At 28.8% G+C, this 72,089-nt stretch overlaps 1 long non-coding RNA gene across 1 annotated transcript; it reads right to left on the minus strand.

Moving 5' to 3' along the window:
• Positions 1-8,267: 8,267 nt before the first annotated feature.
• On the minus strand, positions 8,268-27,163 carry LOC139426068 (uncharacterized). Its single transcript, XR_015435424.1, has 3 exons — positions 26,928-27,163; positions 21,552-21,701; positions 8,268-8,566 (listed from the first exon to the last, which is right to left on the minus strand). It is a non-coding gene; the product is annotated as an uncharacterized LOC139426068 (long non-coding RNA).
• Positions 27,164-72,089: the final 44,926 nt, after the last annotated feature.

Here is a 72,089-nt window from a genome sequence, read left to right on the forward strand (position 1 = left end):
TACTGTACATGATTGTTCTGTTTCAATTCGTCACAAAAAAAATTTTGTGCTAAAATTCCTCATGAGCACAATTTGTCACGGCGACATTACATTGTGAACACAAATCGCTGCAAGATGATTCGCCAAGGGTGTCGAAATTCGTCCCGAACACAACTCGTTGAGGGCAGAATTCGTCAAAGACCCAACTCGACGTCGAGACAATTCATCGTGAACACGATGAAATGCATCTAGCGCCGACGTATCACCCATGCTATGCTTTCTTTTTATTTTTATTTTCAGGTTCATTTGAACCAGTAGTACAAACAGTACTATGTATGTCCATTATGGGTATTTTATGATGAATTTGAAAAGGGCCAGTATTTGGCCTCAGGAGCCCAGCTAATTCGAACAGAACAGAAGAACAAAAATGCATCTAGCAGTAGAAAGAGTGTTTCTTCGGAAAAATTAAAACTGAAACTATTTTTTGGCAAAAGGCTTCATTACGTCATTATAAATGATACCTGAAAACTCCCATATTTTCCACTGTATGTACTAATTGAATTGCTTCTAAACAGGCCAGATATGCATTGTTTTTAATGTTTTTAAGCTAAATTGCATAAAACCAGTCTTGAGATGATCGAACTAATAGTTTAATCGTATATGGGTTTTGTATACAAAAAAGTACAAATTTGTATCTGTACCTATTTACGAATCTGATATTGCTATCAAAACGAGTGTCAAACTTGATTACTTATATAATTTGAGTCAAAAATATGAATCTGTTTAAAAAAATAAACGTGTTATTTGGAGAAAGTGCCACGAAAATTCACTATAACCAACTTCTTTTTCGTTTATAATGGGCAACTATTTTGATTTAAAATACTAATCTAGAGCAGATAGTTTTTGTCTACAGATTGTAGACTGAATAACGTAGCTTTGTACTTAATGAAACACAAAAATTTCTAGAAGAGAAATGCGTGAACAACAAGTTTCCAAATTGTAGTAATCGTAGTAATTGTAGTTTTATCAGAAGGAAATAAAATGAAATGCAATACTTTCTGATATTATTGATAACAGTTAATGCTAATTTAAATAGTACGCTTCAATTTGGGGAAATAAGGGATTATGATAGATATGAGGCCAACAAAACATACACACTTTTTAAAGCACAATGCGGGAATTTTTTTTTAAAAAATAGCAAAATTTTTTATCTTTTGTTGGAAAGAAGATAACTTACCCAGTGCTTGTGCGCTCATTACTTTATAAAAATAATAGGTTAAAATTGTAAAGGGAAAAAAAATTTCATTTTTGGCTTTTTTGCAATTATACTAGAAAAAAAATAAAACTATCTCTCATTTAAACCTTTTTCGTATACTATTGCTGACTTAAAAACCAAAACAATGTATTATCCTAATAATAATTTTGTCGAACCACCGACAGAGGAGCAATTTTTAACCTCATGATAAAGATGCAATTTTTGTATCTTTAATATTAGGATTTTGATGGTAGCTAATTTGTCAAAATAGCAGATGTATCGTAATATACCGAATTAGTGATAACGAGCTTTTACAATATGTTTCATGTAATTTCATAATTTATCTATCACCTGCATCAAAAGCATATTTTTGAAAATATTCCTTTTATTTTGTGGATCAAGAATTAATATTAATTGAAATAAAGACATGGTTATTCAAAGAAAATAAACATTTGTAATTCATTTTATTTCATAACTCTTGCGCTAATTAATTAGTGTATTTAAAGTAAGGTCTTAAAACCACTAAGTGCCAGAATATGCAAATCCTGACATTGGATTAAAAGTTAAAGAGGGTAATTGTTATTCTCATTTTCCCCACTGTAAAACTGGAGGGGGTACTTTGGGACAGTTTGGAATTTTTACTTTAACAAGCTAAGAATTCTTTTTTTCCTCGAATTATCTGTATCGGAAATCTACTTTACAAATGAAAACGTTTATGAACACTCAAATAATGTCTTTATTTAGTAAATTTGACAATAATTGAAGTTAGATATTAACATGAAAGTGACACTAGGAATAAGACACTCTTCCCTTTATCCTTAAAGCTTGTAAAATAAGGCATTTAATTCTTATAAATATAAAGGAATACATTTTTAAAAAAAATTCTAATGATGTCAGTAATATCTTTTTATGTATGATATTATATGAAATGTATAATCAAAATAAAAAAAAAGTTTTAGTGTTTTATGAAATTTAAAAGCAAAAATTTAAGGTATCGTTTTTTTACCTCACAGAGCTAACAGCTAAACTGACAGATATCGGATCCAAAGATAAATTTATCAGGCTTCAAACCATATTTCATTTCATGGGCGTAACAGTAGCCAAGAATATCTTGGTTTTTCATATGTCATAGAAATAAGACCGATTTATTACGTCAGATTTTTAACGCTCAAATTTCTTTTCTCTATAATATAAGTACTGATCCAAATTTAGATATTGCAAGCATTTGGAAATAACAAGGTGACTGAAAACGGTCAATGAAAAAAAAATTGACGAAACATGCGAGTTTGTATAGTTGTAAGTAATATATTGGTTAAATTAAGTAATATAGGTTAAATGTTGGTCAGTTTTTTACAAAGGAAGTTGTTTGAGTGGCTGATGGATTTGTTTTTAAAAAATCCCGGAACAGCAAATTTCAATTGAAAATTTTTTTCAGGTGGGACAGTAGAATGTGTGATCACAGACAAAACATTTAGATTAAAGCGACATACTTTAGCTAATTTCTGTTTAAAAAATAATGTTTGCTAAACGCTTGAAATCAATTAGTTTTACATTTACAGTGATCTGTAACATTAGTGTTGCCAGGAAAGCTACAATGTACTGGGAAGAGCTGAAGGCAACATGAACTCCGAAGGTAATTAAATCAATATTATGTACTTTAAATGTTACACGGTAAATTTTTTTTCATTAAATTATGGTTTAAAAGTACAGGAAACCTTGAATGCCGGTACTTTTTATAGTAAAATCTGTTTTACGAGACAGGAATTCTAATATACAGTAATTTTTGCAGTAATATTTACTATAACTGCAATTGGAACCGGAAATTTTTGCAGTGTAGAATTGACCATTAATGTACAGTGAACTGCGAACATGTACAGTAAATATTTTGAAGAGTGAAATAAAATGCTCCGATTCCTTTTATTATATACTGTTAATGCCCCAGTAGGTATTGGAATTTGATGGAAAAAGTTTGCAGAAAGCTAGAAGTTATATTAATCGGTTTGTTCTAATATCTATTTGAAGATATTGAGTATTTTTTCTTTATTTATATATTAAGCTTCAGCTATAAATATAGATTTAAATATTGTGATATTTAAATCTATAGCGATATTTAAATTTATAGATTTAAATATTTTATTGAACTCAAATATTGATAATTTTACAAACAAATATGTAGTAAAAAATTATAGGTAAAATTATAGGTAAAAAATATGTAGTAAATATGAAGCCCTGTTAATGCCCCAGTAAGTATTGAATTTAATGAAAAAAGTTTGTAGAAAGCTAAAAGTTATATTAATCGGTTTGTTCTAATATCTATTTGAAGAGACTGAATATTTTTTATTTATTTATTTATTTATTAAGCTTTAACCATAAATATTGATTCAAATATTTATAATTTTATTGAACTCAAATATTGATAATTTTACAAACAAATATGTAGCAAAAAATTAAGGGACAAAAAATTTAAAATTGAAAATTAAAATTTGAATCTGTAAAATTATTATTTATAAAAAATACTTAAACATAAATAATTCACTGTTATGCACAATTTTATTCAATTGCTTTTGTTTGTTTACCTTATTCTGAATCAATCAGCATCTTGCTACTTTAAAGTTCATTTATTTATTTTCTTTATTCTTTTAGTAAAATCCAACATGTGAACTATTTTAGACAACAATTTGTTCCTAAAATGTGTTTGTGTCTTACAAACTTTACTGCCGAAAGAGATACCGCAAAAAAGTAATCTAACTTTTGGAAACCGTATAGATTTCTGTTACTTTTTTACATTATTTGGATGTATCTTTTAAATTGCATTATACGGTTCTGAATATTCTTTGAAATATATTCACGGGACAATTTCTTTTATTGTGAAGAGCTTAATAATAAGAATATTAAAAAGAAGTTGGTTTCCGTCTCACAAAATAATATCCATGAGAGAGGTCCGTATAAATAAATATTAGTTGTAAAAATCAATTAAAACCTTTTTTTGGCACAAAGTTATTCTTTCATGTTTATCAAGACTTATAAAATTATTAAATTAGCTTTTTTGAAAAAAATGTTTTCTGTATTATTTTTTTTTTAATTTCTTTTTTTGGGTGGGGGGGAGAAAATGTTCGAAATGGTGATGCAAAATTAGTTATTGTAGATATAAATACACAAGTGGGCGACCTTTGTGCTAAAATACAAACTAAGGTAGACAACGTTAAAGAGCACAAAAATATTATTAAAAGCAGACAGCTGTTTCGGATGCTCAAAGGGCAACCTTCATCAGTGGAACAGAGAAGGAATTGTTGCACTGATGAAGGTTGCCCTTTGAGCATCCGAAACAGCTGTCTGCTTTTAATAATATTTTTGTGCTCTTTAACGTTGTCTACCTTAGTTTGTATTGTAGATATAATTCTAATATCGTTACCAATATTTTTAGAATTCTATTATTATCACTAATTATTATTACTAATTAGATTGCTATTTTTATAATGTGTAATTAAAATCAACACATAACAAATTGCTTAAAATTTTATTTTAGGACGAGTTTTTTTTTATTTCTATTTCACTTTAAACCATTTGGTGAAAACATATACTTCCTTTTGGTAGAAACTGTTGTCTCTCCCCTCTTATCTGAAAAGTTTTTTGTAACAGCATAGCACAAATCTTATGTTTCTGGTGTTTCTTTATCAGAGCGCTTTGACTGTTTCAGTTATCATAATCTCTTACTATGGTTTTTGGTAATTCACATCAGTCTCATCTTTATAGTTACCACAGGTGGAAAAATGAAGATTTGATAATTAAATTCCTAAACTGTGTAACGCTAGATGTAAAATTTACAACTCTGTAGAATGATTTCCCTTAAGAAATTACATGATTTGATCAAATTTCTCAACTGATTTGGTGGAAAGATGAAATAAAACTGTTTGAAAATTAGCAAAATTAAATAATAAAAATAATAAATATTTACTAAAATTAATTTTTTACATGGGATTATCTTTGGATAAACGAACTTCATAATTTTGTGCAAAAGTTTTTCAATTCGCTTAAAAAGTTCTCGAAATACAGCCATACAGAAAAAAGAAAATTAGCATTAAGGGGTCAAAACTTTGGACCTCTCTTTTGATCAAACTATGAAGAACATATTTCCCAAATCTAAATTCGGCCGAACGGAAGGTATGTTTATTCATGGAAAGTACGTTTTTGTGTTTGATTTCATAGCTTAAAATATCGTCTGCACTAATTAGTTAGCATATTTGAGGTCAACCCCTCATGCCATTAAGACTAAGTCCTAGAACGAGAAGATCCGATCATTAGATCAAAAGTTGATCAGGGTAGTCCGTTTTTTAATTTAGCACTGTACACTGGGAAGTGACACTTAACCTTAAGAAAAAAGCGTCAATATATGGTATACCAGGAAGTTGTAGGTGTACCAGGCAAATGTATGCCGAGCATTTACATTTAACCTTAAAAGTATCAATGCAAGGTATGCCCAGTAAATTTATTCTGGCGAGCGGCACTTAACCTTAAAAACATCCGGGCAGACATACAAAATATAGGCAAAAAAAAAAAGACATACGTGTAGGGTCATTTAAACAAGTGCTTTGGAATATAAATTTTGCGAGTCGAAATTATCTGTAGGAGATGATTGAGCAAATTTGAAACAGCACTGAATCCAAAATTTTGGACAAACTAAACATTTAAATTCTCCATGTTGGTAAGGTGATGATTATTTTTAAAGCGAGTTACTTCGACTTAAGGAAGATATAAGATAAAACTTTGTTTTAGATTCTAAATTATTCTTTAAAGTATGTTTCTTTGAATTACTAAAAAATTGTATTATTACACCTAACAGTAAGTATTACACCTAAGTAAATACATGAGACTTTATACCTAAGTGTCTTTTTAAAAAAAACTGTAAAAACAAATGTGTGTATTGAAATTAATAAACTTTGGCTAGCTATTATTAATATCACTTTGTGAAAAACTTATTTCTTAGAATGATTTGTAGCTCATTTCTCAATTGGTTTTGTATATCTTACTATATTATTAAATTATTGATAGGAGAAAAATCGTCGAATTATAAAGCTTGTTTTTTAACAGATACTTCTGCTATTATAACATAAAGAATGAATAAGCAATTTTTTTCTAAAATTGTTTTGAAAAGAAGCTCGTATTTTGAATGAATGAAAAAGAACTTTCAGCGAAAATGAAGTTAAAAATATAACAAGCACGCCAAACACAAATCTTTCAAACAAAATCAAAGAAACCTTAGAAAAATATTGTTTTCTTTTTATCCTGCAAAACTTTTAAGCTCAAAAAGGTATCGTAAATATTGCAATTTAAAATAGTTTACTTCCTCTAACTGTCTCAAAAATAAGTTTGTTTTTGACAATAACAATAAATAGAAACAACAGTAAATTTTTATTCCATATCAGAAAGAAATTTTTTGTGTAATTTCTCTTAGTATGCATCTATGCAAAGAAATTCTGGTATAACAGTATTATAGAGGCTTCCTTTTTCTCATTTAATAATTTTGGGTGAAGACAATAAGGTACATTGAATGATAAAAATATGCTCTTACATATTTAAATGAAGTAAAATAAAAAATAAAACTATGACACAGATTTGGTCTGAATTTCTTTGAAGTTTCTTAAAGTGGAAAAAACATTATATTTCTTATAAGTTTTTCATGGTATTTTGTGTATAAAAATATTTCTAAATGGGTTTTGATGCTGTTTTTCTGGTATTGTAAAACTCTTCATTTATTTGCAATTTGCATACAATTATATAACTCAAATATTATTTCCCGATTTACAAAGGGTATTGTTCATAGCTAAGTTTCCACTGAAATTGCGTTTGCACAGCATTTTGAGATAATAAAAAGCAGTGTTCCCTTTCGATTTGAACTGTTATGTGATATTAGGTTATTGTTATATATTTTTAGCAAGTAAAATCTCTTTTAATGTAAAGCTTCGTATTGTATGGTATATTCTATGTTTTCAAGTATTTTTTTTCAAGTATAGTTGATAATTTTTTAAATCAAGGTAATCGCACACTTCGTAACTCATTGAAAAACATTCAATTAAAATTACCGTTCTTGTATATAGTAATGACATTCCTCATTAAAGAAAAACATAATTTTGGTAATAAAAGCAAAAATGTCTAGTATTTAAGCCATTCATTTAGTAATTTTTCCGTTCGTATGGTAACGGTTTAATGAAAGTTCAAAATAATAGGCCTAATTACCACATATTTACTGTAAAAATACAAAACTGAAAAATAAATTTAACCGATTAAATTGTTTTTATGCCATGCTCTACGGTATTATTATTAAATTATCAAATTTATCCCCGCACTTTAAAACTTTATTTTATTATTATTTTTATCAAAATTTTTATCAAGGTAAATTTAACCGAATAAATGTCTTGTTCCAATCTATCAAAATTACCAAAAAGTTCTTCAAAGCTATAATTTATTTTACGATTTATTCGGTAATTTTAAGCTTTAATGTCTTTTTTTTAACGAAATTGAATAGTAAAGCACTGTCAGCAACTCTCTGGTTTATTTAAAATGGTGGTTGTTGACGTATGCCTGTTTAGGCAGACGGAGTGCGATTGCTCTTGATTTCCAGTGGCGCCATCTATGGCCAAGAATTCGACTTCTGCCACACCAAACGTCACACCCATTTATAGGGCGGACCCATTCATATGACATTCTTTTACAACTCCACAGATGTAATGTTCATCATTCACTTTACTACACGGGAGTCTTCGGCCGGCAGGGTTCGAACCCACGAACTCTCAGACATCGGCCCAGCGCCCTACCGACATGGCTATCCAAGCCCACCATTATTATATCACCATATCAGACCAATATTATCATTTAAATATTGATCTGAAAAAATGGTGGTTTATTTAAATGGAAAGTGATCATCTTCAAATGGTAGATAGGTGACGGTTAATTATTTGCTTTCCTTATATATTTTTCGATCAACAGGAAAATAGCCTAAATAATGCTTAGAAAGATCAAACTATGGCATCTTATTATAATGGCTGTTGTATTTATTTATTTATACACTTACATATGAGGGTTTCTTTGTAAATACAAAGAGTAACTTAAGAATTCTTTTCAGGTAGGAAAAACAGATGGTACATGTGTGACATAGATATCAATAATCCATTCTGAGTTATAGCTGGATTAGATCATACTACATCAACACTTCAGAGCTGTTTGCATTGCAGTGATGCCATTCGAAAGCTTCTAATAACAAAACAATACATTACTGAAGCTTCCAATGCCGAGGGGTATTGTCTTTCAACCAGGACTGGACACTTTAATTGGACTCTGAAATTATAACTTTGTGTAAAACACAACAAATTAATTCAAATTGTTAAAAGCTTGAAAAAATATTAAAGAGAGGTCCAATTATTCTACAAGTTTTTTTTTCTTGTTCAAGTTTCTGTAATTTTTTTCACGTTTCAGTAATTTTCTTTAAATTATAATTTACCAGAAACTAAATTTTATTTCGTTATTTCCAATACATCACCATTTTCAATACATGCAGCATTGCAGGTTAAGATAATTACAATTAATTAGATTTTTTCTTAATCTGAGTCTTTAATAATTGCGTTTAAAAAAGCTAAATTTGAAAGTTTAAACTATAATATTCAACAAAACATTCGACTGTTTTGAGTAAAAATCAATCATTCTCATAAAATTATGCATTTTGTAGGTATTAGTTGTAATGGCAATTTATTAATTCAACTAGAACCAACGAGAAATCGTTTAAAATCAAGTTATTTTTAATTATCTAAAACGAAAATTTTCAAACTGTATCATCTGCAAGAATTTCTGCATAATCTACAAGTCGTTTTGCTCGAATTTATATTTCCATTAATTTATATCTCTGCAACCAATGAGAAATAGACAAAATGCGAGTATATTATTTCATAACATGAAAACTAACTATTTAAAAAAATAACTTAATCTGCGAGTAAAATTTCGGGTACTAAACACGTCACTTTCCATACACTTTTACATTATTAAAAGATATTTATTGCTGTCCATTTTTCAAAAATTCGTTAAAACAAAACATATGCAAATAAAGACTCAACTAAGAAGAGATAAACTTTTCGTATTTCTATTGGTTATTTATTTTGTGTTCCTCAATATTATCTAAATCTATCATTCAGTTTCTGTTCTGTTAAACCATGTTATTTTCCGCTTCATTTTGTCATCAAAGTCAGCATTAGATTTGACTCCTGTCACATGACATTATAAATGGACGTCAATAAAAAATAACACCATTTTTTGACTCGAGATTTGACATATTCTCGAAATATTTCTTCCATTTTATGAGAGGTTTTGACAAGGAGTGATTATTTCTCTTACCACAGTGTTCTTTGCTTTTGAAAGCTGTCACTTGCTCATATTTAATGTTTATTTGCAATATTTGAGTAATGACGTGTATGAGTTTCCCAATGAAACTTGAACTTACTGATAAGATAAAATTATTCAGATTCATTTTGTTTTTAAACTCATTTTAAAGAATTTTCTACCAGAAAATATTTTAACCCATTTTTTAAAAAAATATTTATTCGGGGATTATTTAGGATATTGGAAAGTCTGAGACATGATTTTTTTAAAAATTTTGTGCAATAAAGGGAATTGTATGATGTATTATTAGAACATTAGCCTAAATAAGGACAGACAATTTAAGAAAATCATTTTTTGTTCTACAATGATTTCCTAAAGAGATTTTATGAATAATATTTCCTACCTCAATTGAAACAACAGGGTCCATAGCAATTTCTTCTGAGTAAATTTTTTTTATCGAGTAAGCAGACATTAACACACTGTTTTCACTTTAAAGTTAGATTAAAAATCCAGTGATGAAAAGGCTTAACTTGTTTTGTTTCATTAATAAACATTACGGAACGCATATTTTTTATTAATATAATGAAATAAACGAAATTCTCGAAAACTTTTATTCTTTATTAACTATAAAGCTAAGATTAAATCATTCTATGACAAAAATTACAATAAATTTAGAGTTTTCTTGAAACTTTGTTTACATTTTATGATGCTTGAATTAATTATAAGTACTATAAAGTTTTAAGAATATCTAGCTGACAAGAGAATGAATAAAAGAAACAAAACATATAACGAGATAAATTAAAAATAAAGGCTCGAAATTTTTATAGAACATCAGAAATGTGTTGATTTTTGAGAGATTGTTTTTGCTTTTGGAATTTGTTGTTCATACTTACCCGTTATGGGTTTTTCCTTATTTTTTTCAAGATTGTTTCTATTCCGTTACAGGTACTTTAAGGTTGTTACTTTATGGGTAGTTTTTAATGCGCTTTTAATAAAAGAAAAAAAGATAAATGTTTATTAATATAGCTTACTACGTTACGGTACTAATAAAGATTTACTAAATTTTTTTTGTAGTTTATTAACGTGCAGTATTTTTATTCAAACTATGCGCAGACTAAAATTACAAAATAACTTTTTATACACTTTTACTACCATTTTTGGTTACAAACAAAGAAAAACTACTTGATATTGAGTCTCTAGTTTGTAGTTACTAAAAAAAAATTTATTAAAACAAAAACAAAAAAAGAAACTTTCTTTCATCTCCAAAAAACTTCTTTGATATGATTCGATCCTTTTGGAAAAAATAAAAAATAAATCCTCTGCAGTTTAATCCGAAACAAAAACAATCCTTCAATTAGTGATTTATTTTTTGCATTTGACCTTTCTCTGAAAGAAAACTGTTATTGATCTTTTTATTAATTCTTCGAACATTCCAAATTTTATAGTAACTTTATTTAATACGAAAACGTAGAAGTTTTCAATGAGAATGTAATTAAGTAATTAAATAAATTATGTAATGGGACAACAATTTTAAGAATGATATAAACGAGTAATGGAAGAGAAAAAAAGCTTTAATTTTTTGTACTATAAATTATATTTTTATCTAATTCGAAACAATAAAACAAACAACTGCGAGATCTTCAAACTACTTAAACATTAATTAAGAATTTTGAAAAATAAGTTTGGTCAGCAAGATTTATTTTTCCAATTTATCTTCCTTGGGAAAACTCCAAATATTTATTAATTGAACAAAATTAATTTCAAAAACTTAGGAAGGACATTGATTTACAGAGTTGATTTATTGTATTTTAATAAATTCTCATTGTTATAATAAAAATTGAAAAAAAAACTAGAGGGTAAAGTTAACTACCAAATGAAAAACTTAAATACCGAATATTTGGATTTTATTACCCAGAATTATGGTATTTTTTTTTTAGCACAAATGTCATTACCATGCAGTACAGTAATTCAAATAGATTGTTTTCTCAGTGTATGCACCAGATATACTATAATTATGGTATTTTTTTTAGCACAAATGTCATTACCATGCAGTACAGTAATTCAAACAGATTGTTTTCTCAGTGTATGCACCAGATATACTATACATTGGCTATACCGTATATTACCATTTATACATACTATACGTTAATAAATCTACAGAGATTCCAGTTTTACTTCCTTTGTTATTGTTTTTGCCCTTCCCAGTGGCTTTATGTTATTAGATTAAAGAAAAGACGTTTTCAGAAGTTTAGTGGTTCATCTCATCTATATGAAGATTAACTGCATTCAGATCATTTAGCATGATGCCGCCCCTGGCATCATGCTAATGACTCGCACTTTACTAATGAACTCTACTAATGACTCGCACCTACTACAATACTGAAGTAAAATAACCTATTTGGTTGAAGGATCATGGGTCAGAATACCCTTTTCGTTGGGTTAACCATAGGAGGTTTACATTTTTTTCCTTTCCTTGTAACGCCAATGCGGGTTAGTACCATCTAAAAATACGCAACAAAAGTGAGTTTTTCCTAATGTTCTGTCCATGAGTTTTCTGGTATAGGTTCAAAATTACAAAGCTACTGGGTTGAGCAATGATAGTTGAAAACCACACATTGGGTGGCTGTTTAGGGCCAGTTATACATTTATCATAAAAACTGCACCTTTGCTTTAATTTACAATAGCACAAATATTATATAAAGAAATTATAAGTATAAATGTGTTTCTGCAAGTACAAACTTTCCGTGACATAAATTCTTCCAATCGAAACTTCGAAATAAATCCATTTTCCTTGCTGCATGTTCTTTATGAAATTAGATTTTGTTTTTCCAAAGATACCAAATATGTATTCAATAGTGACAAAACAATCTTTGTTCCCTTACTTTGTGATAAGAGAAAATACATTTCCTTCCGCCGCTGTTGCAAACATTTCTTTGGCTTAGTTTGCGACGATGTGCACATATTACATTTCTTATAGTGAAAAATTGTCTCTTCTCTGCTATTCAAAATAGTATTAACTCTGTGAAAATGTATTTCTTGTTTGTTAGTTTACATTTTTTTCAATATTAGATTTCAAATGTATGGTAACTATTTTGAAATATGTATACCATCAAAACATGTAATATTTCTTTTGTCATTTATCTTTAAAGTTATTAACATTGAGAAGACAACGAATTGTGTGTAGGATTTTAAAAGAAACACAGTTTTTATCTTTAATCAATGTACGTAATTGTCAATCATGTATCAATATAAATTTATTCATAAGTAAAATTTTCTTTCTTTTCAAATATTATTTAATAATAACAATAATATCACATCCGACTGCTTTCTTAAAATCAAAGGTTTTATTAGAAAATGTTTCCTAATTTGAATTTTGAATAACGAATTTTGAAATTGTGAAAAGTTGAATCACCCATTTTTGCAGCAGTTGAAATTTTCAAACTATATAATTATACTTGAAATAATAGTAATTTTGCAATTGAAATAGTTTCTTTTTAATTTTTCATAGCTTCAATAAATTTAGATCATTTTTTCCTAAATTTAAAACTATTTTGAATTATTTTTTCGAAAAAAAAACTATAGCCTAAAAACAAAGTATGGGGCACAATTTTGATGATTTAATTGATGAAAAACCAATTATATCGTAAAAACGTAGAGTCCACGGTGACTTTTTGTGAAATAAATGAAGCATTATTGTATGATCAAAAATTTAGGTTATTTCTATTATGAAAATGTAAAATTCAAATAGGAAATTTGTGGTTCTATTTGTAATATAAAAAAAGCTTTAAACGAAAAAAAAAAATTAGTCATAGATGTAAGCGCGATATTTTATTTCTGGCTCTTTTTGTTAATATTTAAATTATTTAATTGAATTCCTTTGAAATCAATTTTTCATTTCATCTGTCTACAGTTTCAAAAATTTATTTTTAAATACTAAAACTGGCCATCTATTCAATTTCTTTTGCAATTTTTTTCTCTTCTTTTATTCATTATTTGTCTTATCTTTATAATAAATAATAACCGAGAAAATACGAACTGTTCATATAAGTTCTGTGTTAAGGTAGACTATTTAAGTTGAAAGATGGAGAAAATAAGATTTAACGTGAAGAGGACTGTGGGGTAATGTGATGAAAGTAAACTTCAAAAATTTCCCTAAATTCAGAAAATGTTTTATAAACTTGAAATTTACAAAAGACTTTTTTTCCTTCATCATAAAAAAAGTATTTTTCGGTCTAAGTATTTAGATTCAGGTAGCTGGTTGATCCAAGCATTTTCCATCACCAGCAGTGTAGTGTTGAACTAATTCGATGATGAAAAGCTGAAGCAATTTTGAAATTGATGCTGACATTGAAAACTATGGATAATATTTCCATCTGCATTGTTCAAACCATGAAATTTTTTGAGGTTTTCTTGTCATTGTGATACATTGAGAAAAAACCTCAATTATTTTCGTTGATTGAAAGAAATGGGTTATTTGACAATGGAATTGTCCATTCTAAAAGTTTTTAATTTCACAAGCTTTGAAACTGATTATAAAGAGTCACATTTTCGATATGTGAATAAGCTGAAAAACACAGGAAAAAAATGAAAATGTTGTAAGTAAAAACATTTCGCTGTTTGCAAATTCCTCCTACTTTTCAAGAAATTCTGATTCACATTACGGTAAAATTTCATTTGACAAAAAATCTGATATACCGTAAATTTTACGGTAATATTTACAGTAAAATCCCTGAATCACTGTATTTAAACATGTATGACATTGCAAATAACGGCATAAAACTTTACTGTTAAAATGCATTTTACGGCAGAATGAATTTTACTGATGATGCACCCAGGGTATTTTTACCATAATTAGTAGAAGAATTTTTACAGTGTAAAATTCTTTCGGGAAAGCTAAAATGAAATCTATTTTCTACCTTTTATATCAGTGTAAAAAACCTGGTAAAAATTATGCTTATGAAATAAACACTATACAGGGTGTCCCAAAACGACTGCATAAACTCTGCACAGCTAGATTCCTCGTTGGAAGTGCATAAAAACTGCCCAAAGAAGCGTTCCGGTACGATCCATAGTTTAAGAGATAAATACGAAAAACAAAGTATGACGTCACTGCCGGTGCAAGAGAAAACACATTATTGAACATATCAACAGGAGTATACTATGCACAATTTAAAGCAGAATATGCGCGCTGAACGTTTTAAACATTATCGTTTTGAAAGATATGCAAATACTGTTGTTGATATTGTGAATTAAGTGCTTTTTTTCTTGCACCGACAGTGACGTCATATTTTGCTTTTCGTATTTTTCTCGTAAACTATGGATCGTACAGAAACGCTTCTTTGGGCAATTTTTATGCACTCCCAACGAGGAATCTAGCTGTGCAGAGTTTATGCGGTCGTTTTGGGACACCCTGTATAGTCTGATTTCTTGCTCTAAAAGCAAAAGTGATGATGATACATATCCCTCTGATTTGAATTAGACCAGTTTGTTCACCTTAAATACCTCCAAAACCAACGAAGGTCTTTTCAGAAGGTCCTCGCTAGCCAAGTGAATGCAGTTAATGAGAAGTAGCTTCTGCTTCACAACAGCTTTTGCAAACTGTAAATGTCTTAGCATCGTGAGGAAACTTGAAGTAGTAATAACCTGAAGCAAAAGCAGAACTTAAATGTTCAGTAGTCAGCCGATTAAAAATGGCGTGATCTCTCCTGTCATCTTTAAAATTAATCGAGGCACCAAGATTCCCACTAAGATGCCACAGATGTGGTGGTGATTCTTTCCAATTTGTGTTTCTAGAATTCTTACTTCTCGAGTATAGCTCAAGGTACATCAGAGGTTCCACGTTAACCTAAATCATAAAAGTAAAATTTTTCGCTAGCCCATTTTGATAGCATTAACATCAGCAGAAGCTGCGCTTTCTTTTCTTGATTATGAATAATTTAAGAAAAAATAGAAATAGTTTTTTTCATAGCTTTTTGCGAAAAGTAGTTATCAGGACAGAAGTTCTGTCTGCATACAGATATTCAAATTTTACAGTTAGTAAATTACCAAACTCTGACAATTATCCAATGTTCTAAGTAATATTCTAGAATAATGCAGACCTAAATTCACTAAAATTATTAAACCATTTATAGCTCTTATTGTTTTTACTGAAAGTTAAAAAAACCATTCTGCATAGGGCAAAACCATGTGAACTAGCAAACAAACTTAAAAAAATACTAATCAATTATTTCAAAAAACAAATGAATAAAAAGTCAATTTGTCTCAATAAATATGCGATCAACTCATAAAACAATTAAGTAAAGTAAAGCTAAATATAAACCTATGGACTGACATTGTTTTCTAACTGAAGCCATCTAAATTTTATCATTGCCTTCTGAAGGTGATGAGTTCAATAAATTCCCTTGAATGATTGCTCAAGACATTTTTGGCGATACAATATTAATACAACATCGTGGTTTTGACCATCTTATTGATGAGAATGTCTTATTGGGCCTTATTACAGAAATCCTTCATCAAATATCATCATTATTGCATTTTTAATTATGGTTTTGATATCATACTTGGATACCGAATTACAATGCTCACACAATAAATATCAAGTCAGAGCCATACTTGTGCAAAATGATTTTACACGAGATCTTATCAGATAGTTTTTATTATAAACTTAGTAAAGCTCAAATATAAAGAATAGGTTCTAACTGTATTATGTTTGTGTAAGAATTTCATTTATGAGATAGTCTCCTCATCTTAAGAAATAGTTTAGCAACTATATTTTCGACTTTAATGGGCTTTATTAGGAAGTGTTCTTAGGGTAAATTGATTTAGATAGAAATAAATGAGGTTGCCTTAATGCGGAATAAAACGGTTATACAGACATTTTATTTTTTCTACTAGATGTTAGGCAATTAATTTTTCGTAATAATACATTTTAGAATGTATTTTAACTAGATAATCCATCTCTCTCTCTCTCTCTCTCTTTATATATATATATATATATATATATATATATATATATATATATATATATATATATATATATATATATATATATATATATACAGTCGGACCTGTATTTAACGAAGTCACTAAATCCAGATAATAAGTTCGTTATATGGAAAATTCGTTAGCTAGAAAATCACCTTTTAAGATACTTAAGCAACGCAAAACAGGTTTTAAATTCATAAACACTAGACATAATTAAAATAGCAATTTATGCACTTTTCTTGTGAACTAATATCTACAATTTATTTTATAAATCTTTACCTTAAAAGAAATCGGCATGGAAAGCAAGAATAGAGCAAAACATTATCCAGTTTTACACTATCATGCTATATACATTTTCAGTTAAAAAAAAAGTCTAAATTTATGCATAAAATTATAGTTGCATTTATTATAAAAGTAATTTTAAACATACATTACCACATGCGTTCTTAAGTTTAATTGCTACTGACAGAATCCGTTAATTAAAACTGAGTTTTTCATTTGAAATGCAAAACAAAAAGGGAAAGAGAGAATATATATATATATATATATATATATATATATATATATATATATATATATATATATATATATATATATATATATATATATATATATATATATATATATATATATATATATATATATATATATATATATATATATATATATATATATTGGAAGGGATGCACCCATACAGTATGGAATTTGTAAATAAAAATCATATATTTTCTTTCATTTTTGCTAATATGTGTTATTTGTAAGTGGTATTAGTATTTATTATTGAGATAAGCTTTCTTGATCTAAACTCAAACTGGATTTTAAAACAAGGAATAGCTTACAATTCCTTTTATTTGGTCAGTTTCGTCTAATATTATTTAATTAAACGATATTTATCTTTTAACCATTGTATGTATACTTTTATAAATATGAAAGTCTAACGTAGCTCCAATTTTTTAAAAAAAATTCCCGCTGCCTCAATTGCATTATAAAATAAACAATTATATATAACTCATAAACTGTAAGTAATGTGACATAGCAATAACAAAATAAATGAAGTTCAAGTATTAGGTCCGTCACTTAAGAAGGGATTAAAAAGTGAAATATTGTTCAAAATAGTAATTGTTCAAACTTAAATGTTAGTCTTGTAAACTTAATTCCTCCGAAAAACTAATACCCGAGATCTTTTTTCATAAAAGTATATGTCATGTTGTTATAAATAATATATTTTCCGATGTAAATTCTCAAGATAAATTGAATTATGCATAAATGGAATAGTTTAGAATGTTTACAAGTTTTCTGTGCACAAAAATTGCAATTTTGTACTTGCACTCATTTACCCATTTCATATTGCCACTCAAGCAAGTAGGGCATTGTCTACTATGTATTTGTATAGCTCAATTGAATAAGACTAAACCCGAATAGAAAGGTTAATATTTTAAAAGTTGAAGTTTGTTTTTGTATATAAAAGAGTACCATTTTTGAATTGCTCTTATTATGAGGAAAATCATAACTTCAAAACCATTAATCTTATTATCTCTAATTTCATCCCATTTAATATAGTTTGTTATTTTACTTGTTCAGATAGCCCCTAGTAAAAATTGTATATTGAATGGATAAAAAGAACATTTTATACAAAGAAGCGCTTGCAACTTTTGATCTATTTGACTTCATTTGATTTAACATAAATACAAACATGCATGAAACATTGCCTCACTTGTTTAGATAGCAGTATCAGATGCGTAAATAAGCACAAATGTGCACTTTTTGTGCACAAAATATTTATGGCTTCAAAATTATTTGTCTGATCGTTTCATTTTTTGCGTCATTTAATTTAGCGTAAAAATGTGAACTACTGAACTTATTAACTCTAAGATTGATATTTTCTATAAATTCAATGTACCGTTTACATAAAAGGAGATGTTAAGCATAAGTAATAAGAATCAATCATAAGTGTTGAAATACTAATTTTATATTTTATTTATTGATAAAAATGAAAACATAGAACTGACAAGCAAACACAGGGTACATAATATGATAAATATCTACCATTTGTTAGTTGTAAGTGGCAAATATTAGCCCGATATTATATAAAATTTATATTAGATTCTCGTAAATTTTTTTTAAAAAAACATCGAGTTAGGTTATGTTTTTTTTTTTTACATTTGATGCGTTCATTACACGTTTTTTTTAAATTTTATTTATAGCAGTAACACTTAAACACACATTAATAGGCAAGTGCATGATGAGCACACACATCACAAATTCATAAAGGAATACAAAACAACATGAAAGCTAAGAATGCAAAAGTAGACATGTTAAAAGTCAAAACCAGTCCGGACATATTTTGCCTGATAGTATTTCCACATACCTAATTAAGTAGCAATTAAATAAATTGGTATTTACCCTTTTTTTCGAGAGATTTCTAAAAGTGTCATACACATTTAGGGAATGAATAGACGGTAAATCTCCTGCTATGTCCTGCGAGGCAATCGTGGTCCCTATGCAAAGCACACAAAACGTTACTCTCCATGGAATTGTGCTCTGCAACTGTAGTGTATTTGGTGTTACTCAAGGTGCACTACATGGAGGCCCACTACATTACAACCCATTGCACGCATTCCAAGGAAATATACCAATATTTATTTAAATTTTTGATTATTGTATGTTTTACTTTCTTAAAAATATTATACCTCATGCAAAAATTTTTTGATGATAATATCCATCTTAAGGGCTACCATTCAATCTGTTTTGCCAAAAAAAAAAAAAAAAACTCTTAGGAAGTATTTCGTTTCAAACTGGCTCTTGATCGATAGCGAAAGTGTTAAACAAGAATGCTAAATTAATTTGTTCTAATATCTGGAAGCAAGAACGGGTAACGAAGGTATCCGCCAGGAATTGCAAAAGCTATTGTGAGGTGGTTGGCAGGCAGTAGCAAACAGGGAGAAGTAGACCCTTGATATTTATAATAAAATAATATTGTCTGTTACTGGGAAGAAAATATTGAAAAAGTAATATCCTTTATTTATTATTACAGACAATATATCTTTAATTTAGGAAATTGCTTGAACTCTCATTGTTAGAGTTTTTGAAAAAAATTGCCATACTATGAATGAAGCAAATTGTATTTGCCTGAATTTATGTAGTGACGACTGCGTAAAAAAACAAACATTTATTTTCCCTTCGTTGTAGGAAGCTATTAAAAATTTTAAATCCCTTGAATAGATAAGCATTTTTAAAAACTGATTCTACGGTTCCCTGAAACAAAGTAGTACCCGATATTCTACAATCTTGAAATTTAACATTGTTTTATTATCTTGTTATGGAGAGGAAAATTACTTTTCAGTTAGCAAAAAACATGATCCTGAATTTCAGTAGAAGTTTAAAAGATTTCTCGGCTGGTTCTTTATACACAAATTCGCAAAAACAGAAAAATTCGAAGCAATTGCTTCCTAATTTTTTTGGCACTCGCTCAGACCATTATTACTGTATGAAAACAGTTCATTTTTAATGAGCAAAAAAATCTTTCATGCAGAAAAAGGCGTTTATGTACAAATGTATGTACTAATGAGTGTACAAATTCTATCATATCAACTCTCCTCTCAAAACAATTGTATTACAATTGTTTTGTAAGAAAATATTCTGAATTTTTGTTGTAATACGAAGAAAGAAATATTACTCTACTTAAGTGTATTCAAATTTAATCGGACTTGTTTCCTCGCTTACAGTACATAGCTTCACAACAAGATATTGCGAGGAATTTCTCTTCGCATAATTCTTTATACTTTAGATATTACTTTGTTTTAAGCTATCATTGCATTCTTAATAGATACATAAATATTCCTGTAAAACAGAAAGTTTTCGCAAAAAAATATATATAAAATAAGATATTTATAACGCTAGAAACTTCATATTTTTCTGTCAGGTTAGCATATGCAACATACCCAATACAAGAAGTCTCAAAGGAAAATATTACAAAAATAAGATGAAGACATTAATTATTATATGCTTTTAATTACAGCTACATTTAAAATAAGTCTACGGCACAACATATCTTGAAGAAAAAAGTTTTCAATTTTTTTAAGCATTCGATCGGAAAAAAGCTTAGAATAATTATTAATTGAGATTATTTCGAAATAATTTCTGAAATTTCATGTCTATAAGCCATTTTATATGATATATAATTAGTTAACTGCATTAATTTATTTATAAATTTTCAGTAATTTTTTATAAGCTTAGCATAAGAAATACCTTAATTATTAAATATATTAAAAATACAAAACTTCATTTTTAAAATTTTAAAGGTCTACTGTTCCCTTAAAGAACTGGAAAAGAAAAGCTTTTCAGCTTCAAAAAATTTTTTTTTGCACCTAATTAATTATAGACTACATTGCATTACAATAATTATTTTATTTTGAGATATTAATATTCTTAATGGGGGAATTTCGTATTATTTTATTGTATTAAAAACAATTTCTTGATATTTGAAAATAAAATGATTGGCCGTAAAAATATTCTCTTTTGTTGTTCCCGAGTGTCCAAACAGGTAGTTAATATGAAAGTGAAATAAACTTTAAAAAAAATACAAGGTACCATTTAATTTTTGATGAATTATAGAAAATAAAAAAACAGAATTTTCAAATTTTTTTGCACTTTTGAAAAGTATCTAGCAGTATTTCGATTCAGTTTCTGGTGTATACAATATCCTTGTCGTTTATGACTAGATTATAATTTAGACAAAAAGCAAAATTAAAACAATAACCTGAAATGTAAAAAAAAGCTACTTTCTATATATGTTCAGAAGCTCTGTATTACGACGATTTAAAAAAAATCAGAAAAAGCAATAGGACTAAGCATTTTCTAAAATATCCCAGCACGACCCGCTTTTAACTACAAAGTATTAAATGAATCTCCCTAACGGTTCAAAAATTATGAAGTTTCTATTTTTTTTATCTAGATCAATAGTTGTCACCTGGTATTATTATTTAATATTAATTATTTTCTCTTTTCTAGCAATCTTCGATTAGATTTACACCAAGTAGAACTGAAACTCGTCAAAGATTTCTTTTTTGTAAACAAGGGCAGTGTTGAAAGAGACTTCCTATCACACTTCACTTGGAAACTGAAAACATAAATATGAGTAAATTAACAAAATTTTAGGGATCAGTTGCATTAAAAACACTAAATATATAATACTCTTTAACTATAATATTTATATCAGAAAAAATCATGAATTAAGAATCCCCTTAAAAAGTAAACACAGCTTACAAATTCGACAGAGCACACTTTTGAAAACATTGTTTGAAATCATCAATTTCATTTCGTATAAAAGAGGAAGTTGCCTTTTTTTCTTTAAAACAAGCCAACACTAAGAAAAAAAGATGATCAAAACTACCAGGATATGTCAAAATTTACCATGTTTGGGAACATCATGGAATTCTATGGGAACATCAAAAACTCGGTAATTTTTACCAAAGCGCTTTGGTAATGATTTTTGAAAAACTAACAATATAATATGGTATTATAGTATGTGGTAAAATTTGGTATTTTTATCACTATACCTTAGAACATTGTGTAAAAGCCATTATTGGATTTGAGTTTTTACTAAATGTGCTGCAACGAGAACTATAATTTGGAAACCGGAATTTTTCCGGTAAATCATTATCATATGAACAGATAATTACCTAAAGAATGGTTTAAATATCATAGATTTTAATTATTGTTATTAGAATTATGGGTTTTTTATCAGAAATTTCCTTACCATATAATTCTTCAATTCACGATTTTTCAGAGCAGAGTTCTTTGTTCTGTCAATTCAGAGTCAATTGATTTTCATTTTTAACCGCATATATATTAGAGAAGGTAGTTCCTGTTGTTCATAGGAATATTTTAATTAATTTTATAAATCTCCGAATTAAAAAACGATAAAACTGAATATCTAAATGAACTCAATACTATCTGAGTTATATTTTTTTAATAGTGAAGATCGCAAATACATTAAAAAATATTCAAAACATATGGGGAACTACATTACCGCTGGCCTTTTATGTGCACAAATATTTTGTCAAATCTAATGTGTATACGTGTCCGATAAAAACTGGAAAAATTCTGACGTCTCTGACGTTAATTTCAAAGACAACCATCTCAAGTTTGAAAAAGCTACTGCTTGGGACGAACACAATTGTCGATACTTGTCATATCTTTAAGCTGATAAATTAAAAATTAAATATTTTTAAATATGCATTATTTATAATGGAAAACTTTATAATGGAAACTTTAAAAATGGAAAACGTCAAGGAGTGTTAAAACCAAAAATTAAATTTGAAAAGATGACGAATATATTCCTAAAATTTTAAGATTTGTTGGCTACCTCTTAAAGTAAGAATATGCATAGACGTAAAATATATTTTGCAACTATTTATTCGATAAGTTTTGGCATTTGCACTTCGATTTTTAAAACGTTTTTTTTTCCTAAATAATGCTTACACAAATATGCGTTTCTCTTAAAATAGCGATAAGGAAAATAAAAATCATATCTTGAGAAAAAGACATGGTCAAAATTACTAGAAGATGGAAATTACAGGGGTTAGTGAGTAGAGCGGTTATACACTTTTAGAATTTTCATTCCAAAATTTTGGTTAAATAACTGGCAGCAGTCTGTCCATCCAATTAGTTACGGAAAAGAACATTTTTTATCTTGACGGTTTTGAAACCGTTTACAAACACTGTGATTTCAAAACCGTAAAAAGAAAATTAAAATGGACATTTGAGCTAGGCTTTTCGTTAGGTAATGGGCACTAGAGTTAGGGTGTGATTGATTCTTGTTTTATCAAATGAATCGAGAAATAAAGTTTAATTAGTTTATCTGGTTGTTTTACCTATCGTAAGATATTGTAAATACTTGAATTTTCTGTGTTAAGCAGTTTTATAGAGCTACCATCTTTGCATGATTGAGAGTATCGTGTTCTAATATTTCAAGGTCTCAAATTAGGATGTGAATGACACTGGAAACTCTTTATGCGTTAAAGAGAATGGTGTAAATATTGTAGTGTCAACGTTGGGTAGTTATAAACCTTGTAAGTTAAAAACAATTTATTCTAAAAACTCTCATTTTTTAAATGTTCATATTTGTAACATGGTAAAATGCAAATTAAAATTCAATCAATAAGATGAAAAAAATTATTAAGTTAAGTGTATCACACTTTTTTACAGGCTTCTACTGCATTATTCCCCTTTAATAGAAAACTTTCATTTGGACATTTAAGTTTGTTCCATGAATAAAGTAACAATTTAAAAACATAAGATTTGATCACATTGAATGCAACTATTGCTTTAATTATATAAAAACTAAAAATGTTATATTTAAATTTTTTTTAATTCTAACCCTTTTTGAAATCTTATAAAAACTAATTGTTTAACTGTTTTTTAAATTTCTTTACTAGTGTTTTGATAGGCAAAAGACAAATTTACATTTTATTTACACTATCTTTTACATTTTAATTCCCTACATATATTTTTCACATCCTTTATTTATATGGTGTTTTTCTTCTGTATGTATCTGGCCTATTTTCTAAACTTTATATAAGTAGTGGGAGTTGGACAAAACCGAGTAGGTCCGTAAAATCAGGATCTAACCTCTTCGAGTAGATCATTGATGTGATTTATATGAAATCACATGAAACTAGCTGCGGACATTCAACATAATATTTAAGGAAGAATGAAAGATACTGAAGTCTATTTGCTTGTGAAGAGAGTAGGTTTATTTGTTCGAAAAAATTTGTTTGAAATAGTTTCATTTTACAATATTGAATTTACCTAGTAATTTCTAATTCCTTCAAGATAGGGGAGAGCGGGGTCAATTGTAACAATTTTTACTTATCTATTTTTAACTAACAAAAAATCCAATGTATTATTAGTATTAAATGACAGACGAGTAAAGTAGACTATCCCCTAATAGGAAAAAAACAAATTCCTTATTTTAAATGTTATTACATTAGTTATTAACAATTTTTGACAGCCGTGCACTTATTACAATTGTCCCCACTTACGCGATCAATTGTAACACTTCATAAATTCAACTAAAACATAGTTAATTATACATATTATCATAGTTGTGATATATTTTTTTATTGATCAAAGTAGTAGTGATATTTTAGGAGTAAAAATAATAATGAGCAGAGACCTAAAAGGTTAAAATTTTAACTTTAAGTGGTTGAAAATTTTATTTTATGCTGTGAAAGGTGACAAATAAAATAATGCACATGCAACATAATATAAATGATATAGGAAACTATTGGTGGTTGTTAAAGAGTTAAGTAATGGTTCGTAAATATAAGATTATTTATTTTCAGCTGTTACATTCGTCCCTTTACTTATTGTTACAATCGTCCCCAAGGCGCCATTTTAGCTTCATTTGTTAAAAACAATGCTGGTTAATTAACAAAACTAATCTTTTTTTCAAATGTTAATTAAAGTGTCCACTTACATATTCGGTTAATAATTTTTATTTGTTTAAACAAAATTACTTTGTTACAATATAATATTCTAATACCAAAAAAACTACTTACGTAGCGTGAAAATATCTTTTGCGATGTAACTCTATCAAAAGTACATAAAAATGGTTGCCAGCAGGTGTGTACACGTAGATTTATTAAATACACCTTGTGGGCCACCTAGGAGCCAAATCTAGAACCCGACACTCGAAATTTTTGCTCTGTAACAATCGTACCCTGTTACAATTGACCCCACTCTCCCCTACTGTTCAGTTCATTGGAAAATTTGATAACGTTTTTCTTAAATTTTATTTTGAATTATTAAGAATTATTACTGTTTACCATTATTATACCATTTACCATTATTATAAAATATGCTTAACTTTTTCTTTAGTAAATGTCATTGTTGATGAATACGAGTTCTTTTTTGTCAAGCAAAATCGAGATATAATCTGAGAAAAAACGGCTGTAAGCTACAAGCTAAACCAAGTCAAATTCCCAGGAATAAAGTTTAAAAAATGTTCAAATTATTATATTTATGTAAATGTTTGAAATTATTTATATTTCGATGTTTATAGTTTATTTACTCCTATTAATGTTAAAGATTGATTGAGAAATAAAACTAATAAAGAATAATTAAAATTGAAGTATCATCAATTCTTCATCCAAGAGAAGCTGAGTTCCCTTTGTTTCTTTAACTATAAAATATCACTTAACTTCATATCACTTTGATACTCCACGTCAGAATTTATTAATTGTATGTGTATAGACATATGTAATATATATATATATATATATGTAATATATATATATATATATATATATATATATATATATATATATATATATATATATATATATATATATATATATATATATATATATATATATATATATATATATATATATATATATATATATATATATATATATATATATATATATATATATATATATATATATATATATATATATATATATATATATATATATATATATATATATATATATATATATATATATATATATATATATATATATATATATATATATATATATATATATATATATATATATACATGAATTATATAAGAACGGAATGCAAAAATATAATTGACTAAAATAAGTTACTTATTAAGAATTATTTTTTCTTAGATTTTTTTCTGACACACTCAAAACAAAATAAAAAAACATTTCATCATGCTTTGTAAACAAAGAATATAAATAAAGAATAACATTAAATTTTACATAATTGAACTTATATTTCGTGGGTGTGTGTTTTTATCGATATTCGCCACCAACATTGCTATGTTTTGTATTTATAATCTTTGCTCTTGACTTTTTTTTTGTATGAGAATAAAAAATGGTAATTTATAATATTAAAAAGTTTCATATGTTTACATTTTTTTCATTTAAGGTAGAAGTTTTGCAGTAATAAATTTATTTATTTTTTTGCAATTCCTGATATTTAACATATCATGTAATAAAGTGTTAAAAATGCTTTCTTATAATTGGAATTAAATATGAAAATGATGATATTAAATAACATGAGTAATCATAATAATGAAAAATGATGATGAATTAAAAAAGTTTTTAAGCAAAATAATATGTTAATCAATAAATAAAAGTATTGTTTTAAGGATACAGATATCTAGACACAATGTTAAAACTGTATTATAATATTTTTTTGAAATATTTTTCTTCATTCACTGTAAAGAACGAACCTCTAACGTTGTTTGTGAGTCGTAAAAATATTTACAGATTAGAGAATATATTTTTCACATACATCTTGCTGAAAAATAAATATTTATTTAAAAAAACATATATATTTAACAGAAGAATCATATCTTTCTTACCTGTTTAGACACATCACTTCTACATTTTGTTTATAGTTTTCTTGCGAAAAAAACTTAACTACTGTTAACGCTACTTTTAAATCCTCATAGAAATTATATTGATTAAATTAATGTACTTTATTATTTATTTTCCTAAAGAAAATGGTAAAAAATGAAGAATCTGATCTTTATATAACATCTGTGCACCTGTGTATCCTTACCAAGACTGCAAAAGTTTTCTTCTATACATAAGTCTATCCCCTCTAGACAACACAAGCATTCCCCTGGCGGTGAACTTTGCCTCAAACTTTATTTCGAACTGTCGGAAAGATTCTAGAGGCAAAAGCGTGTTAAGGCGATTTTCTCCGCCATCACTAGAACTTTTAATTAAAAGATATATATTCCTTCAAAATTTTAGTTGGTTGTTTTCATAATTAACTTTCGGAATTATTGTACTAAAGTACTTGCCGCGTTCATATATATTAAATATAATTTTAAATGGAAATATAAAAAATTTCCTTAATTTCAAATCTTTTTTAAAAATATAGTCAAACGTAATGTGAACTTGGTTGATATATTTTGCTTATAGTTTTCCTAGTTCGTGTCATCTTGATTATGATAATTAACAGGTAGAAAAGTATTAAATGCGAAAGAATGTATTTTTTAAATATTTTTAGCAGGTTAATTTTTGAGCCTGAAATATAACATATAACCTGAAATATAATATATGAATAAATAAGAAAAGTATCTTATAAGCTTTAATATATTTGAAGCAGAAATATAAGAAAACATTTAGAGTTAGAGACATTTTAAGAATGCTTAAAAATATAGGCAAACGCAAATTTTTATCGGTTGATATATTCTTATAATTTTCCTGACTCTTGTATCCTTGACTATAATAATTAACAGTAGATAAGTAATAAATACAAAATAACATTTTTAATTATGTTTCACAGGTTATTTTTTAAACTAAATAAAAAATGTTTTGTAAGGTTTAATTCATTCCTTCATAACATGTTTGAAAATTACTGCATATTGTGTAAAATTACTCCTGATAATGTGACCTTATCAGAGGTTCTTTCATTTCAAAACAATGTTTTTCCAACAAGAATAAAGTGCCACTAAATATACTTTGATATTTAAAAACTGCCTAAGTAGTTTACACATGAAAACACTTCGTAGTGGATTAATACAAGTATCAATGTATTTAGCATTGAATATTTTGATTATTTTAGCAGTATTACTAAAAAAATATGAATTATGCAAATCCAAATCCAAATAAGAAGTTTAATGTATCAGAAATTTACTAAAATCCATGAATTTGAACTAAAAATCCACACAAATGCTAGGTAGTGGTAGACATTCCTGAGTTTATCCGACTAGTGCACTGAGAAAAAAAGAGTAGTGCCATAGCTACCTGAATAAAAAGTAGTGCCATAGCTACCGGAATATGGTAAAACTTATCATATTTCTGGCTCCATGGGAACACCAAAAAGCTCAGTAATTTTTACCAAAACGCTTTGGTAATGATCTTGGTTAAATTAAAAATAAATTACGATTTTATAATATTTATTAAATTTTGATCATTTTATCATGATTTGAAATATCAAGGCATAAAAATCATTCATTCGGTTAAATTTATTTTTCAGTTTTATACAGTTCACTTAATTGTGAGGTAATAAGGACCATTATTTGTAAAAATAGAGTTTCCGATAAATCGGTACCATTTGAAAGGAAAGATTAGCAAATGATGGGTTTTTACCATATAATTTGGTCTCTTATTTACAGAATTATGGGGTTGGGCATCGGAAATGCCATTACCATGCAGTGCGATAATTGTACCAGAATTTTTTTTCCATTGTGAACCTTAAATTTTCTTACAGCAGTTGTGTATTTAGATGACTCGAATAAAATATTGTTTTCATATTTCAGAAATCATACTGACTTCAAAATACGATTTAAGAAAATCAGCTGTTTTGTGCTGATACAAACTAGCAATAATGACAAATATTGGCCTCGAAACATTCAAAATACTTAATAAATATTTTGAAAGAAAGGCAATTGAGCCATCTCAGGAAGCGTTAATGAATTATGCTAAAAATAATTTTTAAGTTTTTCAAATTCGAGAAATATTTTGCAAACAAAAGATAAGAAAATAAAAATAAGTAAAGATTTTATAGAATTTGAAAGTAATAACGTTAAAAATTTAAGTTGAAAAATGCTATTGTTTACTTGCTGTGTTGATTTTAAAATTACAATAGAAATTATATTTTTTTACTAAGCCTTGTTCTTTGTTTTGCATTTAATAAAATGTAGATGTCTTAAGTGAATATTATAACTAATATTATATTCATCAACATGAAACAGAAAAAATGTCTTAAAATAATGTTAAGTGAAATGCATTTTGAAAACACGCTAAAAATATTGGCCGAAACAATTTTATTATTTAAAAGAAATAATAATAACAATTGGATTTCAAATTAATAAAAATAAATTTTTAAAAACTACGTGTATCTTAATAAAACAAATATTCAGAATAGATATCTGGTTCTTGTTTTCAAATTTTATTAGCAAGAAATTCTGTTTAAGGTTAATTTCAAATTTTACTAAGCATTCTACATTTATTAAGATACCAATATCTAGAGCAAATATTTATGTATTTTGATAAAATTTGTTTGAAAAAATTTTCAGATAAAGTACATTGTATTTTATAATTTTTAATAATTTTAATATTACTCACTAAACTCATTTGAATTAAAAATATGATTAAACCTCAATTGAATTGTACTTTTACATCAACCAATTAAATTCCGCAGTGTAGTTAAAATATATGAACTTATAACTATTTCGAAATACAGAATAAATATAATCTTTATTTATTTTTCACAATCTCTAAATTTATTCACAAATATAATTTGTAATGACAAGCGAAACGTAATTTCAAAGCATAAATAATACTAATGCATATACATTGCCCTGTAAAACTACTGAGTTAAAAAATGTATTGAAGCTACAAACGTGTGTCAAATTTATATAAATAAATCAATACATTTATAAAGATTATTGTTTTAAATATGTTCGCATCTTATAAAATAACCGAAGAATCTTCAGTCAATGTAGGAAAAATAATATTTAGTAAATAAGTAAATAATCCTCATTACCTTAGGTAAACTAAGCTTCAAACATATTTAAAACAATTATAGACCTTTTGTATGATTATAATATATACGTATGCCTGTATTCGATTTCCAAGTTCTCAGTTACAAGGATCAAGGGATAATTCACAATTATATGGGATCCTGCCAGTCCATCATATTTGAGCCATTTCTAATGCAGTTAGTCTTTGGCTTGCACGCTGTAACGCACTAGCAGTGCAAGGTTGAATATTCTGTAACCCTATTTCTCTATTAATTAACTTGTAAACAGCCAGTAGACGAAAATTATTAACTGGCGAGGAACTGAGATGTGACTATGAGCAGTTTACTACATAGGCAAGTTTGCCTGGATATTCCTATTTATACCTCTTTACATTTGCCATCTCTTGGCACTCTGAACCTTGTGTTAGAAAAATATTAGATAAAAATGTTTATTACACAAAAAAGAAATAAAGAAATAACCTTCTCTTTTTTAAAAAAATAACAAATACTGTACAACATATTAGTTACTCAACATATTATAGGTTGGCTTGTTATATATGATTAGTTTAATTTTATCTTATCCAACTTTTTCTTACTTTTTTTTACTAAAAGTAAAATGATGGGCTTCCAAAAATAATTTTTAAACTTTATGCAGCATCTTTGATATATAAAAACAGATTTTTTTTAAAGCAAATATAACATTTTAAAGAATTGAATGTGTTCAGGTAAATCCAGAAGTATTTACTAAGCGCAATAGAAAGCTTTCTTCTATACTTAACTAACCATTTTCAAAATAGACGCTAACCAACCTAACAGAAGCAAAATTATGACCAGTTTCAGTGTAATGATTTAGCCTGTAATATGTAGCATTATTGATTTAGTTTATCCGGGATTAAAGTATAATTCGCATAATTATTGCTGAGGAATTTTTTTTAATATTTATTTTGGTAGATTTTCGAAAATTTGTTTGGTAAAAATTTAGTAAACGTGTTTCGAAAACACCAACATCTATTTTTTTAAGATTTTTTTCCGGGCAGAATCTATTTTTTTTTGTGAGTCATACAATAATTTCAATAATTGGTGAATTCTAACACCAATAAGTTTCAACAATAAGTTTTAAATTTAATAGCTGAATATAGGAATTTTCGAATTCTGAATAGCAAGTGGCTTCTTTAAACAAAAAATTCCAAGGAATTAAAACTGTAAGATATTACCAGAGTAAAAACTTCATTTGGTTAAAGAAACATGAAAATGGCTAATAACATCCGACATTGCTTCAAGTGATCCAAAAATATAAATGTTCAATTTTGAAAATTGCCAGATGCTAATTAGTAGAAGCAAAATTGATTTTTAAAAAAACGTGAAGTTTGGGGCGAAAAATTGAAAAATTAAGGGGAAAGACAAAAATAGAAAAACCATAGTAACCAAAAAAAAAGAAAAAAAGATGAAAAACACAACAAGAATAACCACAGTGGCTGAGAGTTAAAATGCATTTCCACGAACCATGGAAAAGTGAGGATGAACTAATTTCATTAATAAAGGAATCATCATTCATAAGAATAAAACAAGTTTACTGGCTATCAAATAATTTTTGTCTCTTTCCATTCACGTTTGGCAAGTCCTGAAAATAGGTGCCTAATTTTGAATTGTTATTTTTTTATTTTTGAAGCGAATGAAGTTTTAAATTAGAAACATTTCCTTTTTAGCTTCTGTCTGTCGTAAGATTTAACTTCGTCTCCTTTCATTTTAAATTAGATTTTCTCTTACACTCCACAGTTGCTTTTTTTACATCTTCTACCTCATTTCAGCAAACAGTTTAAAAATATTTCATGAATAGTGCATGAGATGAATGTTTTGAATTTTTTGTATAACTGTTTTTGCTTTACTCTGGCTCGGATTCGAAAATAGTTCCACATGTTATGAGGAATTTATTTTTAAAAGAGCATCGTGATACGAAATAATACCTGATATTATTTTGATTACTTGTAATCACATCTTTTTAATTGAAGTTGATATGGAAATGCATGAAATGTTAGCTAAACAGACGGAATTCACTTTACTTAATTTCTATAAATCTTTAATGCTACTTAAAGTAAATGTTTGGGTCTACTGCAAAGAGCTGCAATATCTAAAAAATAGCAGCTTACAATAAATAAGCTGGATGCATGACTACAATGAATACACTGGTTGTCATAAATTACCAAAATCATAAAAATGACCATAACTTAAAGAGACACGCATGGAATTTAATGAACATTACACATAATATAGTGCACTTAATAATTTATAAAATAACATAAAAAGTATTAACCAGAAAATTATACTGTTAGAGAACTAAATAGATGCATGAAATGAATAAATCAGATGTGTTAGTTTTGATTATAAAAAGTACCATTGGTATGGAATAGGATCACCTTTGCAGCAAAATACAGCATAGTCAGCGATGTGTAAGGCTTTCCATTATTTGACATGCTAATTAAATTGGAAAGGCGAACATTTGTTCTAGCAAGACAAGCGTGGCCAGGGTCTGAGGGTAGAACCAAAGCTATCTGAGAGTAGCTACAAGTCTTCCTAATTCATTTTAAACATGCTACTCTATGCGCTGAATTATTTGCTGCTGAAGATCTACGATGGATCATCTACTACGAAACATCTACAAACAACATTAAAACAACATTGGGACGCGCTTAAATATCAAAGAAGTCATCTCTACTCATGTGAGCATTCACGGCTTTAAGTGTAAAGGCATGCAGACTTGTACTTCCAACCAAATAGATACCATTCTACACGGAGACTCTTTTCTTTTCTTCCAGACGTGTGCACGTACCTAGGTTTGCAAAACCTTTAACCGTATAGTCCTCGTCTGGCCACACGGAGACTTTGCAGCGCCCAATCAAACAACGCTTACTGTTGCTTTGGTGGATGATTCAGGAATCATCTGTGTAGAGAATAGCCCTCCATTGATCTGCCATTCATTTGACATGTTGCTGAGCCTACCGCAAACGTTCTTTACTATGGCGTGAGGAGGGTGGCATGCAAATAGTTGGTCGTTTAGTGAACATACCACGATCGTTAATCCTTATGCGCCAATACACGTTGGCACCCTTTCGATGAGATACATGATGTCTCGGGGGATAGAGCGTTCGCCTTCTAATAAGGTGAAGCGGGTACGAATCCCAGTGATGTCTCAGCTGATATGAATTCCGCATCCGACTACAGTGCTGACGCAAAATATTCTCAGTGGTAGACGGACCATGGGTTAGAGTCCCATTGCCTTCAGGGTAACCATGGGCGAGTTTCGTGGCTTTCCTCTCTATACATCACTTGTGCGGGTTAGTTCCATCAAAAAGTTCTCAATGAAGACAGATTTCTCCCAATGCTTGATCCTGGAGTTCCTTTGTCTTATGGATTGGGTTCAAAATTACAAGGCTCCGGAGCTGAATATTAGTACCCGTAAACGCAAATTGCGTCTGCTGTTCAATGACGGTTATAAAACTCTTCTTGTGGCTACAGTTGGAGAGATCTGAGCAGACTGGGAGTTGTAGCTCTATTCCTTCATGCACATAGAGGTAAAGATCTTTTATCGGAGCTCGTCTCTGTATTTGGCCATTCTTGGCAGAACCTCCTCGAGGTCGAACCTGTGATAAGAAATTGCTGCCAAACTCTATGAATCACAGAAAATACATATAGCCATCTGGTCACTTCTACCTGGCTTCGTCTATTCAAATAGATCTCCATAGCTGCTCTTCGAACAAATGATGCCTGGAGGTCATTATTACAAATTTGCTACATAAAATTTTTAATTTCTGAAACATAGCAAAATTCGAAGGCTTGTTTTCAAACATACAATTTTATGCTCATTGCAGATGACGTCATTCTATTGCAGTGCCACAAATTCACATAGTACAGTTTTACTAGCATCTCTTATTTGACAACATATTCAAATTCGATTGTGATTGGCATATTTTTGGGAGAATTATCGCTATTGTTGTAATTTTTCCCTAATTTAGAATAGCCAGAGTAGTTTCCCTAAGTTGAACAGCTAGCTTAAACAGCTAGCCTGAAATAAATCAGGATTATTGAACAATGAATTATAGATTTTTCCAATTAGCCTAAAACTACGTATACCTATTGTAATAAGCACAAAAGTTTCTGTATGATCATAAAATTCTGAGAGATATTTTTTTACTTAACTTGACTTATTACAAAATGATAGCGGTTGTTTTCAAAGAACAATTAGTATACGAGAGTCGAGGAGGCTCAAGTGATAGAGCGTTTGCCTCCCAATGAGGTGACCCTGCTATGAATCCCAACGGTGGCTAGTTGCCACGAATTCTGCACCGACCACAGTGCTGACCTAAAATATCCCACCACTGGGCTAACCATGAATTTTCCTCTCCACTTAACGCAAGTGTAAGTTAATTCCATCAAAATTCCATAACGAAAAAAGATTTTTCCCAATGCTTGATCCAGAAATTCATTTGACTTCTGGGTTGAGTTTAAAATAATAAGGCTGCGTAGTTGAACATTAATTGTCGTAAATTTGGAATTGGTATGGAAGTTCAACTCCGGTTAGCTTCTTTTTTGGACATGTGCCTAGGTCATTATGGACCCTTTACCATGCAGCCCAAAGCTTGGCTACTGGTCCGGCTTCACACCAGCCTAGGAACGAGCCCAGTCAGGAAGAATTTATTGAGAATTTAGATATGTACAAAGTCGCAATGTCTAAAAAAATACAAAGATTAAATATCGTTCATGTTAATTACACATAATAACAAAAATAAAGAAAGAAGTATAAAAATAAAAATAAAATGAACTTGAAGACCGTAAAAGTGACTAAAGTAGAAAATCTGTAAAATGGTCACGTATTGAATGGAAAATAAGTAAATAAATATGAGAAAAGATAAATTTCGCCTAAAAGTTGAAATTGAAGTTGTAGTTGGCTTTAAGGCGTTGAAGTTCTGATAGGTAACTGGGACAAGTAGAGTGGGAGGCTTTGTGGGTACAGTCATGTCGGGGATCGGAGTGTTTATTTGAGTCCGAGCGGTTTATACATATGTCCTCAGCTGAGTCGCGGTTTTCTTCCATGTGACCGTTTGTACCACATTTATCACAGGTAGGAAATACTTGTTGGCATTGGTTTTGATGATGTCCTAGTGATTGGCAGTTACGACATCGTCGAAGTACTATTCGTTTTTTTATGAAACATTTATTTAGTCCTGCGAAGAAATAGTGAAGTTTGAGAAATTGAATTGCGATACGATGCGAGGCTCTTACTATGATGTGTTGTTTATTTTGTTGATGTTTGTGCGGCAAGGTTTTTATGAATTGAATGATGTCTACATTGTTGTTGTAAGTACCGTTTTCTTTTCAAAGTTCTAGGATCTCGTCTACGTTGTAAGCTAATGGTGCGTTAAGGATTATCAGAGAGAGTAACCGCCTTTCTTTTTCAACATAGGGTAAACCAGTCTCATGTATAGTTTGGAGAGCTATGTCTTTTTGATGATCATTATAGAATTTCAATTCCACAAGATGGCTGTTTTTGAAGATCTTCTTGACATGTAGTTTCGGTAAGTAGTTTTGGTTTTAGTAATTTTTTTCCAGAATGACATTAGTTGGACAATTTTCCGTAGCTGGGATGATGATAGACTTTGGAGGAAGTTGTGGTTGAACATTATCACTGTTACCAGGATTGGCATGATTTATATGATCTAATTTGTTTGATATGACTTTCAATCTGTCGTCTATAGAGTTGAGGGTGATATTCGGATGGCTAAATGATTGTACATTTGAATTGTCTATAATTTGTTTTAACTGTCGATGAGCTTCGTGGCAAGCTTTTCTCTGTGCCGATGGGAGACTATACATTTTCTTTTCGCGACCATGTTGGTTGTTTATGTTGATTTCCAGAGTGTCGAACAGTTTTTCAATGTGGGATAATTCATATTCAGATGGTGCTGGTGATTTTGTCTCTGTTGTTTCCTCCTGGGCTGTTTCTTGCGGAGTTTCTGATGAGTCTTCTTCGTTCTCTTCAAATTCATCCAGAATTTGCGCCTCTGTTTGGCAGGATTGCGTTGATGATGTACATCTTATTGCTCTCAAAGGTGTGGTTGTTTCCATTTGTTCTCTATTTAACGTAATTATACTATTGCTTAGTCTTGTTATTTTTGTTGATGGTTTGTCTCTGGTCGATGTGAAGGTTCCTTCATTTCTGATTCGAGACCTAGTGGTAACGTTGGGTGAACCCCAGCCTAGTTCTGAAGATATATGTCTTTCCATTCCTTTTTTTTAATTGTTAGGTGTTTATCCGTTATTTTTTAGAAACGTTATGTAAAAAAAGAATTTGTTTTTAAAAAATAGAAGGGGAGCTATCTATTATTTAAAGTAATTAGATTTTTATGTGGCCATGGCGTGCCCCCCAGCCCCAGAAGAGTTCCTATTATGAATGCATGAAAAGTGATTAATGGTATTTAAGTGAGGATCCAATGCTCCATTGATTTGCTGATTTGCCAGTGTCACCGTCCAAAAATGAATATCTAGATTAAAGTAACATGTAAATAAGGAAGATAACTTGATTGGGTCCGGTGGTCGGAGCAGTATGAGGAATAAAATTTTGAAAAAAATGTACTTAACTCTCTTCAGAGCATGCGGTTAAATTTAAAAATTACTGAAAAATTGCAGACAAGGCGAAACTGGGGGTCTCGAAATCTGAGCGAGTCTGAAAATATGTTAGATATTATTATTGATTTCATAGACGGCGACATTGACAAATTTTACTATATTCAACTACGTTACTTATTGGATAGGTTAGCTTACGGCACATGTATAGCAAAGGTCGGAATAGCCTGGTTGGTATGGAACTAGACCCCTGTCCAAGAATTCGTAGGGTTTAATCCCCGCCGGCTGAAGACTCCCTGTGTAGTAAATGGTGACTGATGCACGTTAAATCTGTCGAGTTGCGAAGTCCTCCATGTTCGCATAACAAATTAATATCTCTGGGGGTACTGATCCAGGAGTTTCCTTGTCTTCTGCATTGGTTCAAAATTACGAGACTACGGAGTTGAACATTAGTAGTCGTAAACCCAAAATTGGGTCTACTGTTCAACGATATATATATATTTGTACAGCATAGTGTTCGGAAATGTAAAAATGGATCTGATACTGATAATCTCTCTTGTTTTTGTTAAATTTCAAAAGAAACTGGAAGTTTGTTTTGCAGTTTTCTTCATGTGTTTCACTTTTTTAAATCATTTTCGAGATCAAATATTTTTATACGCATGCGTTAAAACCAATTTTCATTTTAATGAAAAAAATTCATGATTTATTGTCTATTCGGAAAAAGAAAAGGTTTCTCAAAGAAGGTAACCGAAAGAAATATGAATATTTTATATTTCCTTGATGTGGCCACACAAAGAGGGATTAAGGCGTTTCATGTTTTTTTTTTTCATTTGATCTGAGAAGTATTTTCACGAAAAAATAATTAAATTATTAAAAAATATTAATCTAAAAAAAACCTATAAAAATAGTTTGATTTTTAACAAATAAATGCTTAGAAAAATCCCAAAACATTTGAAAAGTTATATATTTCCAATTTAAGAACCCTTGAAGTTTGACCGAAAGACGGTATGTTTCTGATTGAATCAAATATTTAATTGGAAGACATTCTTTTTCTAGAGAAAAAAAAGCCTGTTGATTATTATTCAATATTGTACAATATTGATTTTTCTTGATTATAGAATACTGATTGTTGGAGTTTAATTTTAAATCTAACATTAATTACAAATCTCCTTTTTCTGGTGATCAAAACAGTTTTATTTGCTAGTTACCTATCTGGATTTGTCTGCTTAAAATACGAGTTCTTATGTTCGACTTATTTTTCTAATACTCTTTATATCATCTATTTTTTCAAATACTTTTTATTGCGTGCTATAAGGCAGCATTTCATATATACAGTAGAGATTGTGAACAAATGTGAAATGATAAATTATCTATGTAAATAAAGCAGATCGTTCATGTGTATACATGTGTACATGCACCATATACAAATCTGAAATTCTGAACCTATATCTACACCAAATTTTATGTATATGTTCGAATATTGTCGTCTTTAAAATTTCCTGCGACCATCATTTTGCGTGCCACCCTCCCCCGAAGAAAAAGAGTTTTGCACATGATTCAATAAATATTTTAAAACGTTTTGCTAGCTTGCAATCAACAAAAAAATATAGTTTTATTGCAAGTTTGTATGAATTACACTCATGGACCAAAAAATTAGCTCACCAAGAAGGAAACGTCAAAATGAAACGAAATTTTACATACGATTACTTTGATATACGCACATGATTAGAAAATCAAAGATTATCGTTTTTCTTTGATTTTCTAATCATTGACTTATATCAAAGTAGTCATTACGTATGTAAAATTTCGTTTCATTTTGACGACTCCTTCTTGGCACGCTAATTTTTTTGTCCATGAGTGTATTTTCTTTTAGTTTCCCATGTGAGGTTAACATAAGTAAAATTAACATTAACAATTTCATGAGATATAATGAGGACATCACCTTCATTTTTAAGAATTTGAAGATGAGCCTCAGAGCTCAAATAAATATTGTCAGTCTAAATTAAGCCTTACCTATTGAAACGCAGTGCTATAAGCGAAAGCAGAGAGCACGCCGCACTTTATACTCAATCCCATACTCAATCAATTTTTAAAATGCATATAAAACAGTGTGATTCTTTTCTTATATGTATACTTACGCTTTGAAAGTCTGTCTCTATAAACTTGATAGAAACTGTTGAGGAATTATTGAAAAAAAATATTGAAGATATCTATAATGCCTAAGTTTATCACAGGTTAAATGGTGGTGTTTATACAGTTAAACTTTATTTTTGTGAGTTATATTATAATGCTTCCGAATCATATTATAGTAAATCTAATAGTATGAAGCCGTAACGAAATATATTGCAGTATCTATAGTAGGTATAATAAAAATATAAGGGTTGTGTACTATGATAAATTATAAATATTACAGTTAAAATCAGTTAAAGCACAACTGTAAGTAAAATGAACAATAATAGAAAAAGTTAGTTTTAATGCCAAATATGCCAAGCACCGTCAACTGAAGCATTCCTGGCAGCTAAAATTATTTTTAGGGCGTGTTAGTCAACTTTACTTAGTCAACTAGATCGTTATTAAATATTGGTATTATATCTGTACTTTGGTATTATGTTTGTACTAAATTGTTATATTTGCACAATATTATTCTATTTTTAATTATTATATTTGTACTAAATTGTTATATTTCTACAATATTATTATATATGTAATTATTATATTTGTACTAAATTGTTATACAAGTATTTCTACAATATTATTATATATGTAATTATTATATTTGTACAATATTGGTATTATATTTGCACTGAAAATTACATTTCGATTGTGGGAATTATATTTGTACAAAATTATAAAGTCCAAAAAAAAAATATTTAGAAAAAAATATTATTTTCATTCCTATTCAAAAATTTATCAATAACTTATTTTGCAAATTAAAGAAATTTTAATTACTAATAACTGCTTCTCTTATATCTTGTTCTGCGTAGATGAATAATCTAACAATAACTTGTTAGAAGAAATCTTTTCTCATTTGTTATTTGCTGATTTGTAACGCATGCGCTTTGAAGCTCTTGCTAACTAGAATATTTTGCCTGCTTGTCAGTTGGATTAGCGATTTCGTACAGCGTGTTTACTTTAGCTCTCATGCGAGCTTCAGGGCTTATAGTTCCTTTTCCCATCTATTTGGAAGTTCCACCATGTGCTAGGTCTGTTTTTATTTTCAAGTTTTTAATAAATAGTTTATTTTGACAATTTAGTTTTATTTCATTATTCGATGGCTCATTTTAGTTTAATTCATGTTATTATTCCCCACATTTTTAAATAAATAATAATAAATGCAAATTTGAAAAAAAAAATATTGTTTGGAAGTGAGCCGTGTTTGGAAGATTTTACTTTTAACTTAAAAAAATACACCGGTGTTTCATGTTCTATTTCAAATCCATAAATTATTAAAATGCTAAATATAATGCTTTTCACTTACTTTGCATAAATTAACATGAAATAATAAAAAAAATGGTTAAGGAAAAAATTCCGCGTCAAAAGGTTAACGGCATGTATTTAACTAAATCTTTTAAAGAACAAAATTTTCTTTAAATCAACAAATAAACTAATATTTATTAATCAGTAATGAATAAATGTAATAATTCAAAAATTCTTGTCTACACAAAATCACCAGACTCTTACTGACTTTGGTTGCAAAAATCATCAGCTCATTTCCAGCGTCTTATATTTGCAGCGTCTACCTCCTCCGTTTCATGTTTTTCTCGGTGTTATTTCTACCACAGTCTTATATTTACAGCGTCTATCGCTTCCGTTTCGTGTCTTTTTCGGTGTTATTTCTACCACCGTCTTATATTTGCAACGTCTGTCTCTTCCGTTTCGTGTCTTTTTCGGTGTTATTTCTACCATCTACTCGGTGGTCCTCTTATAGCTATGGATCTTTCAGTTTCTGTAATCTCAAGACTTGTATGCTTTTCTAAAGATGGTCCAGAAATCTCAATCTATTACTACGGATGACTAGCGATATATGTGGTTACACGTAAAACCCGCTAAGTTCATAACTATAACTCCAACGTGCTTTTTCGTGAGTCACTCAGAGATTTTTTCTCTCAAACAGGACTAGTGACCATTTTGTACATTTGTTTAACTTACAAGTTTCACTTACATGCAGTAAAATAGGTTGTATCAGCGTCTTATAAATTTTTTTTTGAAATTTTGATTTGATGATGGCAAGATGATATTGTTAGCATCTTTTCAGCGCAAATAAGCATTTAGTTACACTGTTCAAATTTTCAATCTGAAATTATAGTAAAATAACTGGCAGCTGTCTGTCCATCCGATTATCCGTAAAGTTTAAGGTAAGGAACATTTTTTTTCTTTTATGTGTTTGAAACCATTTACAAAAAGTATGTTTATTAAACCATGAATACAAAACTATATTGCTTCTAAACCATTTACAACTAGTATTTTTCAAAAACGTAATAATAATAATAATTTTTTAACTAGACATAAGAATTCGGCCTTTTGTAATGAAATGGTCATTAGATAGTGCCGGACACTGGAAACTAGCGTTTCGAAGGAAATTTTGTGGTGCCAACTCTAGGACTCTAACTCTAGTTCTGCCGGCCATAAGATTGACAGATAAGTCTGCTCAGCTATGATATGTGCGCAGTTGCAACGAAATAAGTAACTTCATTAGGTGGCTCTAGTTGGTGCGATGAAATTCAAGTTGCTTAACCGTATTAGGTGAAAGCAGTTAATAAAAAGTTTCTCACAAATTTAAAAGTTTGATTACCATTTCCTTTATGGTTATTTGACTATTTTGACTAAATATGGGAAAATAACCATTCAATAAATTGTCATTTAACCATTTTTTCCGAGAAATTTCTAACAGTGTATCATATTCAGAAGCTAAATCTTATTGCTAGCTTATTTTACCTCCAATCATGGTCCCAAAATATTTAAAACCACCTGTAATTTCAAAGCTATACCCATCAAATCGCAATGAATAATGACCCAAACTAAGAAACATTTTGGAAACATTAAACATAATATACAAATTTTAATGTCTTATGCATATAGTCAAGCAATCCACTGACGCAATGTATTTAATATACAAATTACTTCACGTTCATGAAATTCATGTTGAATACGTGATCTTTGAAATATGTCCTTCAATATACATTCCACAGAACAAAACTATAAGCACTGTTATATTTAATATCAGGGAGTTATATGTTTGCATGTCCTCATTAGAAGTCCATTCCTTGATTCTAAACGAGCCTAGTATCGAACATTCTGTACGCCCATCTCGTAGTCGTTTACAATAACGCCCAGGAAATTAGAAACTGTCGTTTTGAATGAGTTTGTTGAATTACAACGAAATCAACGGAGATCGGTAATTTGGTGCTCTAACCAGAATATTGGATTTAGGTCTTACGATATATATATTAAATATAGTCCAAGTATATATGTAAATATATGTTGCCTTTTCCTTATTTCAACTTTGACCTTAATTACCTTAATTATTCTGCAAATTATGAGGTTTATTTAATTAAATATTTCAAGATATTTTGATTTAATTATGTGTTTGAGTGCAATCAGAAATGTTGAAAGTGCAATCTATTACGAAAAGTAAATTCGAAAGCTGGAGAGAGAATTTCGTTTTTTTTTAAAAACTAAAAGCTCCGCTGTTTAAATTTTGATCGTTTTTTGCCATTTCGTATGTTATTTTTGAAGATACACATGAGTTTCGAAGCTCATATTTTTTTTTTTACTTTTTCTAAATTGTTTTTAAGTATACTATATCAAAATTTCATCCTTTTCTGTTGATTAGTAAAATGAATAATTATGGAAATATCTAAAACAGCCAAAAAGTGATTTTGATCCCTAATTTTAGACGTTAATTTTAAAAGTTTTATGTCTAATTTTGACTTTGTAGAACTGTAAACATCATGAAGATGAATTGTGGAAAAGAAATTAGGATCTACAATGTAAAAAAATGTCACTCGCAGCAGTTTCTGTGAAATTATATTCTATTTTAGATTCGATTACGGAAGTGGATTAGTGAGCTGCTTCGTTCGTATTGAATAATAATTTTGTTATTGCTGTTACGTTTGTTATAATCCAAGACAAGATGGTATTGTTGGGGAACAATAATTGTTACGTAAATAATAATGAACATTTATTGCATGAAGATCAAGTCAAATAAATTTGATTTCAACTAATATAAAGTCCAAAAAAAATATTTTTTGAATGGCTATTTTCATTTGTGTAAGTTTAATTGTGGAACGACACCTAAACTCCAGGTGCAGCAAAATTACTGTCTTTTGCCTTAATAAAACTTTTTTTTTTGTTTTTTTTTGTAAAAAAGCCCTACATTAGAGGGATACCAAGCTCGAATAAAAACAAATCTACAAATGTCCACCTAATTTCAATGTCTCTTTTTCGTCATGAAATTCATCATTTGAACTGCAAAATGAAATCTAAATACTTACTGTATGGGTGCAAAAGAAATAGAATTCTATAATTTTGAATAGAATACATACTAACGTGTTTGCAAATGATAGCACACAGTAGAAGCCAATATCCCAAATGGCGATTTTAGATAAGTCCGAAATCCCACTGTTCTAGTGTTAATGAGTTAGCAGAATTTATGCAACTGAGTTAAATAATTAATTATCTAAGCATGCATTGAAAGAGCAAAATAAATTTAAAAATAAAAGCAAAGTTGCGAAAAATTATAAATATATTTATAAATATTACAAAAGTAAATTTTAATAATATTACTTCTAAAATTATTCATCGCAAGAAAAAATCAAGCTGGAAATGAAATAATTACGTATATCAAGTTGCAAAATATTCGTCTGAAATTTCTTAATTAATATTGATAACAATGTCCTTAAAAGTTTTAGCTTTATTTAATACATAAACATAAAAAATCCTTTATGAATAAAATTCAAAAGTTTTTTGCATCATTGTTCGAAGTCAAGAAATTTATTTATGAATGTAAAAAAATTTATTTTACCACAAAAGGATCTCATAAATTTTTATTGAAAGCTGTTACTTTGTCTTGTATGAAATTAATTAAAAATTTCGTTTGAAGCTTTAGGTGTCGGCAAAAAAAAACACATTTTTAATTTAAATGTTTCAAAAATTTCGAATTTATTCTCTATAACTTATGCAAACATTCCTTAAATTGAAACATGGCGGAAAATTGTTTCATCTTTTTATGTGAATAAACTCTATTTCCATAGCAAATTGTGACCAGTTAGTTTCCTTCTCTATTTAGCTATTACGATGGATAGTATCTTTCACTGATATTAGTAAGCCGGAGGCATTTTAAATAGTTTGACTTCTTATTTTAATTTCTTTGTGTATGGGATTTTTGATGCAACTAGAATGTAGTTTGCATTTTCTGCTACATTGAAAATTAAAAAGAAGTGCTTATAGATATGATTAAGTGCTTAAAGATTTTTTATTAATATCTTCATTTTTAAATACATATAATTACCAAAGGTTTTCGAGATTTGAAAGCCTTAGTTAATGAATGATAAATTAAGCAACATATTTGCTGACGCACTGATGTATATTAGATAGATATGATAGAAATTATTTCAGTTTTATGATGACATTGGGTCCAGTTTTTATGGAAGAAGAATTATCATAATAGTTGTAGTGATTCAAGTTCATTGTCCATTGCCATTGTGAAGGAGGGAATTAGTTTATAGATATATCAAGCATTGCTTTATACGGGAAAAATGAAAAAAATTGTAAAAATGACCGTAAATAGAAAATAACACATCTATGCACAGCATGTTCTAAGATAGATAATAGATGAAGAAAGGCATTTTTAACATAAAGAAATTTTGTAAATTAATGAACTGAGGGGCAGAACTCCCAGCCCTAACACCAAGAATTTTAAATAAGCAGTGAATGACTAATTCCAAACAAATACTTGGGAATATTGGAATAGCTTGGCGATTCTTGGGGTTTATAGGCGATTTATTGATAAATAGAATAGCCAAAAACAAAGCCATCTCTGCGTTATTAATATTAAATTTTAAATAGTTTGGGTGCAGTTTAATTGCCAAAGAGATCGTGAATAATTAATATAACCCTGTAAATTTTTGTGATTAGAGATATAAAGTAAATTACGGAATAAAGAATTAAAAATAGATTTTAATATTCAAATAGAATTTTGACATTTATTCGCGGCAATCCATGAATGAATTATGCACCGAAGAGCTATTGCATTATGACCACCCTCCATCTATAACAATGGGCCTGCCCAAGTTTTCATGGTTTTTCGCCCAGGAACAATGTTTTCATGGGGCAAATTAGGACCCATAATCCTCATAGAATAATCCCTGACGTCTGTAAGCTACTACTTGAACATAGTTGCAGACCAGGTTCATCCATTCATGGCAATAGCTTTCCTGCGGGGGATGGTGCTTACCAACAGGATAATGCACCAATAAGGGTCGAATCATCATGGATTGGTTCGAGGAACATTCCAGTGACTTCCAAGTCATGTCTTGGCCCCCAAATTCACATGACCTTAATCCAATAGAGCATTTGTGGTCCTACTTGGAAAACCAAATTCGTGCTGCCACGCTACCCCCTCGCAATGTGAGGAAATTGCAGGACCAGTTGGTGAGCGCTTGGTACCAGATACCTCAGACTACCTAATCAGCACCTTGTGGAATCAATGCCACGGCGGGTGCTAGCAGTTTTGAGGGCTAAAGGTGGTCCTACTTGCTATTAGCAGGGTGGTCATAATGTAATGGATCTTCGGTGCACATTTGTATGGAATTAAAACACTAGCCGTTGCATTGATTTTAAAGAGAAAATAATATATTTATAATTTCTTTTTATAAAATTTGATAAAAATGAAATAATTGGTATCATTTTAATTTAGATCGTATTAAAAAATATTAAATTTAATTTAATTTTATGAAATAGAAGAAATTTTAAATGCTCTTAAGTATTTAATGCCTATAGTGGCATTACAATGGATCAATCAGTTTGTATTTATATATTTTTTTAATTTATATATAGTTTTTTATTTTATTATGTATTTTTTTAATTTATTAATTTACGTAAAATGAATGCTTATTAATGAAATCAAATATTTCTTACCTTAAGCAAAAGGAATAAAACACTATACTTTTTTTGGTATTTTTGTTATATGATATTACAACAAAAGACACTGCATTACAAACAAAGAAATAGAGAAACTGCAAAAAATTGCTTTTTCAACTGTACTGAATTTTAGCTTTGAATCAGAATAATTTAAAATAAGTATAAACCCTAAGAATTATGAAAAGTTTGAAGAGCATTAACAGCAGATTAAACTTCGTTTCTCAAGTAAGCTTGACTAATACAAAATATATGCAGAAAAGTTGCTTTTTTCAATAAATAAATTTGAAATTTTTTTTCTTTATTTTATTAAAAAAAATAAAGACGAAAATTATATAAATTCTTACAAATAAATGCTAAATCAAAACACAGTGAAAAGATATATAAAGATTAAAGTTTTAGACTATAAAATAACTATTTTTTCGCTTGCAAATCTATTCGATACTTCAGAACTGAATTTTAATAATTTTGCTATCTATTTAAATCCATCTATAATCTTCTTGTAATCTTGTTAATGTTAACAAAATCTGGTTTTGCCACCATTTTTAAATATTATAATTTGGTTTCGAAAATATCGCATGGCAAAGAATAAATATATTTCTTCATTCATTATTATAATTTTTTTCTTGAACTTTTTCAAGTTTGGAATTTATTTTCAAGTTAAGTTTAATTTTCTAATAAAAACTCAGTATTTTTTTTCTCGTATGTTTGTGTTTTTAAGCTTAACAATAGATCCAACGTAATTCCGATTGACTCAAGTGGACCTAACCTAAATTGTGAAACTTCTGCGATTTTATTGTCATTTGGAAAGAAAAAAGAAAGAAAGAGATAGTATTCACAATTATATACCTATTAATAATGCGCTTCTAATTTTTTTCACGATAGCTAATAGGAGTAGGGGAAAAGATGGGATGAAATAAATAAATAAGTTATAATATTTGATTAAAAACTATGGCTTAAAAAATATGAATATTACAGTAAAAATCGACATGTTTGAACGCTTGAAATAGGCACTCAATCTCAAAACTTTCCAAAATGAGGTAAAGTGATTTGAAAAACGTAAATTTGAAGCGAGGAGAAGAGAAATGTCCAAGTATTAAAATCGCTACTAGAATCGGAAAATAAAATGCATTTTTCATTTTTCTAGAACTAGTCACTACAATGATATGTACTGCGCATGGCGGTGAGCATCAATGTTATGTAACTGCAATTCTCTAATGATGTTGCAATAATTATTAAGCGGTAATATTGCTTTGATATTTATTTGCAAAATCGTTTAAAATTGGACACTGCTATGCATTTCGTGAGGTGTCAAGAGATATCTTATATTAAAAAAAGTTATAGCATATTTTTTTTAACCAAAATAAATGATATCACTATATTTAATTAATACATTTACTTACGGCTGGTACAACATGTAGATCGCATGTGAGCCACATGTAATGGTACAAAAATATTAAACTCCAAGCAAAGTGTGAATAATTTTTTTGAAAATTCAAGCAAGACAGTTGTGATTAGTGAAAAATGAAAATATTCTTAAAATACAAAAAGTGAGTTCTGACACCATTTGATTGAAAAAAAGTAACTAAGTCTCGCAATTATTTCTATACTGTAAGATTTGTGGCCAAAGAAAAATAAATCATTTTAAAAATTTAGGAATTCAATTCAAATTATTTCGAAGTTCTTAATTTATTAACTTTTTTTAAAAAAAAAACTGTTATTGGTGTCATAAATGCCCACTAACTACAAAGATAAAAATTTACCGGAGGAAAAAGTATGGTTAAAACTAACAGAATATGGTAAAGTTTACTGCGTTTCTTGCTCCATGAGAACACCAAAACCCTCGGTAATTTTTAGCTAAGAGTTATGGAAATGATTTTGGTAATATGGTTTTAGATACATATTTGGTAAATGTGTTAAAATTTGGTACTTTTTTTAAGGTACCTTAAAGCAGGCATAAAAGCCAATTATTCAATTTAATTTAATTTTCAGTTTTGCATTTTTACTAAATGCTTGGTAATAAGAACGATAATTTAAAAAACAGAGTTTCCGATAATTTGTCAACGTAGGGAACGGAAAAATTACCAAATGAATAGTTTAAATACACTGTTAGAAATTTCTCGGAAGAAATGGTTAAATAACAGTTAATTGCATGGCTATTTTACCACATTTAATCGACGCAGTCAAATAACCGTAAATGAAATGGTAATCAAACTGTTAAGTTTAAGAAAAACTGTTTATTTACTGCTTTCACCTAATACGGTTAAACGACCAGAATTTTATCGCACCAACTAGAACCACCTAATGAAGCTACTTAGTTCTTCGCTACTGCGTACATACCACAGCCGAGCGGGCTCATCTGTCAATCTCATGACCATCAGTCCTAGTGTTGACACTACAATATTTTCTCCATTCCGTTCAACACGCGAAGAATTCCCAGTGTCCGGCACTCTCCAATGACCATTAACTTTCGAAAAGCCGAGATTCTATGTCTAGTTAAAAAATTATTACGTTTTTAAAAAATGCTAATTGTAAATGGTTAAAAAAACCGTATAGTTTTGTATTCATGGTTTTATAACGATATTTTTGCAAATGGTTATAATACCATAAAGGAAAACATTTTTCTTTTCCGTAAACTTTACGGTTAATCGGATGGACAGACAGCTGCCAGTCATATTACCGTAATTTAAGAAGGAAAATTTTAACAGTGTATCAGAAATATATGTTTTCAACACCAGAATTATGTTTTTTTTTAATCAGAAAAGTTATAACCATATTGTACGAAGCAAACGTTTTCTGTAACAAATATTTTATAAATTATTAGAACAAGTAAATAATTCCAAATGCTGTGACAACGCACAATAGCAGATAGGTTGATGTAATTTAGTCTGATAAACTCCACTTCAAAATCGAGCAGAGCAATGTAGCTTTTTTCCCACCTAACTTAGCTTGACATTTGTATGAGAATTGGTAGCTATCATCCCTTTCGTTACTTATTCATCTCGTATCTGTATTCTAAGAAAATGTACTTCAGTAGTCGACGTGCTACGAAGAAAGCATTCATTTCGTTTTCTAAAGAATACGGGGAGTAGAATCTGAATTAAGTAAGAAAACGCCCTTTTCTTCCAGATTAATGTAGAAGCATAATCTTATATGCTTGGAACGTGACGGCTGTAGGGAAGCGAGATAAAAAGAAAATGGACGACAGCAGTCCATATTTTGCTCCGTTCTTCAAGATTTAGTTCCATTATTTCGTTATTTTTTTCATAGTTTTAACTATGTAATAAAATAAATTGTTTATTCAAAACGTATTTACTAACTCCAGTTAGGCTTGATTTTCATATAAATCTTAACTAAATCACATTAATTAACTTCCTATACTCTAATCTATAATAATGAAAACATAGTTTGCGTGTGAGTCGTTCGAAACTCTACAAAAGATTTTGCTAAGATCCTAAAAATTGAGCATCAATTGAACAGACCAAAACAATATATAGCATAATATATATCGTAATAATATATATCGTAATATATAGCATAATATATATAATATATAGCATAATAAATAAATAAAAAAAGAAAAAAAAACACGAAGAAAATAAAGAAAAACAATAAGTTTTATTTAATGCGCATAAGCTGCAAGTAAATCGAACTCATAAAATAAGTTTAAAATGCAGAGAAAATATGGAAAAAACTACAGAACAATGAAAAAAGGGGGGGAAGGAAAATAATAATAAAAATAATCATAACAAGAAACCGGGAAAAAAATATCTGAAAAAAAAATAGAAAAAAATTAATAGAAGTCCGGAAAATAAAAGATATAATCATTTCATCAGCTCACACGACTATATTCGCAAAAAGGAGTGCTTTCTAATATTGTATCAATATAGTCAAAGCAAAATGTATCAATACAATAGTGTAAGAAGCACTCAAAAAAAAGTTTACAACAAAATTACAAAAAAAAAAATAGAATACAATAAGTATAAATATTACGCAAAAACAGAAAATCTAATATAAAGAAAAAAACAAAATAAAACATCTATTTATCTATCTATATTATATAAAACGCTAATACGTACGTATGTATTAATAAAACCGATGATATTTCTTTTCTCGCGCTGGCAACAGTTTTCATTTTAAATTGATTGGATTCGGCGCGCAAGAGCACGTAGTGAGCATCATATGGCTAATCCATGTTATATAAAACGCTAATACGTTTTAATTGATAGGCTTCGGCGCGCAAGAGCACGTAGTGAGCATCATATGTCTAATCGGGTGAATTCTCACCGAATTATCAAAAAAATTCTCGCAAAATTATCTTCATCGAAGCCGATGCTTTACATCCGGCGTTCAGTATTATTTCATACTGTTTTACAACACATGGTTTCAGCCCTCGGGTGGGAAAGACTTTAAAAAAAAACTTACAACTGTTACTATTCTCAACAACAGAAATTTAGAATAGTGTAATTAAAAAAAAATATGTGAACTGTTTGGAATTTCAAATTAATATTGAAATGCACAGGTTTAGAATTTTCTACAGTGAAAAGTTTTCGGAACTTCAGTGTTCAAAAAAGTATACAAAAGCTAGACGTTAAGAACGTATCCAATGAGAGAGCAAAGCAAGCATCGGATTGCGAAGCAATCCGAAACGAACTGCGAAAGCAGTTCCGGGGTTTGGCGAGCGCCAGAGAGCAGGGGGCGAAGCCTCCTAGTATTATATAAAACGCTAATACGTACGTATGTATCAATAAAACCGATGATATTTCTTTTCTCGCGCTGGCAAGAGTTTTCATTTTGGAAGAATTCAAGGATACCTTTACTGTGCGTGTGAATAATTAAATTATAACTAAGCAGGAAACCATATCTTTGCTTGAACAAGGTATTTTGCTTGAATAACGCTTGAACAATGTATAAAAAATTAATAAGGCCTTTATTTTTGCCCACTAAGGTCCAAAGACATATTTTTAATATAAAACCGTAAGACGATAACAAAGACAAACGAGGAAACTACATATTTTCATCCAGAAGATATATACTACTGGGGTGCAATCAACTTATTTCTTAAAGACTCTCATGAATCGTTACAAATATTTGGACAAATTCTTGAACACAAAATGATTCCAAGAAAATAGTAACAAAAATCTGTATTTGCTGACACAACTTTCCTTTTTAGGATCATTAGCGAGGGCATAGTTCATTTATTCAATAGGATAAACTTTATTGAAGGGAAAGAAATCTTTTATTGGAGAAAATAATGACGAAAGATTTCACTTAATCTCAAAAGATATACCAGCTATTCATTGATATTACACAACAAGAGAAGTATCTGCTCTTTTATTTTAATGATTCTTCGTTGCAATGCTCTATCTTTGAAGGGAAAATAACGAATTTTCTAAAAATTTATGAAGTTAATTGGTTTTGCTTAAATACATTAAAACTTATCAAATTTCATTAAAAAAATTCGGTACTTTTATTGATAAAATATGATTGATGAAATATATTTTGTTCTTTGACGGACTATATATATATATATATATATATAAAATTATTATAACTTTAAAAACTTTGTTTTCAATAATAAGGATAATTTAAATAAGGATTACAATTCAACTAATTTTTCTAATATTGTTCAATCAATTAAGCAACTTCAAAAAAATTTTGCAATTACTCCCATAGACAAAGCTAACAATAATTATGCTATATTCTGTAAAAAATTCTATGCTGAACTTTTAAATACGGAATTAAAAAATAGTAAAAATTTTGAACTTAGTAATTTTAATAATAATATTCTCATTAAAAAAATTTTAGCTTTTTACAAGAGATTAAAAATTTAAATTAGCAATATACAATTTCCTTACTTAATTATCAGTCCTAAATTTCATAAAATTCCAGTGAAATTTAGAACTATCACATGTGGGTCTAATACTTATTTAACTAAACCTGGCACCATTTTCTCTAACTACTTAAATAAGATTATTAACTATATTACTAAAGAAGGTTTCTCTTGGATTATCACTAATAATCAACCGATTTTAGATTTCATTAAACATAATAAAATTAATTCTATTGCGACTTTTGATTTCCAGGATCTTTTTAATAGCATTCCCCATTCAAAACTAAAAGATGTCCTTTTGAATTATTACTATGATTTTAAAAATATCCTTTGTTGCGATTTTGATTATTGGGAAATTCTGATTAATTTTTGTCTTTTTAGTAATTATCTTTACAATGGAAAGGATATTTTTCTTCAAATTAATGGAATACCACAAGGATCTAATTATTCATCTCTCTTAGCTAACTTATTTTTGCATTATTATGAAAAAAATTATACTCTTGGTATTAAATTTGTTTTTAGATATATTGATGACTTAATTATCTTTAATTTCCAAGACTTTACTATTTAATTGAGTGATATATACCCTGAGGAATTAATCTTACTTCGTAATCATGATGATAATATTAATTTCAATTTTTTGGATTTGGGTATTATGAAAGTTGAAAATATTTGCTTTGTTGATTTATACGATAAACAAAATGATTTTAATTTTAATATTAATAAACTAGTTACTAGGAATTCTAATGTTTCTAGGAGCATCTATTTAAATACCACTTTTAATGAAATGAACAGAATTAAAAGAATATGTAGTAATATTTATTTATCCAAAAAACAAATCGATAAACTCTTTCAAAATTTGATAAAAAACAATGGATACCCAACTGAAGTAATAAAATTTTATCTAAAATCAGTGAATTAATCGCATATTTTTGTGGATATATTTACTCAGCATTTCTTTTGGTTGTTAATTTCTATAATTTTCCCATGTGCAAATCCATTTCAGGTAAATCCATTGCCAAAATTATTTACTAAATAATTTCTTTGTTCATTTGTATAATTTTTCCATGCGCAAATCCATTTCGGGCAAATCCGTGGTTGAATTATTTACTAAAAATTCCTTTACTAAATAATTTCCTTTGTTAATCTATACAGTTTTTCCATGTGCAAATCCATTTCGGGCAAATCCGTGGGTAAAATTGTTTGCTAAAAATTTTCTTTAATAATTTATAAAATTTTTCCATGTGCAAATCCATTTCGGGCCAATCCGTGGCTAAAATTATCGACTAAAATTTTTCTCTTTGTTAATTTTTTCTTGTGCAAATTCATTTCGGGCAAATCCGTCTTAAAATTACCTATTAAAACTTTTTTTCTTTGATAATTTAAATAATTTTTCTATGTGCTAATCCATATCGTGCAAATCCGCGGCTAAAATTATTTGCAAAACAGGCACTTTTTGTTTCTATTTTATATTTTTTCTAAAATAAACATCTATCTTTTAAAACTATTTGTGTTCAATTTTTAAAATTATCCAGTATAATATTACCTTGCGCACATCCATTTCGGGCCCATCCTTGGTAGCTAACAAATCAAAGTTCAGAATAACAAATCACTTCAGTAGTGCAGTAAGATTGACACTTTAAAACCCTCTTGTTACACTCAATTTGCTCTTTTGTTTTCATATTTTGTAATCTGGCAATCTTTCTGCGAGAACATTTTTAATCATTGTTGAAAAATTTTCTGTCCATGTAAGTTGATCTGATTTTTCTACTCGCTTTATAGTCCCTTTTCAATGTTTTTTCTTTTTCTTTTATTTTATTTTCTGTTTTTCTATGTTATTTTTACTTTTTGTAATCTTTTTTATTTGTTGTTATTTTTATAAAAAAAACTTTTTTGAGTGTTCTTCACACTATTGTATTAATATATTTTGCTTTGGCTTTATTGATACAATATCAGAAAGCACTCTGTTTTGCGGATATAATCGTGTGGGCTGAAGAAAAGATTACATCTTTTTTTCCGGTTTTATTTTTCCGGTTTTTCAAATAAAATTTAATCTTTTTTTTTATTATTTTTTTTAAATATTTTTTTTTAATTTTATTTATTATATAAACTGTTGTTTGTTATTTTTTACTTATCATTCCCCCCCCCCTTTTATTTTCATATGTTTGTAATTTTTCTTTGTTTAATTCTTCATTTTGAACTTTTATATATATATATATATATATATATATATATATATATATATATATATATATATATATATATATATATATATTTATATATTTACATATATATATATAAAATCAGATCTCTAGAAGTTTCGACAAATTATCAAAGTTTAATTTATAAAACTAGTTGCAATAAAAAATCCTTGATTTTCAATAAGTAAATAAGGAAATCAATATTTTATGGTGGCGATACAATTTTTAAATTAATGTGTCTTAAGGAAAGAATTTATTTTCCTAATATTTATATAATGGTTGAAATTACATTTTATAACAGTTATGTTAGCAGAAATGCTTTAATATTTAAATAATATTTCTTTACAAATAAAATTTAAAAAAAAAACAGGATATCTTATTGAAAACTATAAAAACAAACCCTTTTTTCTTTGGAAAATGATGTTAATGTGCACAAAACTTGTAATTCTTGAATTAGTTTTTGGATAACCTAGTTATTAATACACAGTCATGTTATTATTGTAAAAAAACTATGCAAGTTAGTTTAATTTATTTTTTAATTTGCAAGCATGTAATTTCTAGAAATTTAATACATTTAAAAATTAAGTTGGCTATTACTGAAAATTAAAACGAATATTTAAGATAATATTTAAGTTTAAGAATATTTAAAAAATAGTAGTTAAAGAATAAAAGTTAAAGAATATTTGAGTTAACACATATGTAAAAGAATATTTAAGTTAACGCATATGTAAAATATATTTAGTTAGTACAAACATTCGTACGTCCTAACTAAATAATACAGAAATAAACTAAATAAAAATAAAAATAGATAAACATTAAAATAATTAAATTGAATCGTTATTTAACTTAAGAGCAAATACAAGGTGTACTGTACAAGACAAAGATCATACTAAACGAAATAATATGCGAACATATAATTTATTTTACTACAATTTAGATTACACTAAATGTATTATTACATTTACTAAAATTTTAATACGCTTTAAATTCATAAAAAAATTAAATTTTAAAACTTAAATATTATTTTTGTATTTTTTGTATCAAATAACAGAATTTATAAATATTTGATTAAAAAAGCAATCAAATAACAGAATTTATAAATATTTGATTAAAAAAAAGCTATCAAATAACAGAATTTATAAATATTTGATAAAAAAAACAATCAAATAACAGAATTTATAAATATTTGATAAAAAAAGACAATCAAATAACAGAATTTATAAATATTTGATGAAAAAACAAAGTGAAGAGAGAAAGCAATAGATATTTAAAAATTATTATTTTATATACGCAAAATGCAAGGTGTGTTTAGGGTTATAAAAAAGTGTTTAAATTTAAGTAATAATAAGATATTACTCAGCTAAATTCCGTTATTTTCAGTGCAATAGAAATTCAATATTTGAATCCAAGAAACAAAACTCCTCTATAAATATAACTTCTTAAATGGATAGACAAACACAAACAAAGGATAAACACGTAAATGCAGTTTCACTCGATAAATGATTGAAATACAAGTCGAGAACAGATGGTTTTTTTTCTATATTGATGTCAATCAATGCCACTGGACTGGTATCGTATGTATCGACTTTGAAGTGAGACAAAGTAGACAGGGAATTTGGAATGTCCGTAGGAAAGAGGACAGAGTAATCGATAAAGTGGAAACTATTGAATAACGTAAACACTAGAGAGTTGGAAAATCTGATTTAGGAATTTTATATTCCCTCTGTAGATTTCTGGCGTGATGTGGAGGATTAGCACTAATATTAATAATATTTTTTACAGCTGTTTAATATACTGTAGATATGTTTTAAATCTGATTCTATAATTGTATTTGATCTTTTAAAAGTATTGCAAACAGTGGAAAAACAGTGAGCACGTACAGGTTCGGTTCCATACATGACGTAAGAATGTTACATATATTAAAAGTTGAAATTGCAACTCATTCAACCACAAACGAATAATATTGAAGAGTGATTCACATTTACTTCCTCCTAACGTTTATGTATTTTTAAAAAAAATTCTGATCCCCCTACTCGCAGTAGAGCTCTCTAGCACCGTAAAAAGAACTAATTATTTCATGCTTTATTTGAGTTAAACAAAATAAGAATTTGTCACATTTTGTTTACTTCTGTTTATGTTTTAGAAATGTTACGATTAAATTTGCAGTTCGAAAGTTGTTTTTTTTGCTGCTTTATTCCGATAAAAGTTATTTTCAATATCTTTTCAAATTGAACATTTGAGTTTTAACATAGTTTTTTTTTTATTACTTTAAAATATTTTAGCTCGAATTTCAGAATTTCATTGAATATTGTTTTCTTCTCTTTTAAATTTACTTCAGCTTATGTTACTATATGATAAACTCTTTTATAAACAGGAAAAATGTTTACTTTAATAATTTATCAGAAATCATTTATTTAGGGCGTGTCAACTTTGCGAATTTGCATTTTATTCAACATAGAAATAAATTAAAGAAAAAGAAAAATAGAGAAGGATTAAAATATCTGAATTTGAATCGTTATTTAATTCAAGCACGAATACAAAATGTGTTTTCATAATTTAAAAAGAGCATACTAAGCAAAATAACCTTCAACCATTTTATAGAAATAAAATAAATATCAGGTGTTAGCTTTGTGGAACTGTACAAATTTTATTCTGAATGAACTCATAAAATAATAGCTGTAAGGTCTAACCTTGGTAAAATGAACACTTTTGGATGCGAGTTAATTCTCCTTTTATATGAAGAGTAAATTATTAACTCCTTAATACATCAATATTCACACTAAAATAGGTTATACTATCACTGATACTTTTAGTCTAAAGCAGCAGTTCCCAAATGTTTCGCGGAACTCTGGGTTGACGTAGAAGGGTCACAGGTGTTCCTGTTTTAAATCAGTAATAAATTTTAAAACTTGTAAATACATTTATATAAAAAAGCCATAATTTCTTTGTTGGTTTGTCTATAATTATGAGATTATTTAAGTAGAGTGCCAGTAAAAAAAGAAATTGCAAAGTTTATAAAAAATTCATTATTTTTTGTTGTCGAACTTTTCATTTCAATTTAGAATTACCAAGCTCGAGAATAAATTATAATTCTTTGATAACTAATCTGAACATTTATAGGGTTTCTTTTTCGAAAGCCATAATTCAGCTTATTTTACTCATTTTAAGCCAATGTAGGCTCAAAAAATAAATTCAGAACTATACTAGACACTACTCCAGGCCAGCGAATTCAAATGTTTGGCAAAAAACCTATTATTTTAAGAGTTTTATAGATAAAACGATTATAGAAAAAATTTTATTCTTCACATAAAATATTATCAAAATAATAAGTTATCTTCCTTTTGCCAAACTTTTCACGACTTCAAATAAATTTTATTTATATTTTGGGGTTCCGCCAAAAGACGCTCGATATTTAGGGTTCCGTAACAGTAAAAAATTGGGAGCCGTTGGTCTGAAGTATCGAACTTCCATCAAATCATTCCCTTCCCCACATAATTTTTAAGTACTTTACAAAATTGTTTCATACATTCAATACGTTTCTTCCTTTTTGTAAAGATTTTTCATTTTTCGAACTCTCTCAAAATAAGCAGCAGTACTGGAAATTGTAAACGATGTTTTAGGCTGGTGCTGGCCTGGAAAATGACCTCAATCTTTGAAACGACATCTACTAATCTCTTTTAGTAAAATCTTTAATTTCAATTCTACTTATACAAAGTATTTCAACCAGATCAGTTCCCTTGATAACCAACTTTCAAAATATAAAATTTTAAACTAATGGTTTTCTTTTAATAAAAATAGATTATATTTTGTGCTCTGTATGAACAATCAAGCGTAAATAAAGTACATAGGTTCTTTCCGTTATTCGTGCTTTTTTCTTCAAACTCTATTTACATTGTTTTTCTTTATCCATGCTTTTCTCTTACTATAAAAATTGTAACTTAGATTCGAATATAGTGATTTAATTTACCAAAAAAGCTGAGAAAATATTAGGAAAAGTTAGTAACTGCGATATTGCAATTTTGTGATTAGAACTAAAATCATAACTCAGTACTCTAACTATTTATTTAAACGAATACTTTTTTTTCCTTTAACTATGTTTTAGGTAACGATAGAGCAATAGCTTGTATAAAAGCTATGTAAATGGTTGAGAGGACGGATCAGTTTTTCTTCTTCATGTGTTCAAAATACGGTGTGAGCACGATGTATATTTTTCAACTAGATCTTTATTTGTTTTTATTGTAAACTTTTGTCTTCCTCAATCTCAACAAACGACGCTGTTAATTACTGAATATTATACTAAATTACAAGGTATAAGATCTGAAGAGATTTTTTAAAATAATTAAAAAGTCGTATCTTTTCTTAGGTTTAAACTAATTTAAATAAATTTTTAAGTTAATTAAACGTAACTTTAGAAAGTTTTAAAAAACTTTGCTATACGGAACATAAAATGTTATCATTTTGCTACCTAATTCAATTGTAACGTGTTTACTACTACAATTATTCTATTTCAATTCACTAGTATGTAACACGTGTTGACTCGATTCTATCTTTGAGTACCTCTTCATAGATGAATGTTGACATCGTCCGTAGCCCACCTTTTACATTGATGTCCTTCGGTCAAGATCTGACCACGCCTACCTGGTTTGAAACGCGCACTTTGGTTCTAACACGCCCAATTATATAGATGGTCCACATCAAACAATTGACTTGCTGTTTGCGTCTGCTCCATCATCCTCATCACGCTGTTGCTACTCAGTCTCGATCACACACAGCCTGTAAACACTCGACTGCTCGTAAACACTCGACTGCTCGTAAACACTCGACTGCTCGTAAACACTCGACTGCTCGTAAACACTCGACTGCTCGTAAACACTCGACTGCTCTTAAACACTCGTCGACCTGTAAGCACTCGATTGCTAATGACAACACAGAAGCTACCACGACCATAAACTTAATACAGATCTCACTATCAGCACTCACACTCAGGTGATCTTAATACAACTTTCGCAGCAAATAATACAAAGCAGCAATAAATCACCTGTTGGTATCCGTTCATCGCATTCTATTGCAGATAAATTTCTCGTAGGGGAGTACTGCAGCGTGTCTACCACTACAATTATTTAATTCCAATTCACTAGTATATACGGCATGTTAACTCGATTCTACGTAAAGGTATATATTTTTCATAGATAAATGAGGACATCGTAAGTAACTTACTTCCCACCCAATTAGTGATAAAGTTAAGATGTATCTAAAGAAATCTAATACTCATTTAATCACTTGGTTAATAATAAAAATGCATATTTCTTTTAAGAATATGACACATTTGTACGCATGATGTAACAAATTCAATTATATTGAAGTGAAAAAAAAATTTTATTTTATAAAAAGACATTTATTGGACACAACAACAACCATGCATCAGCTAAGCAAAAGTAGATTGAAATACCCGTAACTAGTATAAACTTTGCAAACATTAATTGAAATAGCCGTAATGAGTTAGTATTAACCTTAAATACAAACAAAAACTATTCTCAACAAAACACATAACTCTGGAAACACTGATCAACTATTTCCAAAAATTGTCTCGTTCTTTCATTTTTTTTTTGATACCGTGTTATGTTTTTTTCAATTCATGCTTGTGTTAGCTAGATATTTTTTTTCAGATATTTTTAAGACTTCATAATAGGCATTCAATTTTTTTTACCATCGGAAGTTTTCAACATAAATCAAAAAGTATTATTTTTAAAAGTATCAAAACTAAATTTCAATTAACTTTTTTTTCAAAAATTCTGTTAAAGTATGAATTTTGCTAAGATAAATAGATAGGTATTTGAGCAAAATGGTTTTATTCAAACTAAGTTTCGTAATACATTTTAATGAACCAAATTGGGCTTATATCTCTAAGCAATATACTTCGTTTCGATTTCAACAAAGGTCTAAATTCAACTTCATTTACTGAAAAAAAATATTTTCCTTTCTTTTCAAAAGTTTGAAAAATTATTTTTCTATTCAGTTCCCATATTATTTTATAAGATTCTTCCTCATAATACAACATCCAATTTTCTTGCCACTAAAACTACGAGATTCTCGCTTAAGTTCCTTACTTACTTTCTGAACATACCAGTCCAAAGGTACTTCGGCTTTAGCGTCTACATCCTTCAAATTTTGTTTGCTTTGTCTTATGTTTTATTTTTCATTGCAAAAAGTAAAGAAAAAAATCTCGGTCTTTTACTTTGGCGAAAAGAATTTCTTTTGAAAATAGAAGTAAATAATACATACATGTGTGTCATAGATAAAGAATATTGAAGTTCCAACAACGTATTTCCCAAAGTGTTTTTCCTGGTTTAGGTGGAGTAAGCATTTATAATAAAAAAGAACCATTTAGCTTAAGCCCCGGGTATGAAAAATAAATAATCTAATTCTATTCAATTGTGTTCAGTTCCACCATACCACGCTTTTATTACCTTGTGCTCGTGTTTATAATGGTGGAAATTTGCAAACGTAATTTCGATTACTTCCTGACTGTCTAGAGTAGCTCCTTTCCAGATACTATTCCTATTTCTAGAATACTATTTCTACAGTAGCTCCTTTCCAGATGGGATGTAAGTTTCAGTAGTTTCTTTACTGCCACGAGAAGAACTCTAAACTTATCGCAATATTATCGTAAATTGAAGTTTATCAACTCTTAAATTTACGACTACCTTAAGCCTAGATAGAACACTAAAATTTTATCTGAAGTTTTGCTGTTGATTACCATATATAAGTTATAATCGTTTTCTTTGTGCTTGAGGTACTATCTTTACTCTGAATTTATTGGCATGAAGCGTTAGTGCTAAAAAATTTAACAGAATTTCTGCAATGAATGACGCCACTAGTTTTCTGTCAATTGTAGACCCAATATACGCACAATTTTGAGCCATTTTATAGAATTTAACGTCATTAGTACTATACACTTAAGTACTACTTAATTAGTACTATATTATCCTCAAAAAAATCATACGTAAATATATGCTTGAGTTCTACAAATTAGAAAAGGGGGGGGGGCAGATGGTCAAATACTATAACCTGTTCAAAAATCTCTAATGTTCAAGGCAAAGCAGTATTGATTCTTGAAATGAAGTTACTTTAAACACCAAAACAGAGAATAATAAATACAGAATAGTTTTTTTTTATTAACTAAAGTTACTTTTTTTTAATTTATGAAGGCATCAGACTGAAATTTTAAGAAAGCAACTTAGAATAAAATTTAAGAAGGGGGATTAAAAATAAATATAATGAAGTAAATTTGCCAAGAGACAAAAATGTATCCGAGAAAGTCTGAATAATGTTTGAATAATTGCTTTCCGATTACTTTTCAACCTTCAAGAGAAATATTTTATATATATTTTAGCTTTTTTTAGTTATTTAGCAATTATTTCAAATCGCAATGAAAACGTTAGTAGTTAAATCGAATAAACTTTATACTAAAAATTAATTAAACACAGTATTGAGAAACTTAAAAAAAGCCTTCCCAAGGATATCGAAATTATTTTAATAATTTCATAATTAGACTTAGAGTATGCATGAAACCATGAAAAGCATATTTATTAACTAATGTTATAATCTTCATAAGGAAAAAATTACCCTTTACCGAAATTGATTTTCCCCCTTTATTTGAAGAGATTTTAGAGTATTTTAATGGGTATGAATGATGCATGCATTTCAACAATAAATCAAGTCTGCAGTAGAACTATAACTATTTCCATTCACAGTGAAAAAACTTTTTCAAATTACACATGCAGAAATACTTAAACCATACGATAATTGCTTAGATAAAAAAAATAGTTCTTAAATATCTATAAACTTAAATTTGCTTTTGAAATATAGATGGCAGCACACTGAGTTCTCGGAATTCAATTTTTCAAGCCGAATTCAAAGATATATCAGAAAGTAATGGACCTGTTTTATCACAGTGAACATTTTTCGGCATTCTTCGTTTGTAAGCCGAGGAAGATTTTTTTCTCTAGGAAAAGAACTAAACTTTCAGACGCAGATAATAAAGTAGTCACAAATAATTGTTCAAAGTGCTTTGTTTTGAATAACTGGAAAATAATTTTAATTTATATGCAGATAATTGTCTCACTGTTGGCTGGCAATTATGTAAAATGTCTTCACTAAAGTCTTAAACATTTATTAATAAAAATGACTCTATTGTTTGTTTTTTTTCTTCATAATAAATCAAAATTTCAATTCCGAATTTGCAGATTTTAAAAATTAGACTTCCCATTCCAAAGAAACTTAAGTTTTTAATTTACATTAATTTTACAAAAGTAGGCAATCAGATAAAAGTCTTTTTTAAAGAAATTAAAATTATGGAAGGTATTTATGTTTGGCACAGTTTTCCTTCATTTATGTTGTGGGAACATACAGACTATCACTATTAATGTTGCCGAGTAAATATATATTATTTATCTTACTCACTGCCGTTAAAAGCACATTTTGATTAAAGTAATTTTATTAGGTGAAAACATTACATTTCGCTCCATAAAACTTAAATCAAGTAATTTTAATAATTTTAATTAATTAATTAATCTTTGTTTCCATCAGTTTTTTATTTTATAAAACCATTATTGCAAGCTGTCGAATATGTTATTTCACATTGGAGTTAATTATAGTTTTCGCACTGCATATATTGATGAACTACTGTGCACTAAATGTTTCCCTCATCAATCTTTTCTAAAACCTCTCATCAATCAAAAACATTCGACGAGGAAAACTATTATAGATATTGATAGATATAAGAACCGAAAATGTCACCAAAGCGAATTTGGTGTTTCGTTTTGCGTCTTCTCTTCCTGACTCAACTAAATAAAGAAAGAGATGAAAGTAAAGCATTTCTTTTATCTTCTTCCAATGGCTTCTTGGACGATAGTTTCTTACATGCCTTTGCTTTCAACGATATTTGATGATCTTACGGATATATGCTTTTCTTATCATATTTATTTATCTTTTTTTTTTCTATTTTCTCCTTGAATTCAACTTTCTTTTTTATTAAACTTTCAAGTCATAAAACATACTTTTATATGCAAAAATAAGCATTGTGTTTGAATAAGAGGTAAAATCTATTTTTAAGTTTGATGGTACTGATGTTGCTCTTCGCATAATGATGTGTATTTGCATGTAGTATAAGTATACGTTGATATATCTAGCAGTCTTTCTGGCGAAGTACGCTTAATATAGTTAATGTAAAGCTGAAAATTATGGCTTATTCTACTTGAAAGACTAGAGCATATGGTATTTAGATATTATTAATGTAACATAAAGCGTTCGACTTCCAATGAGGTGAACCAGGTTCGATCCTGGCGATGGCTGGTCGATACGAATTCCACATCCGGCTTGCACCCACCACAGTGCTGACGTGATGTATCCTCAGTGGTAGACGGATCATGAGTTAGAGTCCCGTTGCCGTCAGGCTAACCGTGGGAGGTTCTAGTGGTCTTCCTCTCCATGTAACGCAAATACAGGTTAGTTCCATCAAAAAGTCCTCGACGAAGACAAATTTCTCCCATTACTTGATCCAGGAGTTCCCTGGTCTTCTGGATTAGCTACGAAGTTGAACATAAGTAGTCGTAAAACCAAAAATTGGGTCAGCTGTTCAATGACGGTTATAAAATAAAATAAAATGTAACATAAAAGTCATGATGGATCAGGGGATAGAGCGCTCGCCTTCCAATGGGGTGAATTCGGTTCGAATCCCAGTGATGACATGTCGATGCGAATTCCACCTCCGGCTTGCACCGACCGCAGTACTGACGTAAAGTATCCTAAGTGGTAGACGGATTATTGGCTAGAGAACACTTTGACGTCTGGCTAACTATGGGAGGTTTTCATAGTTTCCCTCTCCGTGTAACGCAAATGAGGGTTAGTCCCATCAAAGAGTCATATATAACATAAAATAAAATAAAATGATAACCTAAACACGGTCAAGGACCTAGACTTCTTCTCGAGGACTCTATCTTTCAACAATCATTTCCCTTACTAATTTACCTATAGTTTAGAATAAAAAAAGTCCTGGGTTCGATCCTCGTGCCGGGCAAGGTTGACTCAGCCTTTCATCCCTTCAGTGGGTCGATAAATGAGTACCAAGCATGATTGGGAACTAAACACTGGGGGTTCCGCGTTCGGCTGACCACCTGACCAGAACATCTGCTCCTGCACCGCCGAGTCCAAGGTCAAAAAAACTGACATGGGCACAGTAGGCCTTGGCCCTCTATGGGCTGTCGCGTCACTGAGTTTAGTTTTTAGAAACAAAAAACAACATCATGTATCAGATAAAAATAAGAAAAAATTAGTGTCTTTAAAAAATGTGGTATTCGTAATAGCATTTTATCTTGATTATCAAAGTATTATTCATGCACATAGTAGCATGCAAAAGTCTTCTCAAGGGGACAAATATTTATTAATAAACTAAATACAGTATAAAATAAAGTAAATTTCATTTGGAATACTGTATTTTAATATATTCTAACAAGATATAAATGAAAATTTTCATTGTTTTAGAAACTTAAATTAACCTTCAACTGATTCTCACTGACGTATGCTGTTTTATTACAGCCTTGCACCACTTTTTACAAATTTATTAAAATTAATCTTAAATTCTAAAGATATATAATATCGCTTTTGTAAATTAAAAAGTTGATTAAAAATATTTTATAATTTTTCTTTCATTTTTAATCAATGCTTTATTTTGCGAAATAAATGTGGCTTGTGAAATTAATTATAATTAAATTTTAAAATTCAATCTTATTAAGAAATAATTCATAATTAATAAATATTTAAAATATGGTTTTAACGAACTATATTGTATGCCAATTATGAAATTAAATTCGGCTTATCGAGGAGGAAAATACGTTTTCGCCAACTGCAATTACTTATACAGCTTAATAAAATTGTTCACTTAGTGTCTCACAAAAATTCTAACACCTCAAGAGACATAATTCATTTTATTAACCTATATACGGATGTAAATGTAGTTGTTAGGGAAAAACTCTTTGCAATGGAACAATTTCTTCATTACAGACGTACGTAATTTTCCACGTCGTCTTTAATTTGAAATAAATAGTCAAGCATACACGCGTAAATTGATGAATATACACTGCTAGAAATTTCTGGGAAAAAATGGATAAATAAAAAAATTTTTAATTATAATTTTAACATATTCAGAGAAAGCTGCCAAATGACCATAAATAAGATGGTATTCAAACTATTAACTGTTAGAAAAACCGTTTATTAACTTCTTTCACCAAATACAGTCAAACAACCATAATTTCATCGCACCATCTAGTGAAGATATTTAGTTCCTTGCAGATGGGTACATATTATAAACGAGAGGGTTAATCCGCCAAACTCGTAACCGACAAAATGGAAGTTCGAGGCCTAGCGTTGACACCACAATAATTCTTTCATTCCCTTTGACAATGTATTCTGTACTTCCTCCCCGATTTGTAACCCTGCGCTATTGAAATGCAATGCTCTCAATCACGCATAGATGGCAGCACCACAAAATTGCTAATGTCCATTTAAAGTTCTCTTTACAGCTTTGAAACCATACTCGTTGTAAATGGTAAAAAGCTGTTAAGTTTTATGTTTATGGTTTTTTAAACCATACTAGTCCTAAACCATTTCAAAACAGTAAGGGAGAAAATGTTTTTAAGCTTAAATTTGTCGGTTAATTGGATGGACAGTCTGCGGTCATTTTACTATAATTTCAGAAGAAACCAATCACAAAAATTTTAAATTTAGAGATTTAAAAAAAAATATATCAAAACTGAAAAGAATTAACCGAAACAGGACAAAATCAGACAAAACAAAAAAAAATAATGCTTCACTTAAAATTATCCATTAGCTTGAGAAATTATGACGTACGCACAACTTTTTAAATTTTTGTTACCATTTTAATTGTACACATTCCATTATATTTATGCTTTAGTTTACCTAGTTAGGCACTAAATATCTTATTCAATTTGCTCACATGGCATAGAGCTGTTTCTTTTTACAAAGACTGAAAATCATCGCAGAAATGACGCAATATATTTAAATGCAAACCAAAATTCGCGATCGCAACGAACTATAGGGGGCGTTGTTGTATGAGACTAATACCTGCGATTTCTATATGAACAGTCATTCAGTTACTCTAGAGACGTCGTTAATGTAGCACGTAGCTTTGCAACGTTCCTTCTTTATTGTGGCTAATTAAATTTAAAAACGAAAAATGCTTGATATTCTTTCTTATGCAAACGAAAACAAAATGGTATCTCTTTTTATTAGAGAAAGAATATCCAAAACATATCGGAAAAATATTTGTACATTAACAGAAAAAAAATATGTATATTCTTATAAGAGTTAAAACCTAATGCCCGAGAAATAGTTTTACTAAATTTAATGATATAACATGAAAAGCCCATTTAAACTTTACATTCTATAGTTTTAAGAATCATATTACTTCAAAAATTAAAATGAACAAAAAGTATACATAAGCCTCATAATTTTATGAAATTTAATTTTGTAAACAAAGTTTTCTGACAACAATTTTTATCAAAAAATTTCAAGTTTCAATAAAAATCATAATTTAGAAACTAAGAAACGTAAAATAAAGAATGCTGACGAAACAAAAACAAAAAAACAATTCTTTTTTGTCGCCATTTTTAGTGCTACAAAAATTCGTCTTTGGGATTTGCCAAAAACAAAACAAGATGCAATTTTATTTTTTCAGGAGGGAAATATTTTTCTGAAGAAACGAAAATGTACCAATTCCCACAACATAAAACTTTATCTTGGTAAACGTACGTTTTGGAAATGTTATTTCATTTGGAATCTTATTTATCAGAGTTCATATGGCGATATGATTGTTTTGAATCTATGCTAAACTCTATATCGGCTCATTTTCCACCGAAATCCGATTGACTATTTTGATTTTAAATAAAGTGTTTTATTTTATGAATTGCCGAAAAAATTTTAAGTGTAGATTAGCGGCACTTAAAAACCGCCAAATCTGTAGCGGTGGTGTCGTTAATACGTAAGTACCGAATTTTTATTCCATACTTTTCTGAATCATATTACTTCAAGCATTGGAATATACAAAAAGTATACATAAACACATAATGTTATACCATTTAATTTTTCAAAAAAAGTATTTTGAGAACAATTTTTATCAAAAAATTATAAACTGAAAAACGGAAAATAAAGAATTCTTAGGAGAAAAAAACGATTTTAAGAATTCTTAGCATTGAAATAAAAACTTTCATATTGTTTCTTTTTTTATTATTCTTATAGTTCTTAATCAGACGTAAAAAACCATTCTGTAGAGAACCATCATCAAATGAAAAAAAAAATATTTACAAGCATATTTTTTATTGTAAAATCATTGCACTTACCTGATTTATAATTCCCGGAGAATTCCAAAATGATAAGTTCCTTGTTTGAAAACTTTATTCTCAAATAATAGATACATAGTTTATCCCTTCATTACTTTTAGATAACATACTACACAGCAAAATTTTATAATATATATGAATTTGAATATGTAGCTAAAAACAGAATAGCTGAATTCTCGTTGAACTTATTCTTTCAAAACTAAAAAATACTTACCAAGAAAACGATATAAATTAATTAAGAATCAGCACAAATGGCACTATTTCAAGTAACTTGGATAATTTTTTATTGTTGTTTTCCGAATTATATGGATACAGAAATATATACTATTCTATAACGAAGAAGAATATGCTATAACTATTACAATTCTGTATGTTCTGAATTCATATTTATTCACTGGAATGACGAAAGCAATGTTGACTTCACTTTAATTCGTAATGAATTGAAGACAGAAGAAATGCATTTTACCTTAATACACACATCTGTAACAGTATCCGAAATCGGAAGTCATCAGTTGCAAGTTAGTTGATAATAGAAATTAAAAATAATTGAGGAATTTATCTTCAAATGTTTGGCGTGTTCTGTTCCTGAAAGATTTACTAATATTCTGGAGATTTTTTTCAAGTTCTTCGGCCTTTTCCTTAGGGAAATTTTGTTTCTTATTTGCTGCTAAAAAATGGCGTCTGATTCTGTCAATGATTTCGATGGAACTAAATGAAAACGTGATAAATTAATGTCTGAAATTTACAGGCTCCCGCTAGACGGCGTACTCGAGCGTTGCGATCACGAATTTACATTGCCTAAGTTCTCTCAACATAAAGTTCCCTCAACATTAAACTCAAAACAATATCTTTAAAATATCCCTTACGAGTGCTAACATTAGCATGATATTATCTGCTTTGAAATTCAGATTCCGTAAAAAAGGGACATTTGAGAAATGCAGAAGTAAGTCGACAAATCATCTTTTTTGAAAACAATTTAAATGTTAATTTTCCTTTAAATCTTTAGTGTCTCAGTATATAAAATTGCATTACTTTTGTACTTTAAATATAATACTTATGAAATTCTTCTTTCATATTGTACTTCAATAAATACATAATTATTTCTGTCCTTATATACTAAGTTTATGTTTGTAAATTTTAATCGTAGTTAGAGTGCGCATTCAGCGTAATGAATTAATTGAGACTAAATTAAGTATTTTGAGTCTTTTTCATCTTTAACGTGATTAAATGCACTTTGGCACCAAGATCAAATGTTTCCTTTTTAACTTTATTAGTACATTTTAACTGAGTTTCAATACCACATTTCCTTTTGCATTTGGAAAATAGAACATTTTAATTCTAAATCCTTACACGGAAAAAGAAATTCTGGTAAAATTACAATACAATATGGTAATGACATTTCTGTTAAAAAAAATAACAATAATTCTGGATAATAAAACCAAAATTTGAGGTATTTAAATCATTATTTTGGTGATTTTTCCGTTAATATTTAAACGATTTTCAAAAATTCTGGTTCTTTAAATTATGCTTCTCATTACCACACATTTAGTAAAAACTACAAACCTGAGAAAAAAATTTAAACCAAATAAATGTTCTTTTATACCGTGCTGTGAAGGGTTATTATGATAAAATTACCAAATTTTAACGCATATTATAAAGCAACATTTTACTATTGATTTTACCGAAATCATTACCAAAGCTCTTTGGTAAAATGACGAGCTTTTCGATGTTCCAATCGTGCCAGAAGTTTTCAATTTTTTAGTACGTTTTTACTCAAGTTCTTATTCAGACACATATAAATATACATATAGCATCGTCTATATGTGTTTTTCTACGTGGTCGTTTTTTAATTATTTTTCCAGACAAAAAAGGAACATTTGAAAGAAAAGATGCATCGAAATATCGTGATGGAAGAGAGAAAAGCAACAGGGTGCTTCTGTTTTTTGTGATCTGGAATGTGACTCTGACTTTCTTGAGGTATAAGACTGAAATCTTAAGGGCCGGGATAGCCTGGTCGGTAGGGCACTGGGCCCATGTCCGGGAGTTCGTGGGTTCGAACCCCACCGGCCGAAGACTCCCCTTGTAGTTGGTGACTGATGCACGTTAAATTCTATCGAGTCGCAAAGTCCTCCATAACAAATGTTCCCATAACAAATCAATACCTCTGGGAGTACTGGATTGGAGATCGATCGTTCTCTGATTCAGGTCAAAATTACGATCTGTGGATGAATGAATGGATGTATGAATGGGTCCGCCTTATAAATGGGTGTGACGTATGCCGTGGTAAAAGACGAATTCTTGGCCATAGATGGCGCCACTGAAAAACAAGAACAATCGGGAACTAATGGGATACGTCAACAACAACAACTAAAATCTTAAAGCCCCATGTAATGTTGTTTACAGACATCCTTAGCTTCCAATTTATTTTGACGAATGTCAACACTGGGTAGTAAGGTTGAGTTGGTCGATTAATACCAGGAAAATTTTTTTAACAGGATTTAGCACCTAGCCTGATTTTACTAGCCTGATCTGAAGCCCATCCAGCGCGTCTAGAATGTTCGACAACTTTGCTCATAGAAATCTTTTGGTCTAAGAACGCACTTAATTGAGGAGTTGGAATTACTCTGGCAAAATCTTAGTTTGAAAGTTCCAAAATATTTTTCAACATTATACGCAGCATAAGTCTTGAATGCATATTCATCCCGCTTACGTGCTATTTCAGTCTACTTTTTAGGACTGCTTCATATATTTTGATTCGCATTTGACTCAAAATTTTAATTTCCACGTCATTGTTCTTTTGCTATCGTCATCTACGTCACACTTTGAAGCATTTAAATGGAAAATTTCTTTTGTTTTAGTAAAAATTTCATGAGATATCCATTAAAATGCGTTTTAAAGCAAAGAAATACAAGAAATGTCATTATCTTGCACCACACTTTTTTTAAACCTTGCAACCTAACACTTTCAAAACCTTGCAACCACACTTTTTGCAAACCTAAGCTTTTTCAAAGAACAATGTAAAACTTATGTTTGGCTAATTGTAAACATTTGATTGGAAAACTCAGACTATAAGTTCGTTTTTCAAGAAATAATTGCTTGCATTTTTAATATACACTGAGAAAAGGTAATTTTTACCGAAGCGCTTTGGTAATGAATTCAGTAAAATTAACAATAAAATAAGATTTTATAATGGGTGATAAAATTTGGTAAATGTGGTGAAATGTGGTAATTTTATCAAGACACCAAACAGCCTGGCATAAAACTTTTCAGTTCTGTATTTTTTACAAAATGGGGGGTCATACGACGTAATTTTGAAAACCAGAATTTCCAGTAAACCGTTAGCGTATGAACGAAAAAACTACCAAAGGAGAGTTTAAACAACGCGTATTTTGGTTCGATTTACCTGAATTATGTTTTTTTAAATTTCCTTCAATTTTATTTTTTTATTTTGCTTTTTTTCAACAGATATGCTATCACCATTCGGGTACAGTTATTTTAACCGAAATTTTGTCCTCTTTGTTCCATTGTTTCAAGAGGAGCTAAAAACTTAATTTAAAAATTTTTTGGAAGTGTTTAAAAATATTTTTTCATTAAATCATAAAGTTACATTTATTTTTGCAATACAAATAATACTGAAGCAATTACAAGTGATAAATGAGAATATCAAGAAATTCTTCAGGAATGAAAGTGAATAAAAGATTTTTTTTGTCTTTCTGGTAGAAATGGACGTCTAACACGCTATCGAAAAATAATTTCGATAGTACAACTACCACGCCTAAAAATATAATTCCACAAAGGATAGGGTTAATTTAGATAATTCGGACAAAAAAACTTTTTTTTGGTTATGTATATATTTTTAACAGTAACTTTAAAAAATAATAATAATTTTTTTAAATAATTTTTCATGCTACCCTTTACATTTTCATAAAAAGTTTGGAAAAATATAAAGCCCCGTTATAGCATGTGTTAACTTAAGACTTAAAAACTGTTGTAGAGTTAAGAAGGAATATTATAAAAAAATAATCTAAAACATTGGTAATTATGGACAAATAATTACTCAGGGAATTGATTGAAATAGAATTTTTATTTATTCTTAAGAAATCATCCTTCTTCATTTGAATTATACTTTTATATGAACAAAAATGTATAACACAAGCTGATCTATGATTCGAACAGACTTAGTTCATAAGTTTGTTGTTTCTTTTTAATGAACAGTTTGCTTTCAAATCATAAATTTCTAATACATTCGTTATGTTTAATATAACTTATAAAGGCAGAGTTAAAAAAGCCTTGTTTAAATTGATCTTTTTAACGCTATAAATTTATTAAGGGAAGAAAAAAAAGGGCTTGATGGTTTTTAGACTCCGCCAAATTATACATTTTATTTGAATTAGAAATGAATTTTATTTTTGATTTTAATATTTACATGTACAAATTTTTTTAGATAATGAACTTTATATCTAATTACTTGTAAATGAAACGCGATGTAATTTAAAGAAGAAAAGATAAAAAAAGAACGCAGAATAAAATGTGAACACCTTAAATAACTTTCCATCTGAAGATAAGCTTGCTAAGCACTCAGATGCAATTCAAATGGTTTGAGAGTCTAAACTTAAGTATCATAAATAATTTCTGCAGAGGATATTTTAAAATACAAAATCAAACAGAAAAACGCATTTCCTATAAGTAGACATATTTTTATGGCAACGGATTTGAATTTTTGGCTCTCAAAATATAAGGGATTTCTGCAGAGGATATTTTAAAATACGAAATCAAATGGAAAAACGCACTTCCTATAAATAGACATATTTTTATGGCAACGAATTTGAATTCTTGACACT

The sequence above is a fragment of the Parasteatoda tepidariorum genome, chromosome 7, assembly GCF_982258835.1.
Source record: "Parasteatoda tepidariorum strain Cologne lab strain chromosome 7, Ptep-v5.0, whole genome shotgun sequence".
Taxonomy (NCBI): Eukaryota; Metazoa; Arthropoda; class Arachnida; order Araneae; family Theridiidae; genus Parasteatoda; species Parasteatoda tepidariorum.